The 71782-nt window shown below is 31.6% G+C and overlaps 7 protein-coding genes and 1 long non-coding RNA gene across 11 annotated transcripts in view; all 8 read right to left on the reverse strand.

The window, feature by feature from the left end:
• Nucleotides 1-3659: 3659 nt before the first annotated feature.
• LOC131948810 (uncharacterized) lies at nt 3660-14754 on the reverse strand. 3 transcript variants are annotated; one of them, XM_059310505.1, is made up of 8 exons: nt 14646-14754; nt 6634-6767; nt 6410-6533; nt 5955-6080; nt 5279-5694; nt 5006-5110; nt 4834-4858; nt 3660-4402 (listed from the first exon to the last, which is right to left on the reverse strand). In XM_059310505.1, exons 1-8 carry the CDS (start codon nt 14701-14703, stop codon nt 3939-3941), a joined length of 1452 nt encoding a protein of 483 aa, XP_059166488.1. In that variant the 5' UTR covers nt 14704-14754; the 3' UTR covers nt 3660-3938. The 3 variants fall into 3 exon arrangements, with proteins under 3 accessions (XP_059166488.1, XP_059166490.1, XP_059166489.1); XM_059310507.1 differs by lacking the exon at nt 14646-14754 and adding an exon at nt 7128-7209 and having other exon boundaries at nt 6634-6732; XM_059310506.1 differs by lacking the exon at nt 14646-14754 and adding an exon at nt 7128-7209.
• A 2863-nt stretch (nt 14755-17617) lies between these two features.
• LOC131948784 (uncharacterized) lies at nt 17618-22472 on the reverse strand. Its single transcript, XM_059310469.1, has 8 exons — nt 22374-22472; nt 21609-21707; nt 21372-21495; nt 20867-20986; nt 19592-20070; nt 19329-19433; nt 18480-18498; nt 17618-18320 (listed from the first exon to the last, which is right to left on the reverse strand). The coding sequence occupies exons 2-8, from the start codon at nt 21705-21707 to the stop codon at nt 17875-17877; spliced, it is 1392 nt and encodes a 463-aa protein (XP_059166452.1). The 5' UTR covers nt 22374-22472; the 3' UTR covers nt 17618-17874.
• An 8209-nt stretch (nt 22473-30681) lies between these two features.
• On the reverse strand, nt 30682-34642 carry LOC131948842 (uncharacterized). The gene is made up of 7 exons (XM_059310535.1): nt 34481-34642; nt 34258-34381; nt 33908-34021; nt 33086-33594; nt 32401-32505; nt 31733-31757; nt 30682-31136 (listed from the first exon to the last, which is right to left on the reverse strand). The coding sequence occupies exons 1-7, from the start codon at nt 34640-34642 to the stop codon at nt 30682-30684; spliced, it is 1494 nt and encodes a 497-aa protein (XP_059166518.1).
• A 2960-nt stretch (nt 34643-37602) lies between these two features.
• On the reverse strand, nt 37603-40346 carry LOC131948813 (uncharacterized). Its single transcript, XM_059310509.1, has 5 exons — nt 40245-40346; nt 39572-40029; nt 38938-39042; nt 38626-38650; nt 37603-38264 (listed from the first exon to the last, which is right to left on the reverse strand). Exons 2-5 carry the CDS (start codon nt 39995-39997, stop codon nt 37825-37827), a joined length of 996 nt encoding a protein of 331 aa, XP_059166492.1. The 5' UTR covers nt 39998-40029; nt 40245-40346; the 3' UTR covers nt 37603-37824.
• Nucleotides 40347-41427: 1081 nt separating this feature from the next.
• On the reverse strand, nt 41428-43047 carry LOC131948816 (uncharacterized). The gene is made up of 3 exons (XR_009388074.1): nt 42989-43047; nt 41667-41765; nt 41428-41551 (listed from the first exon to the last, which is right to left on the reverse strand). It is a non-coding gene; the product is annotated as an uncharacterized LOC131948816 (long non-coding RNA).
• A 1444-nt stretch (nt 43048-44491) lies between these two features.
• Nucleotides 44492-51497, reverse strand: LOC131948815 (uncharacterized). Of its 2 annotated transcripts, XM_059310510.1 has the most exons (8): nt 51420-51497; nt 49936-50034; nt 49719-49842; nt 49055-49153; nt 48220-48695; nt 47374-47478; nt 46947-46971; nt 44492-46156 (listed from the first exon to the last, which is right to left on the reverse strand). In XM_059310510.1, exons 2-8 carry the CDS (start codon nt 50032-50034, stop codon nt 45663-45665), a joined length of 1422 nt encoding a protein of 473 aa, XP_059166493.1. In that variant the 5' UTR covers nt 51420-51497; the 3' UTR covers nt 44492-45662. The 2 variants fall into 2 exon arrangements, with proteins under 2 accessions (XP_059166493.1, XP_059166494.1); XM_059310511.1 differs by lacking the exons at nt 49936-50034; nt 51420-51497 and having other exon boundaries at nt 49055-49128; nt 49719-49846.
• Nucleotides 51498-53138: 1641 nt separating this feature from the next.
• On the reverse strand, nt 53139-58097 carry LOC131948794 (uncharacterized). The gene is made up of 8 exons (XM_059310480.1): nt 58063-58097; nt 56260-56358; nt 56037-56160; nt 55710-55826; nt 54999-55435; nt 54473-54577; nt 54320-54344; nt 53139-53956 (listed from the first exon to the last, which is right to left on the reverse strand). The coding sequence occupies exons 2-8, from the start codon at nt 56356-56358 to the stop codon at nt 53454-53456; spliced, it is 1410 nt and encodes a 469-aa protein (XP_059166463.1). The 5' UTR covers nt 58063-58097; the 3' UTR covers nt 53139-53453.
• Nucleotides 58098-63225: 5128 nt separating this feature from the next.
• Nucleotides 63226-71782, reverse strand: part of LOC131948843 (uncharacterized) — a 23607-nt gene continuing 15050 nt past the window's right edge. Inside the window, exons 5-6 of the mRNA XM_059310536.1 lie at nt 63594-64069; nt 63226-63354 (exon numbers count right to left, since the gene is read on the reverse strand). Coding sequence (XP_059166519.1) covers nt 63226-63354; nt 63594-64069 — 605 coding nt within the window. The remainder of the gene's footprint in view (nt 63355-63593; nt 64070-71782) is intronic.

Below are 71782 nucleotides of genomic sequence, written 5' to 3' on the forward strand. Positions count from 1 at the left end.
TATCTTTGGTCGGCACATTTGAAACGCAAATCTCTGTGAATATTGTTTTTTCAATAACCAGTAAAAGGTGTGTGAGCAATACAGTGATCTAACCCATACCTTCACATTATGTTAAAAAATTATCTTTAAAAAACACAAAAAGTCACTAGCTATTTAAAAAGTGCATGATCTAAAATGTAAGACCGATATTTTAGTTATATGTAGGCTATTATTACGAAAGTTTTACTTCAATTGTGAGAAGCTGGGTTTTATACCAACTCTGATTTAAAAAACTTTCATTATGCTGAAATACTCTTGCATTTATAATGACAATATGTTGAATTCTGATTTTAGACATATAATTTTTGTAAAATCGAATAGTGTTAAGCTATTATATTAGAATATAAAGTAATTATTGATTTGTTTTGATATTTATAATAAAATGTGTAGACATATACATATTTATATTAAGACATTGATTATTTTCCCTTTTCGCTAGTCTTAATAGATGTCCCAGGAATTATTATGTAATTTATTTTACAAGAATTACGAAACAGATTATGCCGCGTTCATTGTTTTTGGTTGTAGTGTTTATATATATATATATATATATATATATATATATATATATATATATATATATATATATATATATATATATATATATATATATATATATATATATATATATATATATATATATATATATATATATATATATTTGTTTTTTTTGTTTTTTTGTTTAGAGTGATACCATATTTTTTTGTTTCGTCGGCCTACATTGTGTGTTTTTTTTTAATTTCTTCCGAGTGCTTATTTAAATTTATTTTACATCATATCGAAGCAATAACATACAGCATATATATATATATATATATATATATATATATATATATATATATATATATATATATATATATATATATATATATATATATATATATATATATATATATATATATATATATATATATATATATATACTTATATAGAAAATATTACAAATTCGGCGCCTTTTTTTGCTATTTCCGCTCCCCCTACAACGAAAACGTGGATACGCCTCTGTAATATGCGTTTTGTTTTATTACGAGAAATTTTTTTTAAGTTTGTAGGATAAAGTGTAAATCTAATAGTTTACATATTTCAGTTTCTGCCGAGCCAAAACCCATCGGTTCCTGAATAACGGTGAAAATTACTTATTTCTACTCTTTAATTGTGTCCCCGTTTTAAAAGTCGCGCCACGACACAATAAAATCTACATTTATTGACTAGAATTCGTACCTATTTTAATTTTAACGATTTGAGTGATTTTATTTATTTAAGACAAATCAAGTAAAACTATTAAAGTAACTAAATGTGAGGAATCTATGTTTAAAATATACTTTAAAGCTTACTTTAAATATTAGTAAACCTCTTTCCTTGAAACAGCTGCAGACGCCTAAAGTAGGTCAGCATCGATTCTGGACCAAAGCACTCACATCACAACAAAGCGAATATCGTGCGTGTGTAACCGTTTTTTCGGGTGTGTAGCCGTACATCCAAAACATCCTGCCGTTTGTGCATGTGCCGATAGCGGTTTCGTCACACATTGTGAGGTGCTGTGTGGTGGTTAAACTTATAGCGGGAGATTCAAGGGAAGCCACTCTATTTTACTAATAGCTGCTGTTTATATAGCAAATATTGCTCGCAAACACTGCTGTTTAACGTTAATTTCTGGCCTATTTTGCTATATTTAACCGTTGATTTTGGTTTATTATTCAATTATCTATAATATTTGGCACAAATATATCTATCACAATATGCTTCTATTAAAACCTTAACAATGAGGCAACTTTGTCGCACATTACTAGCCTCTGCTGATTTTACGTACCTAAATCAATAGATTACCAAGTAAAATTCCCTTTCAAGCCTGATGGTCTATACATAGCAAATGGAATTCCTAATATGCTTTTATTGGAAAATGAAGTTGGAAATTGAACTTATTTCTTTTGTATGAATTGTGTTGTGTTCATCTTGTAAATAATCATTATGCATAAAAATATGCATTTCTCAGTCATATTGAGCCATGTACATTCATTTTGTTTTAATTTCAGTGAAGAATAAGTGGTATTCAGTAAAATAAATTCTTTGTTTTCATTTATTTCTAAAAAAAAAAAAAAAAAAAAAAAAAAAAAAAATGGTCTATAGGGCAAGTGTAGAGTTCACTTGTTTCTGTGGCCTCGGTTTATGAAGAGATGGTGTGGTCAGCACTATCCCTATGCCCAGTCGCCTTTACTTTCCTTAACATGAGATAGGTACTGATCAGAGTTAGAAAAGAGTAGCGATAGTTAAAATTGAGCTATTGACAGGATTTATTTTTCTTTTATACCATAATTGTTTGTTTTTGTATTATTATTCAGGGCTGTCTGGTTTATCAAAGCGGCCCGGGAAATAAACAAAGGTAGCACTGACTGGACATACATTTTCAGTGCTTAATTTTTTTTTCTTAACCGCCTTTTAAATTTATCATTATTTAAGAGTAAAATTTAGTAAGAGTTTTAACAATTTCTTTTTTAACTTTATTGTTAATATTGTATAAATGTAGAGTTCATATTTTGCTCTGCTCTGATCTCAGCATACAGAACACGTTAAAAAATAATGTAAAATTACGATACTTTTATCATGCACATAATTGTACATTGCAAGCCTTGTTTGTCAAAAGAAATTTTATTTAAAAAATGATCGATGGATTAAAAGTTAGTCAATGAAAAAAAAAATTGCTGTTTTTTTTCATGACAAAAGTTACATATTTGGATAGTTGTCATGCATCTTCATTTCAAAATTGGTTAAAAGTAAGGCACTACACATTATAGCTTAAAAATTGTTAAGCTTGAGAAATATGACAGTCGTACAAATGTTTTTGCTTTTACAACTTTTAAATACAGTTCATCACCTGCATCTAATTCGATAACAGTTACATCAGTAGCAGTTGAATGAAAACAGTTAACAGTTACAACTGTACAGTATTCGTCACCATCTTCTCCCTCCTCAATTTTTCTAGCTGTTGCTGAAGTTTTACGAGGTGATTGGCAGCAGACATTGACCTGTACATTACCAACATTCTTTTTTTTAGGTGAAATGGTTAGACTGATGACATAAAGTCCAGATTGGCTGAGATCTAAGAACAGCAGTGGTTATTACCCATGAATTATATTAGCCGTTGTAGTGTGGGTTTTGTGGGAGTTAAAGTGGTCTCACGTTTGCTACAGTAGTGTGGTTGTGTTAGATCTATTGCTGCTAAATCGTGTACTTAACAGATAATCTAGAATCTACATTAACCAGGTCTAGATAACCTATATATGATCAGATTCGTCTACTTAAACAGTATTGTTAACAGTATTTTTATTTAGAAATTTCGGCCACATATTTATATTATCCACGAAACCGTCAATAACAGTAAAAGGATCTTCAATTCCTAAGAGTTCAAGTTTTTAAACGTATTTTTCCTTTTCCACGGGTGCGGTTCTTTACATACAGTGAACGCGTCCAGCACTGGTGAACAGCTGATTGTGTTTACGTCTGATGTATACCACCGTGGCGGCGGACGTAAGTATCACGTGATTTAGGTCACGTGTTTGCAAGGACTCTATACTGTACTGTACAAAACGTATAATTTCAATTTTATTTTTAGTGGTGTGGGTTTAGGGGTATATAACAAGAGCTGAAATAAATTTTGGATTAGAGGAAAATAATATAAAAATATCATAAGCTTTTATGTAGAGTAAAATGAGACACATAAAACGTTCTTCCTTTCTAAACAATCATATCCATAGCAGAGTCCTCCTACAATGAATCTTTTGTTTTTATATTAAAATTTGTTTTAAGGTATAAATTTAATCACGATACAAGTAAACACCTTTAATCCAAGAAACTTTTGAGACGTTTAAAGTGAAGAACAAAGTAATCCACATTATTTTTCTTTAGATTTTATAACATGTGAAAATGGAGTATTTTCCAAACTCGAAATCCTTATCAGCTGCTGTAACTTTTAAAAATAATTTGTTTCCTTTTTCTAATACGTAATGAGCTGTGTAATGGTTTCTGCCACCAGATGTGTCCAAACCAAATATTGTTATGATGTCTGTTTCCTCATTTTCGTCGCTATCAAGTCCCAGGTCGTCATCCATATCGCTTTCAGGGGAACCATCGAAGTTTGCTACACGAACTAATTCTATTTGTACGTCATTAGTGAATTGTCTGTAAACACTTAAACTAATACAGTAAATCCCATCTGACGGTACGGTAAACTCGCCACTGCTGGGATCAAAATGTCCGCCATGATTGAAGTAAACGTCGGCGAACTCTCTAATCACTCCGGTGCTGACTCTCATGTCGGTCAAAATCATGGCGCTAAATCCTACACGAGTGATTTCGTGCGATCGCTCTGAGTAAAAATGAATAAAAACGTCGTTAAACTTTTTTTTTAACAAAAAGTTATTACAATAATTCTTATATCATTTCTGTGTTATATCTTCTACTCAGACACGGGGAATACTCGTTTTAATGCAGAGAAGTAAGCTCTGAGTTAAGAACATAAAATCAATTATTTTATGCTTTACATGCCTCACTTCCAAATTTATACGACAAAGCTGAAAGCAATTTATACTTTTTCGTAGTAACTTTTATCAGATCATCAGTGTGAATCTCTTTCTTTTCATCTCATAATTTAACAGTTTACAATATTAAAACTTGTAAAAATTGTTACAAAAGGATAAAATTAATTATAGAATATTTATAAATTAAGCATCAACTTGGAGAACAAATACAAACTATAAGTAGGCTAATGCTAATATGAATGCGTCAAAACGTACTTACCTAATTCGTGTAATCTCTCATTTAACTAAAACAAACAAATGCACACAATTAAAAAAAAACATTAAAAAGTTCTAAATATTCATGCACACTCATCAAGCCTTACCTAACAAGGGGGATAAACACTTTAACTATTATTAAATAAAAGAACAAATTCAGTATTTTAAAAATTTACCTGAAGGAAAGTTTCACCCTTGGATAAAGAGAGTTTCGATAAAACATCATTTACATACTCTAAGCTTTTAAATCTCTTGGCAAGCATTTGGCACATAGTTCCACACTGTTAAAGATAAATGTAGTACATACAGTTAGAAGAAAAAAAAACCGAAAATTACATTTCAAATTGTCAGATGATATAGCAAAAATAACTTTTTATGTAGTAAAATTAATTCTTTTAAGATTTGATATTTATTTGAGAGAATACATTGAAAGCCAACAGGTGCGTTACCTTTAAATCAACATTAGTATGTTTTTGATCAATAGTCTCAACATGTAAACCTAGTTGAATTTGCTTTTCAGACAGTTGTTCGTTTGACACTTCAAAATTATTTGATTTGATGATGACTCTGTTAACTTTATTTTCCAGTATGTCTATTTGCTTTTTATTGTCATTTGCAGAGTCCCTTGCATTATTAACACAGCTCCTCATGTCCTGCATCTGTTCAGTAATTTGCTTTGTCAACTCATTTTGTTCATCAATCTTATCAGTCAGAGTTTTCTTCTCAGATAACTGCTTTGTTTCAATATTTTGTAGCCTGTCATGTAAAGCATGGATATTTTCTTGTATCAAACGATGATTTCTTTCAATCAGATCAGACGCCGAGTCAAGTTTTTGTTGAAATTCTTTAATCAAATCAATGGATACTAAATGATAAATGAACACACACACACACACACACACACATATATATATATATATATATATATATATATATATATATATATATATATATATATATATATAGTTATTTAAATCAATTCGCTAAACATGAATGTCTGTTAACGTTTATAATTAGCCCATACTTTAGGATATCGTAAATAAGTAGAGACATTTACTTTGGACTAAAAAACCTACAATTGGAGGACATTATACAAGGCAATATTGATAATTTAATGCTATTTACCGAGACCTGTCTTATTAAATAAATCGGCAGACTGTAATTGATCTGGTGAAGAATTAACATCTTGACTGGATGAGATACAACTTGCTGTGTTTTGTATCAGTGTTGTTTCTGAGAAACCATTCTCTTCTACGAAAAAAAAAAAAATTAAATGTTATCATCTACAAGTATTATATAATCTTCGCTGACAGTTATGTAAGTATTAAGCTATGAGTAAAATTATTGTTTTCATCTATTTACTTATTATTTTAATGAAATACGTTTAAAAATATTTTTATTTTATTTTGTTTTTCTACTGAAATTTTTATCTTTTCCAGCTAAATAAACGTCGTAACAAAAGTTTCTACAATACAAATATTTAAATATACCCTACAACAACACATTGATGTGTATTTTTTAGCCTTTATAAAATTTAGTCATAAATGTAAACAATACTTTTCTTTTTATCTATAGTTTACTTAAAATAGTAGAAAATCTATCCATATTTTGGCTGTTCGTTTCTTCCAACAGTTGCACGAGTTCCACAAAGTTTTTTTTGTTCCCACTTTCGAAAGTCAAAGAGCTTTTGCATTCTTCAATAGCCTGTTGACAAAACAAATCACTGTTACAATATACTTATGTTAAAACTAATTTAAAACTACTTAAGATTAATGAGTTCTAAACGTTTAATATCTAAACTTACATTTATAATAGAATCCAATGCAGGTGCTAAGACATCTCTTTGATTTTCTAGGCTCTTTAAATAAAAAGCTACAGCTTGTTTTTGTATAGGTGAAAACATCTGTAAGGCGTTCATTTCAATTTTTAAAAATACATCTACATGAATTATATATATATATATATATATATATATATATATATATATATATATATATATATATATATATATATATGCTACATAAATTCTATTCTGTGTGCGTTAGTTCATCAATATCATATCCTACTATGTTTGAGTCAGATCTAGATCTAGGTCATTTTCACAAGTGTTGGTCGTAAGAGTGCCGTTATGCCACACAAAATGAAAGAAATTTATCCGTTTGGATAATTCCCTTTATTGAATCACTGTATTAGTACATTTATCATTTATAGTTTATAGTTATGCTAACAATAGGAACTGGAACTGATGGAAAATATAGATGTCATCGTATAAAAAAAAGGAAAATATTTAAAACATACCTCAATCTGTTTATTTATTGTCTCTGTAAAACCTTAGGACTTTAGTTTCAATTTCAAGACAAGCTGTAGGCTTACCGGGAATTCAGCAAAACAATTGTTATTTTTAGTCTGCGAACTAGGCCTAGTTTCAATAGTATGATTTACACCAGGTACGACAGGTTTGTTCCAATACATGTTAAGTTGAACATACAATTTTGCGAAGCTGGACCTAAAACTCAGTGTTTCTTTCAGGCATATCTTTGGTGGCACCACTTGACCCGTCTACCGACCCTCAACCCGACACTCAACGAATGAAAAAGAATTTATATAGACATTTTATACTTTTAGCAGTGTCCGCTCTTCCCTCATCGGAAAATTTAGTCTGAACCCCCACCCCCTGAGGGGAAATCTTAAATAAACTCTGCTAAAACTGCTCAACGTAAGAAAACTGTAACAGCTTGAAGCGGTAGGAATTGAACCATTGCGTCCCTTACTATTGACTATTTGAAGTAATTGGCAAGATAATACTATCAGCCGACCAGAGGCGTATCCAGGTTTTCGGTTTAGGGGGAGCGAAAATAGCAAAAAAAGTGCCGAATTTATATATATATATATATATATATATATATATATATATATATATATATATATATATATATATATATATATATATATATATATATTAGCTGTATGTTATTGCTTCGCTATGACGTAAAATAAATTTAAAGTAGCACTCTGAAGAAATAAAAAAAAACACACAATGTAGGTCGACAAAACAAAAAAAAAGGTATCAATCTAAACACACACACACACACACACACACACACACATATATATATATATATATATATATATATATATATATATATATATATATATATATATATATATATATATATATATATATATATATATATATATATATATATATATATACTACAACCAAAAACAATGAACGCAGCATTACATAATAATTCTTGGGACGTTAAGACAAGCAAAAGGGGGAAATAATCAATTTCTTAATATAAATATGCATATGTCTACACATTTTATTATAAATATCAAAAACAATATCAAAACAAATCAATAATTACTTAAGAATTTAATAAAGTAGCTTAACACTATTGGTTTTTACAAAGATATTTTGTCTACAATCAGAATTAAATATATTGTCATCATAAATGCTAAAGTATTACAGCATAATGAACGTTTTTTAAATCAGAGTTGGTATAAAAGCCAGCTTTTCAATATGATAGTAAAACAATTCGGAATAATAGCCTACATGTAACTAGAATATCGGTCTCACATTTTAGATCATGCACTTTTTTTTATTAGCTACTGACTTTTTTTGTTCTTTAAATGTAATTTTTTAACATAATGAGAAGGTATAGGTTAGATCACTGTATTTCTCACACACCTTTTACTGATAATTTCAAAAACAATATTCACAGAGATTAACGTTTCAAAAGCTATGATTCTGGCGGCATGGTAGTTTGGTACATCATTACGCGTTTTTCCAAATGCACTTAACAGATCAGTTCGGGGTGGGTTGGTGTGGAGGAGGGTTCAACTTCATTCACAACTGTCCGGTCACTTTAGGTCAATTATCCAACCCAGCGTACACCTAGGTGTGACATTAATGTCGCTCTACACAATTGTGGTGGTGAGGTGGGAGTGGATAACCAACTCAGAGTGAACATAGCGTCAGTTTTTAGATGACTGTTTTAAACATAGGGGTCATCCATAAATGACGTCACGCTTTTTTGACGATTTTACTTACCCCCCTCCCCTCCGTCACACGTCGTCACAAAAAGCCAGACCCCCCCCTAAAATGACGTCACACCTCAGCCTACAACCCCCCCTCAAAATTGCAGTTAAATCTTGTCTGAACTCTGTCAAAATAGAGTATTTTAATAAATTGTTATTACAATTTATTAAAACAGTTTTCTAAAAGGCAAAATAACGTCCAAAATTCGTTTTCTAACATTGCTTTTTTATGATGCAAAAGTGTGACGTCTCACCATCTGAACCCCCCCCTCCCTCTCCCCCTCATCACACACCGTCACACAATTACGGCCCCCCCCCCTCCCCGCTACGAGTGTGACATCATTTATGGACGACCCCATACATATTCAATTATGCATGTATACTGATTCAAAAACAGATTTAAATAAGTAGCGGATAATTAACTGTGCGATCAGTGTTAGTTTAAATTGAGTTGTTGTTTTCTTTAATACAAAATATAGCATTATTCAAATATAATATAGATCTAGATCTAGTAAACTAAAATAATAATTAATAGAAAGTTGATACTGTTTCATATAATTTGTAATCGTAATCAAACTGTCATAATACTACTACTGCATCGTGATGACGTTGTTGACCTTGTGAAAATTTCTGTCCGTATTGTAATTTAAAAAAATAAATTACGATTCAAACTGTATATATAAAGTAATTATGCTTGAAGTTTTATATGTAACATTTTCTAATTCAGTTATTCGTAAGCAAATACATTATACTGTTGCCTTAAACTGAACATCCCTCTTGCCAAGTGGTACTACCCGTAGAGGTTTTTTAAACATTGCAATGCATCGTAATGGTTATTTTTAGAATGACAAACTGATACAGCTGCTAATACGTGTTGTAAACGATGACTGAACTAGTCTATTACTGTTATAATTAATTGCTGCATGAAATAAATCTTGTGATTTGCATAGATGTGCCGACCAAAGATAATTTTTTAATAAATATCAATGTTTAAAACTTTGAGTTTAAATAGTTTCCAAAAAGGCGCCACTTTGCTAAAAATGGCCAGAGGGGGAGCGGCCGCTCACCCTGCTTCCCCCCTACGTACGCTACTGCAGCCGACAGATAACGGAAAAAACCTTTTACTTGCATTAATTTTTGACAAAATTATTATTAATTTAAGCCATCCTTAAGACCCGTTGTAATACGTGCAATTACATAAAGCACCATGCTATTACAAACTTTAGATTACAACCACATGTTTTATAGTTGCTCTTTTCATGCAGAATGTGATGACACAAGTTTTCATGTTAATTTTAACTAGATCAAAAGAGTGGTACAAACAATTGGTCAGATTGATGGCGCCAACCACAAGCGGGGAGGCCAATCACGGCCGATTGGCAAGAGTCACATGACCAGAGAATTCCGAGATGATTAGTTTGTATTAGGTATGACAGCAGTGTTTCTTCCCGACTTTTTCTTCGGGAGAGGGGCGGTAGACTTTCTTTGCCTAATGGTGTTAATTTGTTGCGTACAAGCCAACTATTAATTCATGTGGGAAAAGCAACGTTTTTATCGTAAGTCATTAGATTTTGGTGTCACCCCTCTACTGTCGTAGATTGACTTACTTGTTAATCAAAATAATACATAAGCCTTTATTCCTCTCTAAATTCGTCAGTTGGTGTCACCCCCACCCCTCCGGATGATAGCTATAAAGTGGCGTGCGCAGTTAGTAGTAAAGATGGTTATCTATAGTCAGTTATTAATACAAGTGGATTCACTCTTATTAATCATTAATTGAACTGGCAAAAAGCATTTTTCTTCTATATATTTTGCAATTTTTCGTCATGGTGTCACCCGGTGCGGCCCGACCCCCCCCCCCCCCGCCCGCTCGCGACGCTTCTGCGTCTTATCCTTATCCATTATACTGGGATAATTGTGGATGAGACTACCCACTTCCAAATAATTGGATGTGTCGCTAATGTTCATAAGGTCGAATTCTAGAAATATTTGTTATTGGATGGCATGATCGAATGGTTAAGCACTCGACTGGTTATCCGTAAGTCTCAAGCTCGGATCATAGACTCGGGTTCGTAGGATGTTCTAGAGTACACTTAGCTCTAATGAGTACCTAACTTACGTTAGGGAAAGTAAAGGCGGCTGGGCATAGTTCATACCTCACTATCCCTTCATATGCTGAGGTCAAGCAGGCGAACTCTACTGCACCTGCCCCATGAAACTTTTAGGTTCGAAATGATACTTTAATTGAAAATTCAATAGAAAGTCGTTCTATTTAAATCCTGGAGTATTTAAAAGACAAAATATTCAGTTATCGCCCTTTCTTGGTGTATCAGGCACTATCACTCGAATGGTGAGTATCGATATAGGGAAATGTGATTTTTTTTTTAAAGGCGCCGCCTCATGTCAAGCCAAAAGAATACAACGGAGGGGTTGGATTACACTATTGTTTATTTTTCTTGAATCAAATAGCAATTAAGGTAAAATGGCGACCACAGATAGCCACTTTTACTTATGATTGTTAAGTATGTTTGCTGCTCCACAGCTTGGCGACAGCTACATTTTAAAACTGACTTTGCTGGCATTCAAAAATGTTGCAAAATGTAATTACATTTTCTTTAAAAAAAATTACAAAATCATTGCTCTGGCTGATTAATATTTTATTTTGAATTAAATTTAAGCTATAAATTCATGCTTGAAAAAAGATTTTATATATATATATATATATATATATATATATATGTGTGTGCTTGTGTGTGAACCTAAAATGGCACTTTGATCTGTGTTTGATTGTATATAGAGACTAAACGAGCTAAAACAATTTCACAGGTTTCATTACATGAATGTGATTATGTTCATAAAGCGTGCACATATTTATGAAAAGTACTATGAGTGTCATACTAAACCAATTAAAATTAAATGTACTTGTAGTTATATTATAATAACTACATGGGCATAAGCCACTAGCTTATATTTAAGGGATTCATATTTAAGCCATTTTTAAATTAAAAATCTATCCCAAGAAGCAGGTTACTTAAGATCTTACGTAACTGATATTATCATTCCAAAACAATAGACAGGAGCGACTTTTTAAATTAAAATTGGTCAGAGCAACTCAACACAATATCCTAAGGTGTTTCACAGAAGAGTCAATCTGATGATGCGTTGCTCACACGTTTTCTCTCACTAATTTGTAAACAGTTTTTCTAGTGTATCAAAGCATATCCTTGTATGCGTACAGATAATTGAAAAAATAAGATGAAGGTGTGAAAAATTATAGCGACGCAATAAGCAAAGTTGAAAAGCTACTGAGGAAATAAACAAAGTTTATGATACAGAGAGGCAATAAGAGAAGCAGTAAACTACAAATAAAATTATGTTATTCTGTATCATCATGCAAATAGAAAATTCCGTTTAAAATAATATATCAATAATTTTTTAAAGTGAATTGATTTCATCTGACATAAATTATCAATAAACATCATCATATTGTTAATACTTCAATGCAAATTGAACAGAACAGCTGAACATTGTTTCAGTGGAACCAATGTTCTATCTAGGGTTTTCCTGCTGCAACTGTTGGAGACAAATGCCCTGGGTGATAATATTCATATTCCTCTCCACTAACATTTGTGTTGCCAACAAGACAACCACTGTGAGGATGAGTTGTCCATACATTTTCTTTTCCCAAAATGTAAACAGGCGCCCCAGAGGTACCTTTACATGTACTGGCTGTGTACTTGTACTTGGTGTATGCTGTTCTGCTGGTACGTTGTTTCACTTCTCTGGTTATCCACTTCCCTAATGTGACATGCTTTGGATAACCATGCGGGTGTGAAACTATAGCGACAAATTTATTTTCAGGCAAAAATCTATATACTCTATTCATTTCACCATGTAGCCAGTTGAATCGGTAAATTGCACTTATGAGTTTTGGTATTATATTCAAATCATGCGTGTAGCAAATCAATTCGCATCGATCAGATTTCACATCAACAGTAACTTGTCCTCCTTTAGTTACCACTTTTGTTCCAGATATTTCAAAGCTGCAGATTGTATGTTTCGCTTCTTCGTTGTTGAAAACAACATGAGCAGCGGTGATAATTTTTATTTCTCCCCACTTTCTTTTTGGAGTTTTGGATTCTGAGCATAAATCGCAAAGACAATGTCTAGAAAAGGTGCCTGTTTTATTCTGTGCAAATATGATTTTACCTGAGCCAGTAGAACGGCTAGGAAAACGTAAATATTTAATTTGAGTATCTGGGAAAAACTCAGGTCTTGACGAACTGCAGGTGTTTACTTGGATCAAGACAACCAACTCAGACAAAGCTTTGACCAGGTGCAGTAATCCTCGATTCCTGTAACCCTCAGGTAAATGGCTGACACCAAATTGATCCATGGGAATGAAGTCCTTGTGGCCTGGATTTTTCTCACAACGTGTAAATTTGTGTAGGTCAGTTTTGTCATTCCCTGGATCTGCAAATATTAACATTGTTGTGTTTGTCGATACATTATACCGGTCAATTCATAAAATGTATTAAACTTTAAGTGACATTGTATCATATTATCTTAATCGTAATATTTTTATCATTAATATCTGTATAATGTAAACACTAAAATTTTGGTATTTGCAGCTAAAATTTGAACCACAAAGGCAGAAGATAAATTTGTCATTACTATGTTACACATTTAGACTTTGGTTTTTGTAATGAATAAAAAATGTAAAAATTCCATCCAACGTACTCAAAGATAAATCAGACGAAAGCTTAAGTTGTGGGTCAGTGTTTCCTACAGGGGAAGAGTTATCTACCTGCAAGATAAAAAAAGTATATTATTTTTAAAATGTCTATTACAGTATTTAAAGGATATAATATTTAGAAAATAATCCATGTAGTCCAGTAATCCCATGCAGCAATAATTTGATTTGTATTTATAGATGCATACAGTATATATGTATTTTTTCATTTACAAATTGAGTTTTAAAGTTGTTTGGATCTTGGAATATAGTTCACAATTATTTATTATTTCAATAAAGCATGAAATTATTTCGATGTAGAAACATCTCCGTTTGCTAACAAATAAAATGAAATTAAGTTGTTACAGATAATGTATGTAAAGTCGAGCAACTTTCTAATATTTACCTGATCATCAGATGTCTCGACACCGTTGTTTTTCTTTTTGTGAGGTGGCTCCTGGTACTCTGGACTGGACACGCCTAATTAGGAAATTAAAATTAAAACACGTTGTTGCAACTATTACAGTCAGTCTCATGTTTAACTTTTACAATGCAAAGTTCTTAAATGGCCTGTAACCAAAACGCTTTTAACAGTAAGAGCTGTAGCAATTACAACCATTGCTAATATTTTAACCAACAGATTAGTACGTTAGATTTTTATCCACTGGGTATTTTACAGCACACATCTGTTTTATGTACTATAAAAGTTACCTTATTTATATTTTACATCAAACCATTGTAATTGAAAATGAAAAGTTGCTTAACTTTAACGATCTCCAGTATTTTTAACCGACTATGACTTTTCATTAACAGTTGCTTTTTAAGTTAGCGATTCTCTTTTTAATTTCACTTTAATACTTTTCAGACTACAAATAGGCCAATACATCACATATGAAATGTACTTGTAATAAATAAAAATGCCCGTCCAAATTAGGGCTTTAAAAATAAATTTTAACTAAAAAAGATTGCAACTCCTATTTTTACAACTATAGTTGGTCTGATAAATTATCATAAAAGTTATTACAACTGTTGTCACTTACCGTTTCTTTTAGCAATAACAGTGGTTTTGTTAGTGATGTCTTTTAATACAGTTGACATTGTTTGTTTCCTTTTATTTGCTTTGATATTTAAGAACTAGAAATGCTTGGATGCCTTCTGCAACAGAAATTATGTTTTTAATCTATCTATCTATAGATCTATCTGTATCTATAAATATCTCTTTATATCGCTTCTCCTGAACTAGGCTATTCATCTCTCCAGTTTTACTTTTTCGTATATACGAAGTATAGAGAAAGTATTGTAATCGTGCAAAAAAAAAAAAAAAATCGAGATTTTAACAAATCTCGATGTTTTACACCTCACTGATCCGAAAAACATAATTTTGCAATCTTGTCCGTATGTCTGTGTGTCTGTCTGTGTGTAAACACAATAATTTGAGTACCGTTACAGCTAGGTTGATGAAATTTCATATAAAAGTATTTTATTAAAATCGTAGATCCGTATCAACTTGTGAGCGATTTCCGATAACCGGAAGATTTCCGATAACCTGAAGTGGTACTTTTTCTACTTTTGAATTTTTCAAAAGCCTATAACTTGCGTACTATTCCAGACAAATAAATGAATTTTCACATGTAAGTAAAAGATCTAATTCTATACCTTCTGTCAAATGTTGAGTAATTTCCGTTGACCGGAAGTACTAATTTACGCTATTTCCGATTTCTCAAAAAACGCATGTAAATTTATAAAGTACTAATTATATTGCGTACTATTATGCACATCTTTATTTGGCGTTCACTTGGTGCGCAATTCTTTTTTTTTACGAGATTCTATTCTATTTTTAAAAGTTAAAGTAAATAAAAATTATGGCTATATTCCGGTTATATAAGAATATTCGAGAAAGTTTAGGGGAGATCACTCCCGGTTTATTTCTTGTTAGTTTAAGAGCTTTGTGAATTGTAAAGGGAACATCATGTCAAGAAATTCGTGTTAGGCTTATCTAACTTAGTCTAACCATTATTAGACCTAATTAGGACTACACAAGAAATCCATTTCATCACTATCAAAGTGAAATACAAAAGATTTAGGACTAGAATCTTGATCTAGATCTAGATGTACTTAAAACAATTAATTTTAATAACTTTCTTACTTTCTAATATTTCTAAAATTTCTATGGTTGAGTGCTTCTAGCAAAGGCACAGAATTATAGGCCAACATGAAATTAAAATAGATCTAGAGATCTAGATTTAGATCTAATAATAAAATTCAACGATTGGTTTGTCGTAGGCTAACCAGTGTGTTGCATTATTACAAGAAGAATATTTATGTCCGATAAAGTGTAGCTTAAATCAAATAGTTTACATATTCCAGTTTCTGCTGAGCAACTAAACCATCGCTTACTAGATCTAGATTAAATAAAATTATTTGGGTACAATAGTTTGGTAGGCCTAGAGGCTAGATCTAGATACTAATAGTAACTAAATACTTACTCCTAGAATCATTTTTTTAATTCTCTCGCCGATTTAAAAATTGCGCCACAACACAATAAAATTCACATCTAATCTCATCTATCGACAGGAGTTCTAACAAATGTATGTTAATGATTTAAGTGATTTAATTTCTTTAGGACAAATCAAGTAAAATATTAAATTAACTAAATGTGAGGAATCTATGTTTAAAATATACTTTAAAGCTTACTTTAAATATTAGTAAAACTCTTTCCTTGAAACAGCTGCAGACGCCTAAAGTAGGTCAGCATCGATTCTGGACCAAAGAACTCACATCACAACAAAGCGAATATCGTGCGTGTGTAACAGTTTTTTCAGGTGTGTAGCCGTACATCCAAAACATCCTGCCGTTTGTGTATGTGCCGATAGCGGTTTCGTCACACATTGTGAGATGCTGTGTGGTGGTTTATGTTTGAGGCAGTCAGTGTAGAGAAGAGAGTAAAGTAAAGAAAGGGTAATCTATCGCTTTAGGTACGTAAAATCGGCCGAGGTTAGTAACGTGAAAAGAAGGTGCCTCATTAAATGTTAGTTATTTCACATTGTATTGATTTTAAGGAAGATTTATGACATGTTTTGAAAGTTACAAAAATGTTTCAAAGTTTCATTCATGTACCTGGTTTTTTAAACAATTTTATTAAAAGTATTCAGTAATAAATAAAGACTAGCGATGTTTTCATCAGTTGCAACAAAGCTCGTTTACTTCAGCAGCCATCCTAAGTTTTTTTTTTGGTAAACTTATAGCGGGAGATTCAGGGGAAGCCACTCTATTTTACAAATAACTGCTGTATAATACTGTATATATATATATTATATATATATATATATATATATATATATATATATATATATATATATATATATATATAATATTGCTAGCAAACATTGCTGTTTAAAGTTAATTTCTGGCCTATATTGATATATTTAGCCGTTAATTTTGGTTAATTATTCAATTATCTATAATATTTGGCACAAATATATCACAATATATTTCTATTGAAGCCTTAACAATGAGGCAAATTTGTCGCACATTATTAGCCTCGGCCGATTTTACGTACCCAAAACAATAGAACAATAGATTACTAAGTAAAGTTCCCTTTCAAACCTGACGGTCTATAGGGCAAGTGTAGAGTTCACTTGTTTCTGTGACCTCGGTTTATGAAGAGATGGTGTGGTCAGCACTATGCCCAGTCGCCTTTACTTTCCTTAACTTGAGTTAGGTTGTGATCAGAGTTAGAAAAGAGTAGTGATAGTTAAAATTGAGCTATTGACAGGATCTATTTTTCTTTGATACAATAATTGTTTGTTTTTGTATTAATATTCAGGGGCTGTCTGGTTGTATCAGAGTGGCCCGGGAAGTAAAGGCGGCCCTGACTGGACATACATTTTCGGTGCTTTATTTTTTTCTAACCGCCTTTTAAATTTATCATTATTTTAGAGTAAAATTTGGTAAGAGTTGTAACAATTGCTTTTTTAACTATATTGTTAATATTGTATAAATGTAGTTCATATTTTGCTCTGCTCTGATCTCAGCATACAGAACACGTTAAAAAATAATGTAAAATTACGATACTTTTATCATGTGCATAATTGTACATTGCAAGCCCTGTTTGTCAAAAGAAATTTTATTTCATTTCATAAATGATAGATGGATTACATACTGGTCAACGAAAAAAAATTCTATGTTTTTTCATGAATAAAGTTACATATTTGGATAATTGTCACACATTTTCATTTCAAAATTGTTTTAAAAGTAAGGCACTATACGTTATAGCTTAAAAATTGTTAAGCTTGAGAAATGTGACAGTCGTACACATGTTTTCACTTTTACAACTTTCAAATACAGTTCATCACCTGCATCTAATTCGATAACAGTTACATCAGTAGCAGTTGAATGAAAACAGTTAACAATTACAACTGTACAGTATTCGTCACCCTCCTCCATTTTACTCTCTGTTGCTGAACTTTTACGAGGTGATTGGCAGCAGACATGAACCCGAACGCTACCAACGTTCTTTTTTTTAAGTGAAATGGTTAGACAGATGACATAAAGTCCACTAGTTGGGACTTTGAATTTTCCTTCCTTTGTATTAAAGTGTTTGCCGGAATTGCTCACAGGATCTTCAAATTGTGTGATAATGTCGCCTGCACAAACAGGAAGGTTATTTTGTAAAGTGACACACAGTGCAACAGGTGTTGGACTGTTTTTGGCAGCTGTGAATAGAAAATGTAGAGTCTGAAATTATGAGTTAATCATACAATAATACATAAAGCATTCAATCTATAAAAAAAGTTTTTTTCAAATATTTTTCCTTTCCTGTATTAAGTGTGGAATTGTTGTAAAAATATATTTATTGCTAATGAAAAACTTACCTAAGGCATTTTCTTGTAACTGTAAAATATATTTCAAATATAAGCAGTGGCGTAGCGAGGTCGGGTGTCACCCGGTGCGGCACTTAATGGTGTCACCCCCCCAGAGGCATAGAGACCCTTCCCAGGGACAAACTTTCAAATTTTCGATTTGCACCCCCCCCTCAAACTTTCGATTTGCACCCCCCCCTCAAGTTTTCGATTTGCACCCCCCCCTCAAACTTTCGATTTGCACCCCCCCCTCGAGTTTTTCTCTATATATTTTGCTATTTTTTGCCTTGGTGTCACCCCCCTAAATGGTGTCACCCGGTGCGGTCCGCACCCCCCGCCCCCCCCCCACGCTACGCCCCTGAATATAAGAAATATGTAAACACATGCACATTCTAAGATATACATATACGTATGTATAAATATATATATATATGAATAAATATATTTATATATATATATACATGTATAAATATATATATATATATATATATATATATATATATATATATATATATATATATATATATATATATATATATATATATATATATATATATATATATATATTATACTCACAATTTCACGTAGTCACATACACCTATTTATACCTACTTTTATACTGAAACACATATACATACATGCACAAAGACGTAGTCATAGATGTGGAGTTTGACTTATAAGTATTTAAACATTTACTTATACCCATACTTTTACTTTAAAAATACAAATATTCGTGCATGTGTTAAGAATGAGACAAAAATACAGTTTGTATTGCTGTTACCAAAATTATAAGCATATTAATTATCTTTAATATTTAAAAAAAAAATAAACTACAAAGCATTTGAGAGTAATTGTATTTACTTGATTGAAAATTTCATCCCTGGACAATGAGAGTGTACCCATTACTTCTTTTACAGTCTCCAAGATTTTAAATTTTTTTGCCAATAGCTGACACAAGGTTCCACACTGTTGAAACAAGATTTTAAATTAACTTAATAACTTAATATCTTTATTTCATGTTCAAAGCTAGAATTGAAAAATTAGTTTAAAATAAAATGTTTCTTTTGAAACTATTAACAATTTAAAACTTAAACTTCTTATTAGATAGAAAATGTAATTAAAACCTTTAAATCAACATTCATGTACTTGTGATCCAATGTCTCCAAATTAAATTCAAGTTTTAACTGTTTTTCAGACAAATCTTTTACTGATGTATCTGTTTCATTAGATGTTATGGAAGTATTTTTAACTTGTTCCCATAATTCTTCTATTTGTTTATTGCTGTGTGTTGTTGTATCCTTCATTTCATTTATGGAATGCTTCATTTGTTTCAAAGTACCATTCACTGAATCCTTTACTTCATTGAATAAATTCATATTTTGTTCAATGTTCTCAGAAAGTGTTGTTGTCCAATCAGATTGACGCATCATCTTTTCATTCAACATTTGGATGTTTTCCTCCATCTCTTTCAGATCTCGTCTACACTGTTTTGACTTCTTATTCTGTGAGCTTAGCTTTACTTCTAAATTTGTTAGTCTGTCATTTAATGAGCTAACGCTCTCTTCTAACTCAAGACATTTTCTTTGGAGAGACCCAGGTAGTTCTATAGTGAATGGCAAATTAGAAATATAAAAATAGATTTAAACACACAAACATATTTATGAATTAATATCCAGGTGCATATATATGTATGTGTGCGTATATATATATATATATATATATATATATATATATATATATATATATATATATATATATATATATATATATATATACACACATGCATATATATGTATACAAGTATATATATATATATACTCACATGCATATATATATGTATGCAAATGTGTATATATATATATATATATATATATATATATATATATATATATATATATACATATATACATATATATATATTATATATATACATATATACATATATATATATATATATACATATATACATATATATATATTATATATATACATATATACATATATATATATATATATATATATATATATATATATATATACATATATATATATATATATATATATATATATATATATATATATATATATATATATATATATATATATATATATATATATATATAATATGTGTGTATCTGTACATGTTTATTTTTTATTTTACTTATATACATACATACATTGAATATATGTATATAGTTATATATGTGTGTGTGTGTTTATGAGAGAATATGAGTGTGTTAGTGTGCATGTATATAATATTGGAAATGAAATTTTTGTGCAATCACTATACAAGTTTTATTCTTATTATAAAAACTACGTATGGGCATTTCTGGATAAACTACCTTTGTTCAATGCACCTATCATCCAAGCACCTGAAACATTTTTTTTATATTGTTTACCAGATGCATCATCGTTAACTGATACTGAACACAGTATTTTATTTGTTGAAGTGTCTTCAATGCCTGTTGTTGAGGAACCACTAGTTTCCTTTTGTTCTTCTTGAGTAAAATCATTTTCTGCTGCAATATACATGTGATTGTCATTAGTTGTTATCCTTCTTAATCTACATCACAGTATAACTACTTTATTACACTTCATGAAAGATATCTAGCAGTTGTGAAAATTGTGTCCATCTTTTTACTGATCTTAGAGGGGTTTGTTAAGCCTTATTTTTCTATGTGTATACAATTAAAATATATAATATGAATTGATCTCTTTAATGCAGACATATTTTTTAAAGCTTAACTAAATTAAAATGAAAATCTAAAAGTAGTTTTAAACTTTTTTTTACTAAGATTTGCACCTGCAACAATCTAATGGTGATAATTGAATTTATTTTTCTTCATTCTTCAAAAGAAGTAATTAAAAATGATCATACATAAAATGAAACTGAATATGTAGTACTTAAAATTGTTGAGTATTTGCATAAATTATCTTTGTTTATTAGTTCCAGTTGTTGCATCATTTCAATAAAACTCCTGTGGTTTCCATCTCTGAGAGTTAAGCAAGAGTTGCATTCTTCAATAGCCTGCGGAGAAACAGAAAGAAATTAACAGTGGCAATACTCTGTTACAAGTCTTGATATAAATCAAATATTAAGTTTTTAATTTAGGCATATGACTTTGTTTAACACACACTTACTTCATTAATTGTGCACAGTACAGGAGTTAAAATATCTCTTTGGTTTTTCAGACTCTTTAGATAGAGAGCCACAGCTTGTTTTTGTATGGTTGAAAACATCTGGAAAAAAAATTTAATTAGCTAATTAAAATATTGGTACCGCTAATACTTTTCAAACTAAAAACTTTTCCTTTACTGAATGTTCAGATTTAAACTTGGCAATGTTTGCTCTAAATAGAAAGGATTTTACTGCAAAAGGGAAACAACCGTGCAAATTATCGTTCTTGATAGTCATTCTAAATATTTAAAAAAATGTAATTTAAAAAAAATATATATAAGGAAATAATATTAATACAAACTCCGACAGCATATACCAGGTTTGTTTAATAGTTAGTAATTAGGCATACTTCTAACCCTTATATAATTTAAGCTAACATCTTTTAGAAAAAAACTCAAATACGCTGTTGGCCCTATGCAATTTTTTTTAAGCAATACATAATATCTTTTGACTAAATCTATACAATGAGTTGTTCTTTTTTAAACAAACAAAAAATAAAATAAACAAATAACAGCAACATTGTTAATTAAGTATTTTAATGATTGGTAAATGCTACAGCTGGCATCTTAACGTGACAGCTCATACAAAAGTGAAAAAGGATCAATAGAGTTCGGTCTCCGATAATTGTTTTACGCTTATTGTATAGGTCTAAAGAAATTTTTAAATATTTATTTTATCTAACCCTGCAATAACATAGACTATAGAATATATCACTTTAGTAAATCTACCTTGTGGCCTGCTGTTTGGTTAAGCTTCGTTTCTGTTTCGCTAATTAGTAATTAACAATTGTATTGGAACAATTCATTTCGGAAATTCCCAAAAGTGCTTAGGTCACTGAAAATAACATACTTGCCAAATAGATTTAAAGTAGGCCAAAATAATAAAATCCACATCATGCATACTTTAAAATAAACTAATTTGTAAATTTAATGAGTGGTTTTGTTGATACTTAATGTTGAATCGAAATGCTTCTTTTGAGTTAAACTCTTGAAATATGTTTTCTCAAAAATGAAATATCAGTCATTAAACAAATGTATTCAGAGCCGGCGTTAGGGGTACGCGGGGCCTATGGCCAACCATCCGCGCGGGGCCTTATATTTTTTTCATTGGTGTATAATTAAATAAAACATGTACAGTGAGGCGTTTTTTTTTTCTTCTCAACGCGAATTAATATTTATAACGATATATATGGTATTTTTAAGCTGTTTATCAATGTCGTATTAACATTAAGACACTGATTAACAAATAATTTGTTTACTTAAAAGTGCTTTTATAATTTTGAGACACGCATTAAAGAGACGATGAACGTCAGCTTCAAACCTGATTTTTTTACATTAATGTTTATTTATGAAAATCTTACCAGTACGTTCACAAACGAAGATCTACTTTTCTTGCCTTTCGTGAGGAAAATTCCATGATTATATCATCATAGTCCAAACTGGAGGATATGTCTTTTTCTATTGACAGAATCGACAGGCCGCAGAGCCTGTCTTGGGACATCGTTGATCTCAAATAGTTCTTGATCAACTTCAGTTTGGAGAAACTTCTTTCGGCGCTTGCCACTGTGACTCGAACTGTTTGAAAGATTCTGTAGGCGATCGCCGTATTGGGATAGGAATCCCGAATGCTCCAAATGTACTGAAGGCTCTGTTTGGCTGACTTAATACCTTCGGGCACTTTGAAGCAACGTTAAATCGGTCCACAGTGGCAGGTGATAGTATCGATATTTTCTCAGTTTATCGAGGGTTAACAGGGGCATTCAAAGTGTGTGGATGCCGGGGAAAATAGCAAAACATTGATAGATTTCGGAATAAGCTCGAATCGTGAAAAAAACTGTTTACAGCTATAGATATCCAAATGAAATGACTCTCAAATGTAATCACGGACGCTCAGTAAGGTGGAACACTGGGGGGGGGGGGGGGGTGACAGTTGGTGGGGTGAGGTGAAGCCCGTGAAGGATAACTGTACATTTAAATCTATGGGACGCCAAACCCTAAAAAAAAATCAGTTCGGGTACTACGTTACTGGATCTCTGACCGCAGCCATTCAAGATAAGGTGCGTGTGTATAGAGCGTCCACGTATTACATTACAGGTTAAGACCGCGTTCTCACAAGAGAAGGTCCGTGTCTATAATTAGAAAGTGAACCATGTTATTTATGAGTTTCGCGATGGCATGCTCGGACTGCCGGTAATTTAGACGTTTTAGAAATCAGGAGAACTTTACTATAAAACAGTCTCGGCCCGATGTATCAAACAGTATAGACTTTATAATTTGTTTAGTGTGCCCACACTATTTTAAAACAAGAATCACTATGGCATTAACTATTATACTGAATATCCCTACACAGAGGCGTAGCGAGGGGGTTGCGGATCGCACCGGGTGACACCATTAAGGGGGGTGACACCAAGGCAAAAAATAGCAAAATATATAGAGAAAAACTTGAGGGGGTGCACATCGAAAGTTTGAGGTGGGGGGTGCAAATCGAAAACTTGAGGGGGGGGGGGGTGCAAATCGAAAGTTTGAGGGGGGAGGGGTGCAAATTGAAAATTTGAAAGTTTTTTCCCGGGAAGGGTCGCTACGCCTCTGGGGGAGGGGGGTGTCACCATTAAGTGCCGCACCGGGTGACACCCGACCTCGCTACGCCACTGTCCCTACAATTAATTAAAATAAACATGTGCTTAATCACTTTACGAATACCGTTAAAGTTTACCAAAATGAAAATGGACATAATTACTGTATAAATGCCCTTCAAAAATATAAAAATAAATACAAGTATAATGTATTTAAAGATGACCTGACAATATATAAAATAAATATGAACATAATTACTGTATGGATGCCTATCAAGCGTATCGTGGTAAATATGCATAATTATAAAAAATATGCCCATACAGTGTATAAATTATGATTTTAGGGATAAATACTCTGGAATTCCGGGGCATGTCCCCATCCGCTCACCCCCCCCCCTACTCCTCTGCAAGACATCATCAGGTCACTGACTGTTTACTACAGGCACCCCCGCCTGCTCACTAAAAAAACGTCTTCAACGGTCCGCAAACAATAGGGTATCTTTTTACATTTTTTCCCGATTTTACCTCCCATGTCAGGTCGGGGGCTAATTCGCGACCGCCATCTCCAGTCACCTCAGGACAATAGCAAGTGGACCGTGCCAGCGATGTGTGACACTAATGTCTTTCTTTAGAATAACGGTCTGTCCCAGCCCATGTAAAGGAAAACTCAATAACATCAGCCTTGGCCTCAGTTTTAACATCCAACAACTTCGGCCATTTAGTTGGGTTTTTTTTTAAATTTAATTCAGCAAAGGTTATTTAAGTTTACAAACTAATTCAGACAACAATGGCCTTGCTGAAGCGCGGGGCCCCTTCAAGCGCGGGGCCTGGGGCGGCCGCCCCGTTTGCCACCCCCTAACGCCGGCTCTGAATGTATTGCAGCCTACGACTAGGTCTAAAACATTTTAAAAATAGGTTGACAATATTTGGCTTGTCAACAGCGCGGCTTTGACAAGCTTGAGGTTTGTCCACACGTAGCTTTAGAAAAAAAAAACAGCACTAAATCTCCAATAAAAAAAACTAAAAGTTTCAGGAAAAGGGCTTTTATTATATTCATAAATCACAAAAAAAAATCACGAATTAAAAATGCATTAAAAAATGACAAATAAATCTAGTTTTGTGTAGCCTTACTAATATTATATTCTTGTATGGCTAACGATAAAAGCCTGAGCCCTCGATGATAATTGAACATAGGTCGTATATATAGTATGCAGTAGCGTACGCAGGGGGGGGGGGGGGGGAGCAGGGGGAGCGGCCGCTCCCCCTCTGGCCATTTTCAGCAGAGTGGCGCCTTTTTGGAAATTTTTTAAGCAATGATATTTGTTGAAAAATATTTTTGGTCGGCACATCTATGTAAATCACAAGATTTCTTTTCATGCAGCAATTAAGCATTCTTGTACTAGTCTAGTAGTGTCTACATTTACAATACGTATTAACAGCTGCATCAGTTTGCCATTCTAAAAATAACCATTACGATGCAATGCAATGTTTAAAAAACCTCTACGGTAGTACCTCTTGGCAAGAGGGGTATTAAGTTTAAGGAAACTGTATAATATATTTGCTTACGAATAACTGAATTAGAAAATGTTATATACTAAACTTCACACATAATTACTTTATACATACAGTTCGAATCGTGTGATTAATTTAAAAAAAAAATTACAATGCAGAAACAAATACAACTGATGTGGCACCTCTATTTAAATTTACTTATGAGCAAACTGCGCAGTGGTGGGGAGATTTTGACAAGGTCAACAACGTCATCACGATGAAGTAGTAGTATTCTTACAGTTTGGGCGATAGTGATTACGATTACAAATTATATGAAACAGTTACAACCCTCCTCCAAAGTACCATGCCGCCAGAAAATTAGCTTTTTAAACGTAAAACTCTGTGAATATTGTTTTTGCAATTACCAGTAAAAAGGTTTGTGATCAATGCAGTGATCTAACCCATACCTATCACTATGTTAAATAAAAATGACCATTAAAGAACTCAAAGAAGCAGTCAGTGTTTCTTCCAGACTTTTTTCCGGGGGGGGGGGGGGGACACTGTTAAAAGTATATATTTTCTATATAAATTATGTAAATTTCATTTCGTTCTGGGTGGGGGGGGGGGGGGGGGGGTGGCGGTAAAAAAAAATTTCGGGGGGGCTTCCGAAGAGATGCCTGGAAGAAACTCTGGAAGCAGTAGGTAATTAAAATATATGATCTGGCTGTTATTCCGAATGTTTTTCTGTTGTATAAAAAAGCGTGGTTTTATACAAACTCTGATTTTAAAAACTTTCATTATGCTGTAATACTTTAGCATTTATGATGACGATATATTAAATTCTGATTATAGACAAAAACATTTTGCAAACACGAATAGCGTTAAACAATTTCATTATATTCTAAAGTAATTATTTATTTGTTTTGACATTTACAATTAAATGTGTAGATATATACATATTTATATTAAGAGAGTGATTATTTCCCCTATTTCACTTGCTTCAATAATTTCCCAAGAATTATTATGTAAGACATTTTTTTACAAGAATTACAAAACAGATTGTGTTACGTTCATTGTTTTTGGTTGTAGTATATATATATATATATATATATATATATATATATATATATATATATATATATATATATATATATATATATATATATATATATATATATATATATATATATATATATATATATTTGTTTAGATTGATACAATTTTTGTTTTGTCGGCCTACATTGTGTGTTTTTTCTTATTTCCCACGTTTTCTTTAACTTGCTTTCGTCTCTGTTTGTCTTTCCAATCAAATCTTGCGATCGAAATTGCTGGCACTTCCCAGTTAGCTAGCGCGCTGAAATTTTCAGGGAAGCTTTGTTTTGGATGACATTAGAATATTCAATTGTTATTATTACTAAATTGATCCATGGAAACATTTTATTGAGCATTTTAGACCGCTATATAATCTATATATATAATTCTCCTCTGCGAGCCATTAGAAAACAAGCTGCAAGCGCCTCCTTACAGTCCCCTCTCTTTCTCTCTATCACTATCACTACCACCCTACCCCACCTCCACATGGTCTGCTGAGCTGTGGTCACGTTAATGTTTACAAACCGTACAGCCAGGTTTAGTGACGGCTATTAGGGGCAGATAATTTAGTTTGAACCGACTTTAAACTTACAGGAGGTAACTAAGAGGAGGCTGCTTTCACGGGGGGGGGGGGGGTGTAGGGTCGGGGTTAGGGGAAAGGAGCGGGGTTAGTGTTTTAAAGCAAATATTTTCAGTGGCAGCATTGGTACTGTCGAATTCACAAATTATGAATTACTGTAAAGTAGAAAATAAGTCAACTAAATAGCGGCGTATGATACGCCGCGGGTCGGCTCGTTGTAGTAAAAACGTGGGGAAAAAGGGACATAACCCAGTAACTGTAATTTGTGTACAAACAACCGTAACAACTGGTGGCCAGTATGGGGGAGACGATATGGTCGAGTGGTTGGGCACACAATTGCTATCCCACTCGACACGGGTTCAAATCTATGTGTTCTAGTCAGTAACGTATTCACACAACGTGTTTTTTACGAGTTGTCTTTTTACGAGTTGTCTTTTTACGAGTTATTTTCGTTTACCCAAAAAAAAGTGAAAAGATAAAATCGATAGCAAGGTTTTAATGCAAACAAACAGACAAAGACTAAAAAGTAGAAAATAATAATCATTAAAAAAGTTTTAAAAAACCCACGTTTTCTGATTGAACTAAAAAGTAGAAAATAAATGCTATACATCACAATAATGCAAGCGATCACTCTACTATAAGCGATCAAAAACGTGGGGCGCCGTGATTTTCTTACAGTTTCTAATACTGTTGACTCTCTAGAAGCTCCCTAATAAAAGTCAATAGTATTATCTAATCAATAGTAATATAACTTTTACTTCGGCGCCCCACGTTTTTCATCGCTTATAGTAGAGTGATCGCTTGCATTATTGTGATGTATAGCATTTATTTTCTACTTTTTAGTTCAATCAGAAAACGTGGGTTTTTAAAACTTTTTTAATGATTATTATTTGTTCAGAGTGCTACTTTCAATTTCTTTTACTTCATAGCGAAAGTAATGACATACATCTAGCAATATATATATATATATATATATATATATATATATATATATATATATATATATATATATATATATATATATAATACACGTATATAGAACGTGTTAAAAATTCGGCGCCTTTTTTTGCTCTTTTCGCTCCTCCTACAACGAAAACCTGGATACGCCTCTGATAGTATGTTATACAACGTAAACCTACCTGTGAAAGGGGATATATTTTCCATAAGTTAGCAATGAGGCTGTTATTTTTAGCCATACCAGCATAAATAACTTTAGTAAGGCTACACCAAACTAAATAACTTTTTTAAAAACTTTTTAGTGTATTTTGTATCTTTTTTTTGTGATCTATGAATATAATACAAGCATTTTTCTTTATAAATGTTATTTTATGTGAGATTTAATTTCTACATTTTAGTAATCTTTCAAACTAAGACTAAAAATGTTTGCGTTAACATTCGTACAGTAACTTGTGATCTCTAAAACTAAATTACCTCCTCCTAATTACCTCAGCTAACCGTGAGCTTACCAGAGTTTAGTCTTGACGGTCTTCTGATCCAGCAATTGCTAGTTTTTTTTTGTTTTTTTTTTTAAAAACCAACCTTGTTATCTCCCCTTTTTAAAAAAAAAATAAATTGAAATGAGTAATTTCAAAATTAAATTTAATAACTAATTGTCTTTTAAATTTAAAAAAAAAATAATATTCATGTATGGTCATCCAAGATCTATCGCTGTGCCAAATTTCAGCTCAATCGGACAATGGGAAGTGGGTTCAATTTAGATTCCGAGATTTGCGGAGCCTCACACTCACACACACAACTACTGAGCATGCTAAATAAAAGCCTTTAATAATTGTAAAATAAAACAAAAATGATAATTATATTTACTGTTTAAGATAACATTGTAACAGAATATATGAGTGTGATCACGTGTTCTCGAACCTTAAACTTTGAGGCATTTCATACAAAAACGTCACGATTTTTTTAGGCGATTTTACCTCCCCCCTCCTCCCTATCACATATGGTAACAAAAAGCCATACTGCCCCCTCCACTGTAAAATGATGTCACAACTCAGCACCTGTCCCCCCTCCCGAATTTATAAAAATCGCAACGCTTTTTACCTGTCACTTTCCTTTTTTATTTCGGTGTCACACAATCGGTGTAGTGAAATAAGTTCGTAGAGCCAATTCGATATCTCTTTTCTTATTTTTGACAGTGTATGCCTATAATTCAATAATGCATTTCAGACTGAGCCCTTTCTACTATTCCGTTTAACACCCCCTTAGGGCGGCACTTGGGGGCAGTCACCCAACCCTCCTACCCCTTCGCTGTATTTATATCTACTTCTAAACACCAGACTAGTATAGCCATGACTTTGTTATGGCCGTGTCGTCTTTGCAATGCATTACGATAACCTTTACATAACTTTATCCTCAACAGAACACAAAAAATCAATTTTAGGGTTGACCCTATAAAATTCTATTATTAATCTAAAATTAATAACAAACATAAATTAACTTAAACTATTAACCATTACAGATCCTTTTGGCATGCTATCCTCCCAAATACAATACAAAATACCTTGTTTAATAAGCTCCAACACTATCGACAAACAATCATTCATTTTAATACATCCGTTTTTGGTGTCAAACAGTAGTAGGATTTTAATAACGAAAATGTGTATTCAAATAACAAAAATGTCTTGATTTCTGATAATAATTTATTGAATTTTAAATATATGTTAACAAAGTAATATCAGTTGGAGTATAATAATAATAACTTAACAAGATGATACAGTGCAATTGCGACCTATATTTTTCATGAGTTTTTTGTTATGTCAACAAAATGGTGAAATTAATTTAACGTCACACTCGTAGAGGGGGAGGGGGTGTTCAGATTGTGTAACGTTACATATAGCATTAAAAATTATGTTAGAAACTGAATTTAGCCGTTATTTTGAGTTTTAAAAAAAGTGTTTTAATTGTAATATAGATTATTCAAAAAACCTTACATTGACCGAGCCTAATCAATATTTTAAACAAAAATAGATGTTAAAAAATAATCCTTAGCAATTTTGAGGGGGGGGGGGGGGGGGGCTGGGGCGTTGTTGGCTGAGGTGTGATGTCATCTTAAGAGTGGGAGAGGGGTCGGGTCGGACTGGCTTTTTATGACGAAGCGTGATGGAGGGGAGGTAAAAGACGTCAAAAAAGCGTGACATCATTTATGGAACCCCCCCCCCCCCCCCCCCTTCTTAATTTAACACAATTTTATTGTATTATTAAAATTGAACTATACAATTTCAAGGATCATAATATATAAATCTATATACAATTATTTAATTTATTTGAATTTTTAAAAATCAGTTTAAATTTTATAACAGGTGAAACTTGAGAAATCTGACAACCGGACAGATTTATGCGCCTTTAAAACTTGCAAAAAAAGTTTTTCGCCTGCTTCCAAGTAAATCACAGACACGTCAGTAGCGGCTGATTCTGATTGAAAACAATCAACACACGCTATTGCGTTATCTTCAACGATTTCTGAACCATCAGTCGTTACGTCCGCTGATTTATTATGGGCAGATACACAGCTCACAGCTATACGAACACTATCAAAAACTCGCTTCTCTAATGAAAGAGTTAAAGAAATGAAGTAAATCCCACTCGTCGGCACAGTGAACTCCCCTTTGTTGACATCAAAATGGTCGTCAACATTGCATATCACATTTTCAAATGCTTTTATAATGTCGCCTGGGCTAATAGCTAGGTTATTTTTTATAGTGACACAAACTGCTACAGGATAATCTGGCATCGTTGAGGCTGAAATACGAAAATGTAAAGTACAGGTTTTAGGGATAGATCATTATAATATTAAATAGATCTATATTCGGTAATCTATCGTTTTAGGTACGTAAAATCGCCGGCGAATTGAAATGTGAAAAACAGGTGACTCCTTAAATTTTAATAATTATTTCACATTTTGAGGAGGATTTATGTTTTTTAAAATACAAACATGTTTCCTTGTTTCATTTATGATTTATGTACCTGTTTTTAAACAATTGAATTAAAACTTTTCCATAATAAATGAAGACTAGCGATGTTTCCAACAGATGCAACCTATCTCATTTACTATAGCAGCCATCTTGTTTAAGTTTTATTTTTATAAGCTTATAGCGCAGATTCAGGGGGAAGCCACTCTATTTTACAAATGGCTTTTGTTAATATAGCAAATCTTGCTCACATACACTGCTGTTTAAAGTTAATTTCTGGCCTATATTGATATATTTAGCCATTGATTTAGGTTTATTATTCATTTATCTATAATATTTTACACAAACATATGACAATACACTTCTATTATATAATATATATATTATATATATATAAAAGCAGATAAATGTAGGCCAAATGCTTACCTAATGCATTAGCATTTGGGTTCAACTGAAAAAATGAAAGAAAATAAGATTTTTCAGTGAAACTAGTCATACAGCAGGTTGAGTAACAGCTTGATTAACTAGATTTTATGAGTAAACATTATTTGAATGTATTTAATTAAAAAAAACAACAAAAATTAAAGTCATCTTATAAAAATGATTAAGGAGTAGAATGACACAAAAAAATAGAACCATTGAAAATAGTTATGAAAGGCAAAGAATATAAAGCTAAGAAATAAAGTACCATCTGCATTAAATTCAGATGCATTGGTTACAGGCTGGGAAGGCTATGCCAGAAAGATGATGACAGCTAACTGACAGTATTTGATAGAGGGCTTGCATAAGTTATAACATGAAAGATTTTCACTAAGTGATAGAAGCATGTGTGCAACTTGTATAATATGCAATGCTTTGAAATACATTTGTATTTTACAAAATAATTACATGACAGATTTAGTACTGTGCTGCTCTACCAATAGCATAAGAAAAAATATGATGATAGATACAAATCATTTATGCACTTGTTTTTGGAGATAAAGTCTGAAAAATTATTTGTATGTATTTTTTAAACAAACTGCAAGCAAGATATTTTATAATAATAAAAATGTTCTGATAAATAGTTTTAATGTTAATTATAATTATATGCTTACCTTAATGAACGTATCACCTTTGGTCAATGAGGGTTTGGTCAAAACTTCTTTTAAAGACTCAAAGATTTTGAACTTTTTTGCTAAGAGCTGACAAATAGTTCCACACTATTGAAAAAGATTGTTTAGTTTACTGTCATTAAAAAATAACCTGTGCAAAAATAGTGAAAAGTAAGTTGGCCTACTTAACTGAATTCAAAAACTTATGTCAGAAAAAGTTTGAGAAAATAGGTTGCAAATTCAGATATTTTACTAAAGTTTATATTCTTATGTGATATTGTTGTTTATATGGGGACTGAAATACATGTTTCAGCATTAGTATTAGCTCAATCAAAATGGAGTAACTAGCATTATTTGGCTTGCTATTGCCAATAATTTTTGAGTTCGAATCCTAGTTCAAATCAGTAGATCATCGCTGAGTCCGCACTGCTCTGATGGATAACTAACACACATTGGGGAAGCAAAGGTGGCTAGGCATAGTGCTGACAACATTATCCTCTTGTATGCTGAGGTCATTGAAACAGATTAACTCTCCTTCACCTGCCCCTTGTTTCATGGGCATGAGCGGGAAAAGATGATGATGTTCAGGGTGCACATATTTAACTGTCTTCTTTTGCATGTTAGCTCTGTGTAAATATAGGCATTTATTTCAAAATAAATTTTACTTGAATAGACATTTTATATTTACCTTCACTTCTAGATTCTTATATTTGTCTTCAAATGTCTTGAAATATAAAGAAATGCGTAATTGCTCTTCAGATAAATTTCTGAGTGATGACTCAGTATCATTTAATTGTACATGAGAGTTTTTAAGTTTATTCCATAATATTTCTATTTGTTTTTTGCTGTCGTTACTAGAATCATTCAAATCATGTATTGCGTTATTCATTTGTTTCATTTTATCATTAAAAGAATCTATTAAATCATTAAATGAATTTACTTTCCGCTCCATGTTTTCGGAAAGCATTGTTGTTAATATATTTTGCTTGTTTATTTGTTCAGTTAAAGCTTGCAAATTATTCTCAGTCTGTTCAACCTTGCTGTTGTATTGCATCACTGTATTGTTGTGAGATTCAAGGTTTTCTACCTTGCCTTTTATAGTGTTGACATCAGTCCTAAGCTCCTGACATTTCAAATCAATTAAATCTGTTGCCATGTCCAGTTTTTTTTGGAGTAAATTGAATTGTTCTATTGATACTGAAATAAGAAATTAAGTCAATATCTAATTCCAAAATATTTGAAGGAACAGTTAAAGTACATAATAAATTACATCTATTAGTTTCATCCATGTCAAATACCTGTTAAAAATAAATGGTACAACAATAAAACTACTTACTTTTCATTTTTATAGTGTTTGAATAAATTATTGTTCAAATATTTAATGTAAAACTACTTTGTCTTTTCAGTATCTATTAATCTGTATCTATGCTCTTTAAATTGTTAAAGTGGTAATGTACATCTAATATTGCTATTTATTACAATACAAGATTATTATGAGTGACAATATTACCAAATCTATCACTGTCTGCAGTAACATCACGTTGTGGTTGGTTAGGTAGATTCCTCTCATTAATGCTTGAATTATTGATTTCATATTGGTTTTCAACAATGTAATTGTTGTCTACTAAAATTGAAAGAAATTAGCACCATTAGCTTATATTCAATAGGAAGGATTATTTATGGTTTTAAATGTTATTACAACAACCTAGAGTTTCAACATTTCAATCCATAATAGATTAGTGGTCTCTCAGAATTATCAAGAAGTTCGGTTGTCAAATATTGTCTAGCTTTTTGCCTGCATACATATAATAATAAAACTATAACAAATTCATAGAAGAAATTTTACACAATATAAATTACTTAAAATCGCTGAGTATTTCTGTAAATTTTCTTTGTTTATTTCTTCTAAGTATTGCATCATTTCAAGAAAATTTCTTGTTTGTACATCTTTGATGGTTAAGCAAATTTTGCATTCTTCAATAGCCTGTAGGGAAACAGAAGGAGATTAGTTTTTGTTTAATAACAAGTCTTAATAGTAATCAAATATCATTTTTATTTATAACTTTGATTAACACACACTTACTTCATTAATGGTACCCAATGCATGAGTTAAAACATCTCTTTGGGTTTCCAGACTCTTTAGATAGAGAGCCACAGCTTGTTTTTGTATAGGTGAAAACATCTGAAAATGAAAGTTTTTGTCACAAGAAAATTTTATTTCATATAATTCATGTATCAGTACCATGTTGTTTATTTTTTTCTCTAACTTTATTTTTAGGTTTACTGTTTTGAAAAAGAATGTGTATATGTGTTTTGAGTAAAAGAGGTAATATCTGGCATGATTAATGTTTTTTAATGCCAAAATATGGACACTAACATCAACTACTGTATTAATTTATTGATTAGACTATATTTTCCTAGGTGATACTACAAAGAACTAATTTAATAGATTTATATTTAAAAAACGTTTTAGAACGATTTAGTGAAACACTTATATTTTATATAATCTGCGGCTATTTAATTATTTACATTCAAAGCAATTAACTTATAACTTAAGTCATAACTATTGAATTCGTTGCATTAGGTAAAATGTTAGTTTATAAATATTACTCTCTGTGTACAATTTGACAGGACAGGAAGAAATTGATTTAATTGACAACACTGTATGAAATATTAATATAATTAGATCTAGATCTAGTAGTCTAGAGAGTAGAGAGAGACTAACACAGAAAATCATGGCGTAAGTTAAGTTTTTGTAGCTAAAGAATGACAGAAGGGTGGGTTCTTAAAAATTATATTTTACTATTATTTGTGTTCATATCAAGTTAGCTAATAGACAAATACAATTCAAATGTACAGCGCCTATGAATTTAGACTTATCAATTATTATTTATTAATGCTAAACTTACTTCGAAATTAAAGTCTCAATTCGATTCTTTTTTTTTCTTCCAATGTAAGCAAAGGTTAAAGTTCAGTTTGTTTCCCTTTGTAAGGGATACATAATTTCGGGAATTCCCATAACTATTTTTGTCTTACAACATATCAAGCCTATTTGACACTACTAGTATTTTAGTAGGCCAAAATATTTCTCTACATCGATCATTATTATTTTAAAAAATGTGTTTTAATAAAGGTATCTTTAAGACAATGAGGATTTGAAATGCTACATTACATTCAACCCAAACCCTGAATATACTCTGTTTCATCAGAACTCGTTTAACCAATACACGGCATAAATTCTGGTCGAATTTCCATTGTGAATAAAACTATCTAAGAAAAGTGATTGTCATATATACTGTTTTTTAAATTTCTGAAATAATCGAAAAAGAAAGCAGGGAAGGCCAAGTTAGACGTGGATGCTCAATGCTGGGAAGCAGCTGGCAGAGGCAAGTCTGTCATGGGGATTGCCAATAAAATAACCCCATTTGTCTTGGTCATAAAAAATAAAAGATGATGAATATTTTTTGTATACAATCTCATTGACACGTATGAAAAGTTGGACTATGTAAGCAAATCAAGTTAAATACAACCGACCGTTTTAAATGTTCGTTTTCTATTTCTATCATTCCATTGTATTTACTGCTTAAGAATAGTTTATACATAATATTATAATTTTTTATCCTCCACTAACACACTTTATGGGACTTTGTGGTCGAATAGTAGAGCATTCGACTGCTAACCGGAACGTCTTGAGTTCGGTTCTTGGGCTGGAGTTTGTATTAAGTCCCTGAGTCCCTCCAGCTCTGATGGATACCTGACGCACGTTAATAAAAGGTGGCTGAGCAAAGCGCTGACCACACTATACCTTTATATTTTCATATGCCGAGGTCACTGAAAAAGGTGAACTCTACTTCACCTGCCCAATGGACCGTAAGATTCCGAAAGGGTACTTTACTACCACACATATTCCTAATTTACCAAACAAACCCACATAAAAGTCGATTCCAAAATCATCCGTCGCATTTTATAACATTTTGAGGAACCTTCTCCCCCCCCCCCCCCCCCTCCCCGCATTGTGGTGTTCTTACAAAAAGGCAAAGATGCGATACATAAATGCAAAGATGCAATCCCATGAGATTAACTGTAAAAGACAATGTGGAAGTGAGTGGCGAGGATGAATTAACAATAAACCAAAGAATGAGTTTTAGCTTACTGATCATAATGCATTAACCTTTCTGTGTTTGTCTTTGACGATTTATAGAGTAGCATTGTTGACGAGATAAGAGAGAATGAATGGTTGACATTATCTCACACATTCCTCAGTATATCAAATAAATACTATTAGTGTCTGTAAAAAATTAATGTCAAGCATTTGTTTTTCACCACGAAGTGACCAATAGAAGTTTGGGTATAGCCTTATTCTTTGTTAGGATTATTACATATTACTTGGTTTTACAACTTGGGGATACATAGAGTTATGATTAATATTGTTGTTTATTTTACAGTTACATTTAGCTGATTAAGGAATTTAGAATTATCAACTGATACTGCATTTATAATAAACAATGTAAAGTGTGACATCAAATTACACATCAAATACACAGTTGAACGAAATCGAATAATGAGATGTTTCATTAATTATGTCACAAACATAACCCAATCTAACTAATGCGTAAAAGTGGACGAAACATCATGTTGATGCAGGATTTAACTAGTAATATAACTTAGTTCTGTTTCCAGTACTCCCATAATATTGTTTAGTTTACAAGTTATCATTTAAATCTGTTGTATTGAATTATTTCACCATAATGATTAATTGTAATCATTGTAATTTGTTGTATTGAATTATTTCACAATTATGATTACATGTAATCATTAAAATCTGCTGTATTTAATTATTTGACCATAAGGAGTAAATGTAATCATTAAAATATGTTGTATTGAATTATTTCACCGTTTTCGTTTTCTCGTTTAAATACGTCGACAGAAAGCCACACAAATAAAAATTATTTATATTGGTCTTTTTTTATTTAAATTGAGTGAAACGGTAACATTTTAAAGATTCGTAATTTTTACTTTAACAATACTTAGTCAAAAAGATTACCGATGTATTAGTTATAAGACGAATGTGTAGTTAAATTTTACAGCAGCATATTTCTGAAAAGATCATGTTTTGATATGTTTATTTAATCTCAACATTTTCACGGCGAGCATAATATGCGCTATGAAATAAATAACAAATAAAAACATAGCAAACACTGTGTAGTTTATCGTTCTTGCTTAAATTGTACACAACAATTAGACATTTTACTTGAATTTATATGAAGTATAAGCCAAATCATTACTTCAACAACATTCTGTTTTGTTGTGTGAAACCAAATGTAAATAAACAAAAGTAAAAAATACTATCTAAATAATTCCAAGCCTAAACTTAATTTTTCTTAATTTAATTTTGCTTCTATTACTTTTAAAAGCTGTCTCACGGCACTATTCAGTGCTTTCATATATTTTGTAGCAAGTAAATGTTACATGATAGGGCGGAACGAAACCAGAAAGATTTCTGTTTGCCTTATATTGTAAAAACATCTTTTCCCCTTCCTCGAAATATTTGTATGTTACAAAAGTACTCCTATCTCCTTTCATTCTTAACAGTTGAATGGTTGTGTCCGTGTTGTATTCGTCAACATCGAGCTTTTCTCGAGGAACTTGCAATATTATTTCAATCTCAGCACCAGTTTCGTAATCACTTAACAGCACCAGGCTCATGCAATAAACTCCGGTAGTTGGTATTGTGAAGACCCCAGTTTTTGGATTAAAGTTGTCGCCAATGTTGAAATGTACCGGAGAAAACTCACTTAACACGACGGTCATTTCTTCGAAAAAACCGTATGCAGAGAAACCTTCAAAATGTGCATTGTTCTTTTTCTCTGTTTCAGAAAAGAAATGAAATATTAATCTATAACTTTTACACAAGTATTATACAAATAGTTATTTAAAACAACACACGTTAAATACATATTTAAAAACGTATGAACGAACCAGAAGTGTAAACCAAGAAGCATAAAAAATGCAACCAAATCATTTTATAAAACTCTATTTTTCTCAGGCTTACCATAACAGTTCAGATAATTAGTGTGTAAGCTCAATATCAATTTATATCAGATAAAGATACTAGAATAAATTATTAGCTTCTAAAATATTTACGTATGTTAACTAAAACTAAAATTCATATTATGTAAGCAAGTCAGACTAATGCGTTCGAAATTAGACTAATTCAAAACAACCTACCTAATGCAGCAATTTTATCATGAAACTGAAATAAAGACATTTTCATTGTAATATAGAAATTTATTATTTATGCACTATTGAATTATTTCTTTGCTAAATCCTGCACATTCCAATTAATATATCATTATATTGTTAAAAAAAGCATAGCACGAATTGTATTCTTATATTTATTTAATTGTCATTTCTTACGTAGAAATGCAAGAAAAAAAATAATCACTTATATTTATCCAAATAAATATCAAATAAAAATGTTACTATATGACTTCGAAGAGACATAACAATAATTTTATTCGTTTCGTTTTCTTAAATTACCTTCAGGTATGCTTCATCTCTTGATAAAGAGATTTTGCTCAAAACTCCTTTAACAGAATCCAGAATTCTATATCTTCTTGCTAGCACTTGACATATAGCAGCTTGCTGTTTGAACAATCCGTTTTTAGTTGCCAAAAAAATTAACAAGCAAATGATTAAATCTATCATTAGCTTAACTGATATATATATATATATATATATATATATATATATATATATATATATATATATATATATATATATATATATATATATATATATATATATATATATATATATATATATATAATAACTAATTTTTATGGTTTATTTTTAATTAAAATGAATTTTAAGTTCATTATTTTTAAGATTTAAACCTGAGATAGCTAACCGATCACAATCAGAGAATATCAAGAAACCAAAATATTTGCATACGTCTAAAGTGTACAGATGTTCCCAATCCCTGTTTAACTTTGGTAAGTAATTAATATTAGTGTAAGAAAATAAAATGAATTAGATAAGCAATAAGCATGCGAACCTTCGAATACAGTAGTGGATCAAACAAATGTATCCCATTTCATAAGTCCCAATGGAAAGGCATGCATTATTTTTTGTGTTTTGGAAAGAAAAATTAGAAGTGTATCTTGTAGTTTACCTTCCACTCCAATTTCATGTTTTTGTGACCCAATGTTTCTAAATTTGAAGTAAGTTTTAATTGTTTTTCTACTAACTCTCTAATCGATGCATCATTATCGTTTACATTTTGAAACAGTGTTCGAATGTTCTCTTTTGTTTCTAGTATGTCCTTCTGATTGATTTCTTTAATTGTTGCCGTAATTTGATTTGTTTTGTTAAATTGTGTAGTTATCATCTCTGTTTGGTCTTCCACTCTTTCAGTCAATATTTTCATATTTTCCTCAACTTCATCCATCCGCCTTTCGTGAGATTTTATTTTCTTTGTTTGAGATTTCTGTTTTATTTCCAAACGTATTTCTTTTTCAGTCAACATTTTGAGATTCTCCTCCAACTGTGAGTATTTTTGTTCAAGAGAATCAGTTTTTTCGCTAGTTGTTCCATACATTTGCCTTAGACTTTGTAGTTGATCTAAAGTTACTGAAGTTTATAATTGAATACCAGAAAATCAAATCGTTTGTTAAATTAAAACATATAAATAAAAACATTTTTCAAAATTTTCATTAATTTTCTCACAACTTTATCGGCGTATTTAATAATTTCATTACTGAAAATCTATCAACAAAAATCGTTATTTTTATTACAATCATTATTTGTATGAGGAGGAATATTTTATAATGATCATTATTTTATACCATATTTATCAGTCGGGCTGGTAGTGTGAAAGTCGTCAGGGCTGACAGTTTGGGAACCGCTGGAAGAATTTTCTGTGCTATCATCGTCATCACCTTTACTTATTGCTGTAATGTAAAATGTAAACTTTCATTAAAATTTGTTGTTTAAAACAGATGTGAATATTTTAATTACAAATTAAATATTTCAGTATTTAAAACCAAAGATATAGGCCTATTGCAAATTAGAAAACATGATGGAATTCATAGGTCTCAACGAAGGAGGAGTAAAATATATTATAGCTTAGTTTTGTCTTTTTAAAACTATGATTGATATAGCAGTATCATTTTGAGAAGGCAATTGGGTGCAGTTAAAGTAATATACACAGGATGCTACTATTACAGAATAAATTTGCTTGACAGAATTTTTGGTACACGAATTTAGTAACTTTAATTAAGTAAAGTACTCTTTTCGAAACCGACGTTCGTTGTGGGTAAGTGTAGAGTTCATCTGTTTCTTTGACCTCGCTTCATGATGGGATAGTGTGGTCAGCATTAAGTACAACCGCTTTTACTTTCTCTAACGTGAGTTAGGTACCCATAAGATCTGGGTGGACTCAAGGACGTTCTACTCATTTTAACCCTGAATCGATCTCGAGACTTTTCAGGTAAGCTGTCTAGTGCTCTACCACAGTTCCACGCCGTCCCATTAACTAACTGTGGAGTAGACATCATCTGACAGTCAGAGTGGATTAAGATAGTCCTAGGGATCGCTGGCATTTAGTGATGACAGAGAATGGGTAATCAATATGTGGTATTTTGTTTGTTGTGATAGGTATGTGTAGTAAATGAAGTCGAGTAACACAGGAGACGATGAGTTGAGCAGCTTGTAAATAAGGGAACGAGGGACGGTCCAATGTTTTGGAGAAATAGCAAATGTTTGGACAAAATAGAGTTCTGTCGTTAAATTATGCTCCACACTTAATTGAAAAAGGTACCTCTTACTCAATCACACGGTTTGTAGTGGTATTCGTTTGCAGCATAGACTATCCAACCAAAACTTATACGATTACATGTAGTTCTATTAAAAATTTGCATGAATATTTATATATAAATTTTAAGTTTTCCTGTTTTGAAATATACTGTTAATTGCAAAAAAATATTTAAAAAAATATTTTGATCGTGTTTAAAAAATAAATGTTCATACTCAGAATTGTAGAACAAATATGTAAAGCTGAGTTATCGATTTCCTCTAATTGCTGCATCATTTCTCCAAAGCTCTTTTTGCTTCCATCTTTTTCCATCATCCATGAGTTGCACTCATCAATAGCCTATAAAATTATAAAAATTTTTTTTTTTTTAATAAAACTGGATAAGTTTCTTCACTGTTTTAAACCTTTACGAGTGTACGTTTATAATGAGTGAATGACTGCTTTTACTTCTTACATTGTTAATACTATTTAACATAGGGGTTAATGCATTTCTTTTATCATCCAGGTTTTTCAAATAAAGATGTAAGGCCTTCTTTTGGATAGGTGAACACATCTGTAGAATACAATTATAAATTTCAGAACTTATTAAATAATACATATCTATTTATGTATACAAACTAAATACCAGTAACACACACATTTTTAATTATAAATCATAATGGGGTGGCTCAGCTGAATTTTTTTCGAGCATCTTTTTGGGGAATGGGTAAACGCCCCCCCCCCCTTTTTTTATTTGATGCGTGTTCACCGCTCCCTCCCCACTAAACAAAATAGAACAAAAATATTAAAAATATACGATTCAGAAGAATATATGGTGGACTCAGCGAGGTACTCGGGCTTCAAACTTTTATTTGTTCTAAGGGTCCTGTTTCATGAAACCCTCTAGATCTACTCATAGACGGCGCAGACGCACAAAAAAAACCTGCTCTCTCGATTAACAATACACAATCACGTGACGTGTCTTAAAATAACATGTATGGGTAGAGCAGAAGTTAAAGTGTTGTCAATAAAGCTAAGTGCTCTTTCGTAGAGGTCGTCCATGAATGACGTCACACTCATAGGGGGAGGGGGGTCCGTAATTTCGTGAAGGTTTGTGATGAGGGGGAAGAGTGGGGGGTGGGGGGGGGGGGGTTCAGATGGTGTGACGTCACTTTTTCGCATTATAAAAAAGCAATGTTAGAAAACGAATTTTAGCCGTTATTTCGCGTTTTAGAAAACGTTTTAATAAATTGTAATAGGAATTGATTAAAATACTCTATGGTGACAGAGTTCTGACAAGATTTTGGAAAAATATCGATGTTTTAAGAAAAATTCAACATCAATTTGAGGGGCGTTGTAGGCTGAGGTGTGACGTCATTTTAGGGGGGGGTCTGGCTTTTTGTGACGACGTGTGACGGGGGAGGGGGGATAATAATAGTCAAAAAGCGTGACGTCGTTTATGGATGACCCTTAAACCTAGACGTAATATTTAGTAAAATTTAGTATAACAAGATATGAACAGCAGTAAGTGTGTTTATATAAAATTAGAACGACTTCGTTTGTTTTTTAAAGAGTCGTGTGTACGGTTTAGACTAGGTTTGTGCCCACATAGTGGGTATCGATTCTAACAAAAATATTGCTTCATTATGACACGTAGAGGTTTGTAGAAGTATCTTAGTGTCGATTAAGCCTAACTTAACCTTTACCAAAATATTTAAGTTTAATGGGTTTTTTAGGCCCTGTTAGCCATGATAATTTGAACACTTAATTCTCAATTGTTGCAATATAAAGACATACCATATGTGGGACTGTGCTTTGTGTAGGTTGGCGAATTGTGGTTTCGTGTGAAAACAAATCACTTCGGAAATTCCCGAAATTATTTTTAAAAGTATGATATTAGTTAAGGTCAAAATAATAAATCTAGGCCAGATAGGCCTTCTTTTGTCCAATTAAACAATAAATTGTTAATTGTACTATACATCCAGTGGCGTTGCGATGTCGGGTGTCACCCGGTGCGGCACTTAATGGTGTTACCTCCCCCCCCCCCAGAAGTGTAGCGACCCGGGGACAAACTTTCAATTTTCGATTTGCACCCCCCCCCCCCCCTTCTAAATTTCGATTTGCACCTCTTAAAAGACTATTTAACACTCGAATTAATCACTTAATTAGGTGGAATTATCATATTTTGCTTTTTTTGCCTTGGTGTCCCCCCCCCCCCCCCTAAATGTCTCAAACTCGAGACATCTGACCATCAGCTTAATCGACTCGACCACGCCGACCCTTTGTCGAAACGTCTAATTTCGTAACTATAATTTGAGTTTCGTCGATGCTTGTGGATATTCTAATAGAGTTACAACGTCTCTCTTGGCTAAAAAAAAAGCTTTAAATGTTGCACTTGTTTTACCCCACACCTCAATGTTACATGACAACATGGGGGAGGGTGGGGGCTGACGGAAAAATGCTGGTTTGCCGCAAGAAACAAAACCTTGTGGGCCGCCAGGATTGATGCTGCATTATCATATTTGTTCTTTGATCTATTTTCAAACATTTGTTTATTTAATTTACCTTTCTGGTTTGTCGTTTTTTTGTTATTATTGTAAATTACAGTTTGTAAAGTGTCCCTTGACTTTGTAGTCATCGGTCCTCAGATTTCGATAAAAGTAAATCTGAACAATGAAAATTAAATTTAAGACTGGAAGAGGCGCTGTTATTTTCCTTGCTGCTAGGACGTCACCAGTGTTTTCCCCTGACACCACCAACGGTATATGACGTCAGCCACCACCAACGGTCTATGACGTCAGTCGTCACCAACGGTCTATGACGTCAGCCACCACCAACGGTCTATGACGTCAGTCGTCACCAACGGTCTATGACGTCAGCCACCACCAACGGTCTATGACGTCAGTCGTCACCAACGGTCTATGACGTCAGCCACCACCAACGGTCTATGACGTCAGTCGTCACCAACGGTCTATGACGTCAGTCGTCACCAACGGTCTATGACGTCAGTCGTCACCAACGGTCTATGACGGCAGCCATTACCAACTGTCTATGCCATTGTCCTATCGGAGGCTTGAAATTAATGTAAAAACTTTAATTGGCCTATGTGGCATATAAGCCATGGCGCTAGTGTTTGCTAAATAATTATTGTGCAATAACGAAACGTAACTTCTACAATCATGATATAGATCTAAAGATTGGAGCATTAAAAAAAACTAGTTTGAGTTCTGTACCTATTTATATATACCATTTCATACACTTTCTAAGGTCTATATCAAGATAAGACAGTTATAAATTAAAGTTTTATTTCATAATTTTCATAGATCCCACTAAAATTATTTATGGAGCATAATAATAGAACACCTTAAACAAAACAATGACAAGGTTGTGTGTTATTAATTATTATGTGTAACATGTATACTCTAAAATACCACAATAACTAACAATTGTTTTTCAATTAAATATGAAACACATTGTTAATTATATAGTGTACATATGATTGTATTAAAAATCCCTATTATGACAAATTTATTGTACTCAGCACGTCATCTACCTTCTTAGACCTGCTTATAATATTTATAACATTATTTTTGTTTACTCATTTTTACTTTCTCGTATGTACGACGTATAGAGAAAGTCTTGTAATCGTGCAAAAAAAAATATCGAGATTTTTATAAATCTCGACGTTTCACACCTCACTGATACGGAAAAACATAATTTTGCAATCTTGTCCGTATGTCTGTGTGGCTGTGTGTGTGTGTCTGTCTGTCTGTGTGTAAACATGATAACTTGAGTACCGTTACAACTAGGTTGATGAAATTTCATACATAAGTATTTTATCAAAATCGTAGATCCGTATCAACTTTTGAGCGATTTCCGATAACCGGAAGTGGTACTTTTTCTACTTTGAGTTTTTCAAAAGCCTATAACTTGAGTACTATTTCAGATAGATAAATGAAATGTCACACGTAAGTAAAAGATCTAATCCTCTACCTTCTATCAAATTTTGAGTAATTTCCGTTTACTGGAAGTAGTAATATACGCTATTTCCGATTTCTCAAAAAACGCTTGTAAATTTATAAAGTTCTAATAATATTCCTCACTATTATGCACATTTTGTTTTGGCGTTCGCTTGGTGCGCAATTCTTTTTTCTATGATATTCTATTCTATTTTAAAAAGTTTAAGTATTTAAAATGGATTAAAAATCATAACTATATCCCGAGTTCCCATCCCCTGTTGTTTTATATAAGAATATTCGAGAAAGTTTAGGGGAGATCACTCCCGGTTTGTTTTTCTTCTGAAATTTATTTCAGGTCTAGCTATAAGCCCATACATCCTCAACCCACCCAACCGAACTAATTCTAGGAAAAATACTAAGGATAAATAATCATTTTAAAAAAAATTATTACAATTAGCTCTACATTTTGACTTGATCATAAATGTTTACAGTTTTATGTTTTTAAGACAATTCTAGTTATCTTTCAGATTGAAAACTTCTTTGATTTTATAGCAGCAAAAAAGTAAGTAAAAATCCGTCTTCCTCTTCTTTGCGTTTAAAATCAATCTCAAAAGAACTTTACTGCCACACAATAAATGTACGTTAGCTACAAAACTAGAAAAACCCTTCACGATATTTAGACGTTGAGAATCGGTTTCATTTGGAGCTTCTTTATCCATTAGACTTCCAATAGAGCCTGAAGAAATTTGATCAATAATTTCGTCATTATGTTCATTTGTTGGCTCGTCCTGTACTCGTAAAATTATTTGAACTGCATCATCGGTGTCACAATCACTAAAAATCATAAGACTCACACAATAAACTCCCTCAGTAGGGGCAGTGAACTCTCCGGTATTGGGATCAAAGTGGTCGCCATTGTTAAAAAGTACACGAGATAAATATTGATTCCTATCTTCAACGCCAACTTCTGCAGCAAAACCTAATGATGACGTAGTAATCATTTCTTCTGTTTAAGAAAGGATTTGAAAGAAAAACAGTTGTTAAATAAATAATCGAATTGAAGTACGCATCATGATAAGTATAATATCTTTTGTCTTCTGATATAAACATATCGACTAAAAAACACGAAGTAAACAGAGCTAAAGTAGCGCTTCAAAAGTGGGAATGTAAGTGATAGTACTTAATCAAGATGTATGTGCGTGAGGTGGGGGTTGGGGCGGGTTGGGTTTGAGCTGATTCCTTTAGAAATAACACAACACACAGCTTTAGTGAAAGTAGTATCAGTAACGTGTCCTATGCACCACGAACCAGACAAGTCACCGGTAGCAGGTTTAAACACTGCACTAGTGGAAGTTTTGTGTAACTGCGACACACACGGACAGCCGTTAAGCCAATATCACCTAACAAAAAAATGTTAGACTGTTGTGCCCCCTTCTCCGATGAAACACGAAAAACTAGTGTTTGTAGAATGTTACGCAATATATTCTTCATTGCCGTAAAAATTATAGTTATTGTTATTTCTAATCGTATCCGAACTCTGTTTATTCCTACGCACAACTGAACAAGACAGCATGGCCCGTAATTCTTCTTTTACTCACACACACACTCTCTCTCTCCTTGTCTCAAGGATATATATATATATATATATATATATATATATATATATATATATATATATATATATATATATATATATATATATTTATATAAAGGAAGAATGTCAAAAGGTTTTGACATTGCCAACACAAAGCTACATTTACACATTCATATTTTATGACAAAAATAGCTTAGCTTACCCAGGGTAGTTATTTTATCATTTAACTGGAAGGAAAAATAAAGTGAATTAGAACTTAAGTAGCACACAATGACTTACTATATATATTTATAAATATATGAATTAAATCATAACCAAAAGCAATTGTCATGGACGGCGTGTTCAAATGCTAGATCGTTTGGATGCTGGCCCGAAGGTCTCGAGTTCAAAATCTCGGATGGGATTTGTGACATTAGGACATCGACCCATCTCTGATTGGTACGTGATTTATGTTGGGGAAAGTAAAGGTCAAGAAACATATGAACTCTACTTTATCTACCCAATAAAAGCTAGCTCTTTAGAGGAACTCTTCTCACTTACTTAAAAACATTTATGAAATAATGTATTGACTGCTAAAAAATCACGATTTCATACAATTAGGCATCAGGCAATTCTCTAAAACGTGTTACCTTAAGGTAAGCTTCATCCCTTGTTAACGAGAGTTTGTTCACAAATTGTTTCACTGAATCCAAAATGTGATATCTTTTTGCAAGCACTTGACACATAGCTCCAAACTAAAATATACATTTGTTTATTCCAATAATAAATTGAACAAAGTTTAATTATCTATATCAATATGAATTTAGAACTAAAACAAATACATTTAGATTGATTATGCTGCTTAATTTAGCATTCTCTCACAGTCGTTCTTAACTTGGGTTCCATCGAACCTAAGGGGTTGGGTGAGTTAGTCTCAGGAGTTCGGCTAAGGTAAAGATACGCATGACTCATATGATCGGATAGAAGTGTTTGGTGAATACATATATGAAGTTGATGGGGCTAGGTACCTTGAAAAAGCCCTGGTCTAGCGTATGTGTTAAGATTTTATGTCTAGAAAATAAATTGTTCAAATGACAGCAACAATTTGTGTTGTGCTTAAATTCATAGAGATTTCCTCACGATCATAAACTCTTATTGTATTTAGAAGAACAAGATTGTGTTCAATTTATTAACCACACAATCCTTCTATATCTTCCAAACCAATACTCTTTTTCCTTCATCATAACACTTTTTCATGGTTCACAAATATTTTTAACCAATAATTGACTCTCTTATGATAGCTGTCACGCAGAATTCGAACAAGGAAAACATGGAGAGGAAACGTGCTAAAGAAGGCGGAAAAGATGAGAATGTGGGAACAGTTTTTAAAAAAAGCAGGAGACTGGAAATATATCAGAGGCCCCGTACTCCACAAAGAATGAAATGGAAAATAACCATTATTATAAAGATTTTAAAATATTTGATAATAATTTTACCTTCATCTTCATTTCCACATTTTTATGATCGAAATTCTCTAGCTGTGAAGAAAACTTTGACTGTTTTTCTGACATTTCTTTAACTAATGATTCACTGTCATTTAATTTTTTTGAAAGTTTTTGAAGATTTTCTTTAGTTTCATGTATTAGCTTCTGATTGCAATTAATTATTTCGTTAACTTCTTTTATTGATGCTTTAATTTGCTTTGCTTTATCGGATTGTGTAGTTATTAATTCAGTTTGTACCTCAATTTTTTCAGTCAAAATTTTTATATTTTCCTCTAACTCATCAATCCGCCTTTCGTGATTTTTTGAAATCTTCATTTGAGATTTCCGTTTAACCTCAACATTCTTTTGTTGCTCACTTAGCGTTTTGAAATCCTCTTCTAACTTCTGATATTTCTTTTCAAGGGAGTCAGTTTTTATATCGGCTGTTTCTATTTTTTGCAAAACATTCTGTAGTTGATCTAATGTTACTGCAGTTTAAAAAAAAAACAAAAACGTTAACAATGTAAATATATTACAATTAATACGTTTCTGTAAAATAATAATAACATTACCATACTCTTACTATAATATTTTACGTTTTATCTTCAGTTTATGTTTTTTTATAGATCTTCAGCATCTGTCAATTATCATATTACTAAGTATAGCCCAATGTTATATCGATCGATGAATGTATGCCCCACGTATCTTACTTCTATAATATTTTAATCATATTTATAATAAAATATAAATAACTTAAAAAAATATATATTTATCTACATATTTATCGATTAATAATTTAGTACAAAAAAATTGACATTATTTTAATCACGATCATTATTTCTAATACCATAATTAACTGTAGTGTGCAAGACGTAAGGACTGGCAGTTTGAGAACCACTCGAAGAATTTTCTGCTTTTTCACTATCGTCATCAAGGTGATAATTTTCTGAAATATAAAATACATATTCAGTAAATCTTTTAATATTCAAAATAATAATATATGCGTCTTGCAAATTAGAAAGCTTTTTTGAAGGGAAAGTTATAGAACGTTGTATGGAGGGAGGGGAAATAGTGTTTGTGTGTTGGGAGAGTTATAGAACTTTGAGTGAAGGGAGTGTTATACAACGTTGCGTGTGGAAAAGTTATACAACTTAAAGATCCCAATGAAAAAATTAATTAAATATATGATTCCTTAGGCTTTCTCAGCGTTTTTTAAATAGGTAAATCTAGTGGTGTCATAATGGGAAAGCAGAAGGGTTTAATTAGTGCAGCTTTAGCAATGTAGGGAGAAGACCAAGTAAAAACTGCAATATGTTAAAGACTCGGATCTGATATGGTTGTAAGTTATATATATATATATATATATATATAGTATATATATATATATATATATATATATATACACACATATATATATATATATATATATATATATATATATATATATATATATATATATATATATATATATATATATATATATTGGTTTATAAATAAATATATAGTTATACTTAGAATTGTAGAACAAATATGTAAAGTTGAGTTTTCGATTTCCTCTAATTGCTGCATCATTTCTAAAAAGCTCTTTTTGCTTCCGTCTTTTTCTATCATCCATGAGTTGCATTCATCAATGGACTGTAAAACCAATTTTTTTTTCCTTGATCACATATTTCAATATTCAATATTATAAAACTGGAATGATCAAATAACTGCTATCTTGTTACTTACATTGTTAATACTATTTAACATAGGAGTTAATGCATTTCTTTTATCATCCAGGTTTTTCAAGTAAAGTTGTAAGGCCTTTTTTTGGATAGGTGAACACATCTGTAGAATACAAATATAAATTTCAGAATTTATTATATAATAAATATCAGTATATAAGTAATATACATAAGTATATAAACAAAATATATCTGTATGTAAATAATATATATAAGTATATAAACATTGTATAAATGTGAAGGTTTTCATTATTAATGTATTATTTGGTAGTTCAACACACTCAAGCACACAATTCAACATTGTTTACTTAGTTTATAATTAAAACAATTTTAGCATTAATGGGCTAATTTTAAGTTCGACATTTTTATAAATTGTTATCATTTTAAACAAAAAACACACAATTCATCTTTCTTTATTCACTGCTAACTAATTAACATATTTTATTTTTCTCAATTTAAATACAATTTCGTGTTGTTGAGAAAAAAAATGGATCGCGTAATTTTTATTACATTTTTGCTTGTGACCTCGAAATTACTACAGAATCGTTCATAAAATTGTCTACATTAATGTTATTTTGGTTATAATTTAAGCAATGCTATTAGATCTGCTGAGCTGTGTATCAATACAAAGATAAATTATTGAAAAACTGTCTTCTTTGTCAACAATTCATAAACTCTTAACGTACGTTAAAAGTTAAAGGGAATCTGGTAGAACTAATGATAGGTTTTGAATATCGTTGTCTGTAAAGCTAACACCTTGATTTTACACCTATAAGTCATATTTAGTTAAACGTAGTATGAAAATACTTAAACAACAATAGCTGAGTGTACATTACCTAGAAATACTATATTAATTGTTTTTTAATCGTCAAGTATACGGTTTAGGTTTACGACTACCTGTTAGGTATCGATACTAGAAAAACTGTGCTTTGACATGATACTTTGACCTGTTTAGTAGTATCTTAATGTCCAATGCGTAGGGTTGCGCTTGAGATTTATTTTTAAACCTCATTATTGTTTGATATCAATTTTAATTTTAAAAATTTTTTGGAAGCCAAAACATTTTTTTTGAGAAGAAAAAAAACGCGTTTATTATAGCAAGACCTTTAATTTTCTATTAGTTTATCTAAGTTTTGGGAATATCATTAAATGAATTTTATGCAACCAGACATTAGTTCTTACATTATCTTTCGCTACTTTGCACTCAGCAAAATGAACGAATGTACCGCAAATTGAAAGTGCAAACACTAAACATTTATTATTATAACTGTTACATTAATGAAAAAATAATCTAGGTAGATTGGTCTATTCTGGCAGCCATCATTGCCCAGTCGAAGCTTCAAAAAGTAGGTCAAACTACAATCTTACATTATGTAAAGTCTAACTTAAGCTTAGCTAAATTATATAATTGATAATGCGTTTTATTAGGCCTTCTTAGCAATACTAATTCGGATAAGTATTTCAAACTGCAGTAAAACATAGACTTACCTTATAATTTTTTGTTTTGACTATTCTAAAGTAGGCTAGCAATTTTTTGATGTTCCTTTTGACAACAAATTACTTCGGGAATTCAATAAAGCTATTTTAAGTAACTGGTGTAGTCCTATTTGTACGAATTCTTGCTGACTAATTAACAGTTATTTTGACTGGTTTCGCATTTTTATATCTATTTACTCTATCGTGTACTAAATAAAAAGGATCTATTGGAATCTTGCAAAAAATCTAAATCAATATTTAACAAATTTTGACGATCTACACCCTTCAAGATAAAGAAAAAACATAGTTTTATCTCCCATCAGTTAGGTTATAAACACAATAACTATCAATTAGGTTGAAAACAATTCATAAATTTGTATTATATCAAATCCGATGAAAGGAAGTGGTACTTAATCAACTTACGGTTTCTCTAAAACTAAGAACGTGAGTACTGTTTAAGTTGGAAGAAATATGACATCGTGACAAAAAGCTAGACCCCCTCTCTAAAGTGACGTCACACTTCAGCTTACAAACCCCCTTCCCAATCTTATCAAAATTGCAGTAGAATTTTTATTTAAACTTTTAAACATTGATATTTTTCTAAAATCTTGTCTGAACTGTCAATATAGAGTATTTTAATCAATTTCCTATTACAATTTTTAAAACTGTTTTGTAAAACGCGAAATGGCAGATACAATTCATTTTCTAACATTGCTTTTTTATAATGCAAAAGTGTTACGTCACACTATCTGAACCCCTCCCCCTCATCACACACCATCACAAAATTACGGACCCCCCTACTAGTGTGATGTTATTTATGGACGACTGGTTTTCTATCAATTTTTGATCGATTTTCACGTAACAGGCAGTGATATTTCACACTAGATCTATTTCCTTGTGCTGTTTTACAACCAAAAGCGGTACTTTATTGTCATTTTGGTTTTTAAAATACTGATACAATGCGAAACTTTTCATGTTGGTGACGAAGTTTCATACTTAGGTATCTTACCTTAATCTTTTGTTTATGTTAAAGCGAATGATTTCCGTTGATCAAAAGTATTTCATTAAGCATTTTCCGTGTTCTCACAAAGCCCATAAGAATTTGATAATTGTTTTATTACTTTTGGTCAGCGATTTTTTTATGTGCGATTCTATTCTAAGTGCTGAAAATAGAGCAGACAATTTGTGCTTCATGATGGGGTATTAAGCTCTATTTTCGATTTCTCAAAGATATTCAGAATTTTTGGATTATATTCTCATAAAGCAAATTCGAAGAAGTTTTCACTTCTAATTGTTTTTAACATATAATCGTTTTTTCCACAAAGTTCTATATTTCTATAGCCTGCTTGCATTGAAAGTGACTTTTCCTAATTATTGCCTAATTGCACGGGACGTGCCAACCCCTTCAATAAAGTATGCGAGAAAGTTAATATAATAGATAAATGTTACATATTCCTTTTTGTCAGATTCCGTTCATGTTAAATTTACTTCCTAATTCAAATTTTTAAATTTTTTTGTTTAATGACTATTAGTCATTTATTTATATAATCGTTTCATCCTGATTTTTTAAGTTTTAAATTTGAAAGGTTGTGTTTGACGCGTGTGTTGCAATTAACTGTGCAATAATGAGACGTCAGATCTACTATGACCGTACAAAGAGACGCATAAAAAATTAACAAAGTATGAGTTATGAACTTCTTTTAATATTTGTTTTGCTAAAATCCTAAACACAATTAGAAAATATAAACGATAAATAAAGATCCATTTTGAAATTCTCAGATATTCAACTATAACTGTTTATATGGAACACGATAATAAAACAGGTAAAATAAAATCTATGATTTTCTAACGGGTAAGAATAATAAATTATTATATCGCCCTTAAATGTAAAACAACAATCCTTATTTTATAAATATCATTTAACCTAACAATTGCAAAAATATACTGTATATTACACACAAAAAACATGTGTGGCTGTTTACAAATAGATCTTCGTGGTGCTTTAACTAAAAGTGTTTACATTTATTTGTTTGCTTTAGGTTAATTCTAGTCGTCTCCGTTATTGATTTTATAGCAACAAAAAAATATTAAAAAATCTTTTTTATCGTTCGCATCTCTTGAAATAAATCTCAGAAGAACTTTATAGCCAGCGTATAAAGAAACATTTGCTACACAACTTAAATAGCCCTGTTGAATAGTTAAACGTTGAAATTCTGTTTCATTGTCATCATCAGTATTAGTTTGACTGCCATTAGACCCTGGAGAAACTTGATCATTACTTTCATCATTTGATTCTTTTGTTTGCTCTCCTGTAGGTACCCGTACAATTATTTGAACATTGTCGTCAGTGTCAAAATAACCAGTTATCATAAGACTCACACAATAAACCCCATCAGCAGGGGCAGTGAACTCTCCCGTGTTTGGGTCAAAATGGTCGCCGTTGTTGAAAAGTACATTAGAAAAATCTTTGATCACTTCTCCTGAAGGGTGCATAACTTCATAGCCTAATTGGGCAGCAAATCCTATCGGTGACCTTTTCATCGTTTCTTCTGTTTTTTAAAAATGTAGATAAGAATTAATTTGTTAATAAATACATAAAAGATATAATTAATGCAGGTTTAATAATAAATATATTGTCCCTTGTCTTTTTTAAAATAAACAAATCGACAAAACAACATGAAATATACAACGTTATTTTATAACCCTAGTAAATATCTTTTGTTTACAGTTACATCCGACTGAATAGGTCGAGAAAATATGGTCCTTAAATGCTCTCTCTCTCTCTCTCTGTCTCTCCGTACACACACACACATATATAAATATATATAATGTCAATGAGGTGTAGTGTTAAAAAGTTTTGAAATTAATGTCATAATTCTACATCCACGCTTTATTATAATAACTTAACTTACCCAGTGTAGATATTTTATCATTTAGCTGGGGACATATGGATGTGACATTTAATAAATTCATTGCAACACTTGCCACAATGTACAGTAATGACACTGATAAAATTACGATTTCATACAATTAGGCATCAAACATGTCTCTAAAAGTTATGTTACCTTAAGGTAAGCTTTATCCCTTGATAAAGTGAGCTTGTTTATAACTTGTTTTACTGAATCCATAGCGTTGTACCTTTTTGCAATCACCTGACACAGGGCTTCAAACTGTGAAAAAAACCGCTACGTTTGATAATTTGAATAATCGTTTAAAAAGGACTAATTATCTATAGCTCTATTCATAAAATAAAGCTGATATAAATGAATTTAGAATATTTTTGCATTTTAATTTTCGACCTAAGTCCTTTATTCAACGTACTTAAAAGATGTCTTAAAATAATTACTCAATTTCTTTAATTAAAGTTAGAGTTTTGGTTTTAGAAGTATGAAGATTCTTCTAAACTCCTCAACACGTCTAGAATAATATTTTTTTTTTCGCTGTATTAACCGCAAAACACTACTGTAACTTCGAAACATAAATATTGTACTTAGTTTTTCTTAACAAATGTTCATGTGTGCTTACTACATGGTTTTATGACAATAATAATCTATGATATTATGAGTTTAATGTATTTTAAAATTCTCTCACTTTCTTCTCCAGGTTCATATTTTTATTTTCATAATTCTCAAGTTGTGAGGAAAACTTTAAATCCTTTTCTGATATTGCTTTGATTGATGCTTCACTACGATTTAATTTATTTAAAAGTATTTGATGATTTTTCTCTGTTTCATGCATTCGCTTTTCATTGATTGTACAACATTTTTTAACTTCTTTCATTGATTCTGTTATTTGATTTGTTGTATCCGATTGTGTAGTTGTTAATTTAGTTTGTGCGTCCATTCTTTCATTCAAAGTTTTCACGTTTGCCTCTAGTTCATCAATTTGCTTTCCGTGAGATTTTGATTTCTTGATTTGTGAGTTCTGTTTAATCTCAAAACATTTTTGTTTTTCATTTAATAACTTGAAATCCTCTTCTAACTTCTGATATTTTCTTTCAAGCGATTCCGTTTTTGCGTCGTTCAATTCTACTTTATGCAAGATAATTTGTAATTAATATATTGTATCTAGATTATTATATAAATAACAAATTGTTAAATTATTTTTGAAGTATATTTAATATCGCACAACTAATTAATAGTAATAATAAGTTAGAATAAAACAAAACACGGTATCACATTTTTAAACCTAGTATGTGTTATATATATATATATATATATATATATATATATATATATATAGGCCTATATTTAAATAAATGTTTATATAATTTTAAGCATCTATTAATTAAAAATGTTATACCATATTTATTGGTAGGTTTGATACTTTGGAACACGTCAGGGTAATTCGCCCCACCAGGGCTTGTTGGTGTAGAAATATCTGTCTGCGTTAATTCATCAGCATCATTGTGACTTTTTTCTAGAATTACACATTATACATGCATGCTAAATTTGGCCTAAAACAGAAGAGACTCAACAGTTTTACAAAAACTAGTGAAGGTTTCAAAAGTAAACTTTACAAATATTAGAAAAATACTTATAAATTGAGAAAGTATCTTATTAAACCTTTTCAAATAATTACATGATGTTGTTTGTCTATTAAAATAATAGAAAATAAAAGTTTTTTTACTCAGAAAAGAAGTGTAGATCTGAAAATTTATATTGTTTATTTCTTCCAATTTTTGCATCATTTCCAGAAATGTTTTTTGGCTTCCATCTTTTTCTTTTATCCATAAGTTGCATTCATCAATAGCCTGTTATATAAATTGCGGAATTTTATAACTATTTAAAAAAAAAAAGAAAACCTGAAAAAAATAAAACTTCAACCGTTTTAAACTCCGTGTGTTACTTACTTTACTCGTGGTATCTAGCATAGGAAGCAAAACATTTCTTTGATCTTCTAAGCTCTTTATGTATGGAGCTAAAGCTTTCTTTTGAAGAGGTGAACACATCTAATAATTATATAGATGTGTTAATTTGTTAAATGCATATATATATATAAACATATATATATATATAAACACACACACACACACACACATATATATATATATATATATATATATATATATATATATATATATATATATATATATATATATATATATATATATATTATAATGTGTGAGAGAAAAAAGAGTAAGGAATACTATTTTAATATCATTAAGTACACTGCTGAACATGGGGTAATTTTTTTCTAGACATTCGTTTAATCACAACAGATCAATCAAATCGTAGAGGGGAAACGATAACTTTAAAAATAATATAAGGAGATTATATTAAGGAGATTTGTTTTTAAAATGTTAATTTGATTTGTTTCTTTAGATTTCATTTGTTGTCGCATATTGCTTTTTGCTAATTTATCGTGTAATTAAATTCTATAATTTTTTTATCAAATTATAATTCTTTTAAAATACTTTTTTTATTTAAGTATAATCATGTAACTGAAGTCTGTCGCGATAAAAATGCGTTATTGATTAATCAATTGCTTGGAGTAAATAAATAAGCTACCTTAAAAGTAATAGACTACAGTTCTGTTTATGTATTTGTCCAATAGTTATCGTGAACTAGCACTGGACGCGTTATTTCGGGAACTTCCATAAATATTTATGTCTAATTTTTGTCTCATTTTTAAAAAGAGATCTTCCACACTTACTGAGGGCTAATTTTTTAGAAGTAGGTCTTCTACACGTACTGAGGTCTAATTTTTTTTAGAAGGAGCTAGTATTTCTTTAAATAGTTTTTAATATTTATCTACCCATATAAATTGACTATATCATAATGCAAATAATAATTATGTTTAGGTTAGATTATGTTTAGTATTTACAGTAACTGTGAGAGATCAGTATCAAATGGAGGAGGAAATGGAACTTAATTATATTGAATTTTCATAAGAGTTTCGCCTAAATTTTTTAAAACCTTTAAAATTACATTTTCCTAGATTCATCCATACATAACAGTGTTAAAAAATGAAGTGTTGTATTTTATCTACGGCTTTTTAATTTAAAAAAATCATTTTTACATCAATTAAATATTTATACTAAGTGGCGTCCATGAATGAATTCATGCTTTTAGCGAAGAGGAGAGGGGTCCATAATTTTTGTGTGGCTATGTGTGATTAGGTGGATGTTTTGGAGAAGGGGGGTTTCCATATAGGGTGACATCACACTTTTGCATTTAAAAAAAAATAGATATTGAATTTTAGCTGTTATTTCGCGTCGTTGATAACTGTTTTTGTAAATTTTAATAGAAATGGATTTAGCTCAGACAATATTTTAGAAAGAAATCGACGTTTGAAAAAAAAAATAACTGCAAATTTGATGGGGGTGGGGGTGAGGTGGAGGTAGTTAAGTTGTGAGGTCATTTTATAGAGTGGTCTGTTTTTTTCTGACAATATGTGACGGAGGGAAGGGTGGGGGATGAAAATACAGGGGAAAAAACGTGACTTCCTTCGTGAATGACACCCAACCAGGAAGTAAAAATACAACATCAGCAAAACATATTACACTTAGTAGATTTACAGTTTCAAGTTCAAAGTTGAATATGAAATCGAAAGGACAAGAACTACACAGTATCAAAATTTACGTCTAACAATTTTTTATATCTTTCATCATTTTAACATTAACTAAGACAAGACACAACTGGATTAAACCTACCTTTGTATCAGTATCACTAGGGGTTACAGGTTGTGATTCACCTTTACATTAAAATCATTTTGGGAATTTCCTAAAGATTACGTTGAAAGTGAAACCAATGTACAGAATTGATTTCTCCTCTCACTGGATGAATCACAAAAAATTGCAGTGGAATGGATTATAGTACTTAGCTAACAATGTGTTTTTAAAAATATTTAATTAAATCCTTATCATAATTCATTAGAAAATGGAACGCTTAACATCCTCGGTTTTAAAAGTGGATTTAAAGATATTTAGGAAAATAATATACAGAGTGTACTTTTTCTGTAATTAAAATCCGGGACTAAATATAATGTTTTTTATGGACAATTTTTTTTAAAATAACCGAGATAATTAAAGTATTTGTTGAAATAACAGTTTGATTCAGGTTTAATAGAGCGTACTATTCAGATCTTTAGGTAGTTAGGTGAGATTAGCTTCAAACACAGGGTATAGTGAGTTTGTGAGTTTATTTTGACCCCGTGTGTTTATGTATGTTATCCCCATGGTAGAATGTTGTAACAAAATCAGAGGGAACGTGGGTATTAGGGGAGATTATTGACGGTTATTATGACGAGGGTATTAGGATAGATTATTAGGACGAAGGAATAGAAGGAGGATTTCCAGAATATAAAGGAGTTGTATAAATACAATAAACCTGTTGGGGTGTTGTGTTTTGGTTGTGCTTTAGGCAGTATGTAGAGAACGAAAGACAATTTCAAAACTTACAACACATTACAATTGAACATGTCTATTGTTGACTATTTTGTGGTTGTTTTTTTTTTTAATTTTTCTATAATCATTCTTTCAATAAATAAATAAAATTGTATCTACTGAATCAATGGCAAGTATTACGATGAAACAAATTCGGGCTAAGCTGCTTTAAAGTAACGAAATGTAGTTTAAGTGAAAACTTAAATTGGTTTTCTAGCATTGTGTCCGTTATTCCTTAAAATATATTGGCTTTTCGTAAATGGCTCAAGATATACTTAAAATATAAAGTCTAAAATGTTTTAGCTGACTACTTTTATGAATAAAATAAAGTTTATTAAGATTTAGCAAACTTGATCGCCGTATATCAGAAGCAATACAGAGCTTACAATGGCATGGTGTGAGGACCTCACCAAGAATTAGCACTTAGCGCTAAACGCCCTATTGTTTCTCCTAACCATCGTGTCAAACTAAAATGGTGAAACAAGTTAATGTATAAATTATCTCTAATTAAAACTTATAATAAAGTTAATGGTTTCTTCTTTGTAAAATGTAAAGCGCCTATTTTTGACAGGTAGTCAGCGGGGTTAGCGTGTTCGAGTCGATAAAGCTCATGGTTGCTAAACCAAAAAAGTCTCGAGTTCGAACCCTCAGGCAGATGAGGCTCGTTCGCTGGGGACAGCCACTCTTCTAGGAGAGACAGCTCCAAAATAAAGCAATTGCTGCCTTGTAGTTTGTTCTTGGTTGGGCAAAGGCTATGGAAGCAAATCCAAAAAGAAAAGCAGGCTGAAATCGGAGTCAATGGCCTCAATGGCACATAACCAGTTTACACGTATCCTTAATTGCGATGGAGGCGTGGTCGAGTCGGCAAAAGCTGATGGTTGATAAATTCGAAAAAGTCTCAAGTTCAAACCCTCTGGCAGAAACGGCTTGATCCCTTCCAAATATAAAAATTAAAAGCGAAGAAGAAGAAAGAAGAGACAGGTAGATCAACAGCTGGGGAAATAATTTTTTTTAAAAATTAACAAAAAAACAGACACGAAAAAGATTCCATACAACACTTATATGATAGAACTGATAAAACAAATAAAAGTAAAAAGAGTCATCAATATTTTAATAGTTTGTGATTTACAAATCTACTTTATTACTTTATCACTTTTATAAATATAAAATTAAACATACCATGAATTTATTTCTTAAAATTCATACAAGATTATCCAATAATATCACAGAATGCTTGTTTTGAATATTTAGTTCAAAACAATTTCAAATTTTATGTTTTTACAAATCATTAAACGTTTCTATGTTTAGTAAGTTTGCAGGTTTTAAAGCAATAAACACATTTGCTATAATATCGCTAAATAAGTCTTGCTCCTTTTTTAGGCTTAAGTGTTTTATTTCTATTTTACGACAATTTTCACCAAACACAATGCGTATCAATATAAAAATAATAATGCAAGGCATTTTGTAAAACTGGTAGGGGTTCATTATTTCATAACGTTTAGTAAACATTCAATTAAGTCAACTTTTATGTTACATTGCATTGTCATCGGGTTTTGATCTACGTGCCTAGTTTGAAAGAAATTGAGTTTGCACATCATTTTTATCCCTGACTAAGTACGACAAAAGACAAAATAACAAGGAATCAAATAAAATAAAAGCTTGTAAAAATAGCAAAACAAATGTCTTCCTTTATGAAAAAATTATTAAAGCATGTTAGTGTCCGTTGATAAATAAGTAAGTTCCCCATCAAACCTGATGGTTCACGGGGCTAGTGAAGTAGAGTTCACTTTTTTTCTGGGCGCTTAGCATATGAAGAGATAGTGTGGTCAGTACTATGCCAAGTAAAGATTCTAATATTAAAATATCTCAACATTAATTGATCAACAATTAGTCACAAAATATGTAAAAGTATTTGTTACAAAATTAATTTAGAGACAGATTTTACAGCAGCATATTCCCGAATGAGCATGCTCTAATGCCTTTATTTTGTCTTAAAATGTACAAAGTAACCAGAACATACTAATTTCTATGATCAATATTTTTATCAATTTTAAATTTAAGTTTAAAGAATAATAGAAAACATTGCGTTATTTTTCGCTAAAAAAATACGTGGTTTGATTAATATATAATATTTAGTCATTTAATTTTAAAATAGATTAATTATAAGCAAAAAATATTGTTTGCTGCCAAATGTAAAATTACAATTAAGAAATTACTGATCGATAATTTTCTTTATTATGATTGGATTTCATTCTCTAGTTATTTCAAATATTATTCAATGCGGTCATGTATTTTATAGCAAGTAAATGTTGCATGAAATTCAATGGTATTAAAACACTCATTATATGCCATGTATTTTAAAACCAATTTATCATCGTGTTCTAAATATATGTTTGTTACAAAACTGTTCCTACCATTTACAATTTGTACCCCTGGTATAACTGTGTCTGTGTCGTCCTCGTCATCATACAGATTTTCTGGAGAGTATTGTACTATTATTTGAACTTCAGCTTGAGAATCATAGTCACTCTTCAGTAACAGACTGATGCAATAAATTCCACTTGTTGGTACTGTAAACTCTCCAATATTCGGGCTGAAGTGGTCGCCAATGTTGAAATGTATGTCAGAAAATTTAGTTAGTACAATTCCAGAACAGGATATCATTTCAAAATATTCGCAAGCGGAAAAGCCTTCAAAACACGAATGGTTATTTTCTTCTGTTTTAGAAAAGAAAAAAAAAGAAACATTTAAATATAGGACAATTAAACAAAATATTTGTTTACCTAAAACCCAATGACAATAATACTTTGAAATTAAAATAAAGTATAATAATCTTAGATAATTCTTATTGTATCCCACTTTTTAAATCACCTGGAAACCTTCTTGAACTAATTTTATACGAAAGCCAAATTTACCCACTTCGTAAGGGTAGATTTTGTATGGTCTTAACTATATCAAAATACCATATTAATGTTCTTTGTAACTGTGAAAATTAAATATCACAAGCTATTAGCGGCGTACGTTCCATGTACACGTGGACAACACTGGTCCCGTAAGAGTTTCAAATTATATGTTTCTTTTCTTGACGATAGTTTAACATATAGCGCTTTTAAGCACTTTTGAAATATGCGTCCTGCTTTTCTACGCTAGGAAAGCTAACAATGAGCAGTCACTTCCACATTACGCTTTCCGTTGAATAGTCTCCTGCATGCGGTCGATTAGTCTCGGGACCCTGAGACTATCGACTAGGCCATAGTTTAAAAAACTAATTACAATCTTTATATGGTTAGCAATTTCTACATCTTTCATTCAATGTAGATCAAATATTTTTTCTTATTAAGAATGTGCATTTAGGTGTCGAGTGCTTAAACTCAAGATACACTGAAAAAATCTTTTAGTAAACGTTGGGTTAGAGTCTATCGTTAAAGCTGTTCCTTGCAGATGTCAATATTGTTATTTCAACACCAACGCCTGCTTCCAACCCCTCTGAACTTCACACAACAGTCCTCGACTTCGAGTTATGAAGCCGCCTCGCGATATATTTGACATATTAACCAGAGTTTCTTCAAGGCATCTCGTCTCCCGAACTAGATGGATGTTATATAGTAAACATAAACTTTTACTAGTGTTCGCCCCCCCCCCCCCCCCCCCCCACCGAAAAATGTTGACCACCCCCCGAAAATTTCAGGTGCCCCCGGAGAAAAAAGTCTGGATGAAACACTGAGACTAACATGTGGCCGAATGCATAGCATGACATTCATCCAGCCTATTGTTGTTTGGAGTCCATGTATTCATTAATAACATAATTCATGTGTTGATTGCTTGTATTACTTTTTACGTAGTACAAGATAAAACTTAGGCATCAAGCTCCTAGTTTTTAGCTCCTAGCATGTTTTTATTACAAGCATGTTAAAATGTATAGATGAAATTATACTTTAAGATTACATTAGCAGATAACTAACGTTATTTTTATAGTTAGTATTTGAACGCTGTTAACAATATTGACGGTGAACAGTAGTTATATTTTACAGTAAATAACTGAAGGTGTTTTTCTGAAGTAAATTCATAATATTGTAGTCAAACAAAACAATAGGCTTATGACATGTAATAATACTAAAATAAATGATTAATTCCTAAAATAGTTTTTTTTACTTAAAAACTTATTTTTTTTATTTAAAATTAGAGCAATATGTTTATTATTAATATTATAAAAGGGTCTTACCTAATGCAGCCATTTTACTATGCAACTGAAATAAATTAGAGCTTGATGAATTCATTAATACTAAATCGAATCACGCTTTGCAAACATCAATTACTGTCTGATTTTATTCAATATAAACACAAACAAAAACAATAGTGTTGGTAAATTCGACATCAAGTTTTTTTTTCAAAAACAGAATGCCAAAATATGGTTTATTCACAATATTTGATTCAAATATTATTGTCTTTAATTACCTGGGAATAGGCTTCATCTCTGGATAGTGAGATTTTGCTCAAAACATCTTTTACAGAATCCAACATGTGATATCTTTTTGCTAGCATTTGACACATGGCCCCAAGCTGGTAAATAATTATTAGTTACAATTTTTTTTAAAGAAATGGAAGAGAACTACTATTATGAAACTACATTATATACATTATTATTTTAAAATGTTATTTAATTTATTTTTTAAAGCCAATTTATTAGATAAGGCTAGAATAACATGCAAAGCATAACGTTTGCCCAAAACCTTTTAAAATGACTAACTGCACCAGTATATTTTTTTTATAAATGTTTATCAAAGTATTTTAAATTTTACCTTCCACTCCAACTTCGTGTTTTTCTGATCAAATGTTTCCAAATTTGAAGTAAGTTTTAAGTGTTTTTCTGACATTTCATTGATTGATGCGTCACTGTTGTAAACTTTTTTAAAGAGTGTTTTAATATTTTTTTCTATTTCTTGGATTTTCTTGTTGTTCATATTGACTAATAAGTTGGTTTCTTTAACTGATGCAGTGATTTCGGTTGTTTTGCCAAATGGTGTAGTCGTCGACCAAGTATGCCCTTTCATTGTATCATTTAAAGCTTTTACATTTTCCTTCACTTCACCGATCCGTCTTTCGTGAGAATTTGATTTCTTCGTTTGAGACTTTTGTTGTATCTGTAAACTTTTTTGTTCTTCATTCAACATTTTGAAATTCTCCTCCAGCTGTATGTACTTCTCTTCAAGGGAATAAGTTTTTGTGCAGGTTGTTTCAAACATTTGCATTAGACTTTGTAGTTGATTTAATGTTACTGAAGTTTAAAAAAATTAAAACTCTGATAAGGGATGGAAATTAATACCTTTCTTAAAAAAAAATTAAGATCATATTATCATCTTCTATTCCTGTTCATGCCCAGTGCACACGGGGCAAACAAAATAGAGTTCATCAGTTAATCTGTTTCTCTGTTGACTAACGTATGATGTGGTCAGGACCATGCCCAACAGCATAGTTTCCTTTAGGTGTGTTAAGAATCACAGCTGTTCGAACTCAGAAACGTCAGAAGTCGTATGTCATCCAACCGCAATATGAAAATCTGTATTACTATTGTTATGTATTTTTTCCGTTTGCATATTTTTCAAATACAAAGCTATATTTATCTTCAATTGTATGGCGCAATTATTTTTATTTTTTAACATTTTACAATATACGTCATTTTCATTGGGGGGGGGGGGGGTCGTCCATAAACGACTTCACATACCTAGAGGGGAGGTGGAGTTCGTAATTTTGAACTATGTGTAACAATGGGGGGGGGGGGGGGTTCAGAAAGTGTAACAATTTTTGCTTTTTGCATTTTAAAAGATTCTTAAAAGGAATATTTCAATGATTTCAAATATCAAAAACTGCAATTTTAAAGAGGGCTGTAATTTGAGGCGTGACGTCATTTTAGAGGATATGGTCTGGTTGTTGTGGCGATATATGTCTATGGGAAGGTTGGATTTAAAAATCGATAATAGCAAGCTTGAAGTCATTTATGGTTGACCTCTTGGGTTATCCACATATTTATCACTTATTTCTTTATTTAATGCAGAATAATATATCATTATTTCAATAAAAATCATTTTATATATACCATATTTTTCATTCGGGCTGGTAGTTGAGGAAACGCTGGGAGAATTTTCTATTTTATCATCGTCATCATCAGATTTGCTTATTGCTGGAATTTATAGTAATTAAAAAGGAAAATATCATGTACTATTATGTTAAATGAACCGTCGTGAAATAATGCATATAAATGTGTATAATATTTGTGTATTATTATTTAGAATCATAGGTACACCATACAGCCACAGATACGATTACACGTAAATAAATTTAATATTTTCTTGAACAGAATAGAAAAACAATTATGTTTTTAAAAACATAGCTACTGCTAATTCTAAAGATACTTTATATATTTTTATTTAATTTTATCATATGATTTAAACAATTTAAAATTTATACTTAAAATTGTAGAACAAATTTGTAAAGCTGAGTTTTCAATTTCCTCTAATTGCTGCATCATTTCTCCAAAACTCTTTTTGCTTCCGTCTTTTTCCACCATCCATGAGTTGCACTCGTCAATAGCCTGTAAATTAACCCAATTAATTTTTAACTGGATACATTGTTTGAATGATTTCAACTGTTACTAGTGCAAGACTAAAATAATAAAATAGCTGCTTAAAAAATTTCTCACTTGATTAATAGAATTTAACATAGGAGTTAGTGCATTTCTTTTATCGCCTAGGTTCTTCAGATAAAGTTGTAAGGCTTTCTTTTGGATAGGTGAACACATCTGGGGAATTCAATTGTGATACATACATAATATATGTATATATATATATATAAATAAATATATATATATATATATATATATATATACATTTATATAATACATATATACATACATATATAGGCATATATACATATAAAGTAAAAAGTAAAGTTTCCCTTTCAAACCTGACGGTCTGTGGGGCAAGTGAGGTAGAGTTCACTTGTTTCTGTGACCTCGGCATATGAAGAGATAGTGTGGTCAGCACTATGCCCAGCCGCCTTTACTTTCCCTAACTTGAGTTAGGTACCCATCAGAGCTGGGTGGACTCAGGGACGATCTACTGACTAGAACCCGGATTCGAACTCGAGACTTACGGATTAGCAGTCCAGCTTTCCTATATACATATATACATATACATATATACATATACATATACATATATATATATATACATACATATATATATATATATATATATATATATATATATATATATATATATATATATATATATATATATATATATATATATATATATATATATATATATATCGATGGTCTCGGTCGCAAACCGTCTAACTCAAAAAAATTCGATTTTCTTTTTTTTACATAAATCAAAAGCCAGTATGATTCCCCATAATGCCTGAAAATATTAGAAAAATCTGTAGAGTGATTACCGAGATATAATCATTTGAACAAACCGCCTATTATTTCAAGCGCTAAAAATCTCGGCGCAAAACGAATATCGCTATATTTGTCTGTACACTTTTGATCGGGAACGCAGTCGCACGCCGCAATCACACAATTTTACAGCACAGCAGTCACAGTACCTATAGGTAAGGATATTTAAATTAATTATGTTCAGAATTCTATTATATTTTATCATTTTAAAGAATAATAAATAAATAGTATTTGTTTAATACAGCCTATTTCAAGATTTTCAATAACCAAACTGATTTGTTTACAAGTTTTTAGGCTAAAACAATGCTTTGAAACTAGATCTTCATTCTAGAATCTAAATATCAATCAAAACAATATTATTCGCATTATATTTCCACAAGATTGTGCAATAAATGTATTTATTGTTAATTCACTACTAGCTTTAGATTTAGGTTTATCTACGTGTTATGAAATGTTTATATGGTAGGTTACAAAATGTTTGGCGTACATGTTCAACGACATGGTTAGTTGTCTTTAGTAAATGCTTTTGTGATTAATTTTTCAACAGACAAGCCTATCTCAACACACCAGCCTTTCTCAACAGACCAGCCTCTCTCAAGAGACCAGCCTCTCTCAACAGACCAGCCTCTCTCAACAGACCAGTCTCTCTCAACATCCCAGCCTCTCAACATATCAGCCTCTCTCAACAGATTAGCCTCTCTCAAAAGACTAGCCTCTCTCAACATACCAGCCTTTCTCGACATACCAGCCTCTCTCAACAGATTAGCCTCTCTCAACAGACCAGCCTCTCTCAACAGACCAGCCTCTCTCAACAGACCAGCCTCTCTCAACAGATTAGCCTCTCTCATCAGACCAACCTCTCTCAACAGACCAGCCTCTCTCAACAGACCAGCCTCTCAACATATCAGCCTCTCTCAACATACCAACTTCTCTCAATAGACCAGCCTCTCTCAACAGACCAGCCTCTCTCAACAGACCAGCCTCTCTCAACAGACCAGCCTCTCTCAACAGACCAGCCTCTCTCAACAGACCAGCCTCTCTCAACAGACCAGCCTCTCTCAACAGACCAGCCTCTCTCAACAGACCAGCCTCTCTCAACGACCAGCCTTTCACAACAGACCAGTATTAACACAGAAAAGACCAAACTCTCTTCAATGACCAATCTTACCATACAGGAAACTAGAATATCTCAACAAACTAGTCTAACCGTCTAAGACACCAGCAATTCTCAACAGACCAGCCTCTCTCAACAGACCATTCTTACCATACAAGAGACCAGTCTCTCTCTCAGCAAAACAGTCGTAATATACAAAAGACCAAACTCTCTCAACACACCGGTCTCACCAAAAAAGACACCAGCCTTTCTCAACAGACCAGTCGTAACGTACAATAGACCAGCCTCACATAACAGACAATAGACACCAGCCTCTCCCAAAAAGACCAGTCTTACCATACAAGAGACCAGCCGATCTCAAAAGACCAGTCAGACCTATCAAGAATGCGACAAATATTCGTGCACTGTAGTACAACCATGATGCTACTATCTACTTCAAAGTGAATTAGCAGATAGCTGGCAATTGCTAAGCTACGGTTGTAAGATTATGATCTCATCTGTAGCCCCTGACAAGTTGTACAAGAGCAGGAAAAAAAAGATAAAAGCTGTCATATATGAGCACCTAAAAGCAAGTTATAAATTCACATTTTTGTGATGATTTGCCTGATTTTAAAAATATGTTGCCATTTTAATGTCTATTCGTGTGACGTTTATTTAAAGAATAAATTAAAAAATAAATACATTGTTTTTGTTACATTTTGTCAAATAAGTAAACATTAAGTCATTATTAATGTGATTAATGTGTTATGTCTCATTCATAATATATCTGAAAATAAGGTTTATATTTTTACTGCTATCATTCTACAAACCCAGCACCCACAAGATTTAGTAAAATAAACTGTCAGAATAGAAACATGTAATAAATAAAGCATAACCTTCAAACGTTAATAAGTCTAGTGGTAAATACAGCCATAATGAATAAACAGTCGAAAGCGATAAAGCAATATTAAAACATCTCTACTAAGATTTAACTGACCACATAAAGTAGAATAAACTCAAATAATTAAAATATGAGCCCAAAACTATAATCTAAATATTATGAAGTGTTAATTATAACTTAAAAGCCTAAACATAACTAAAACACGTTCATTGGACAAAACGAACGAACGCGGCTGAGACCGAAATTCTCGGTTCAAAACAGCTAAGTCTGCGCGCGCACAGATAGACGGTTTGCACCGAGAATTTTAGACCGAGCAAACCGTCTATCTTTTTAAACCTGCTATAATTTTGTAAATGTCAACAAAACCCATTTTAAAACGCTACAGTATAGTCGGTAGAGAGTTTCTTCACACATATGATTAAAAATAGTTTGTATTAAAGCGATCAACAAAGAAATAATCGGTTTTTTGTCTCTCCTGTAAAAATTTTTGGAGTAAAACGGTTTGCGACCGAGACCATCGATATATATATATATATATATATATATATATATATATATATATATATATATATATATATATATTTATATTTATATTTATATCTATATATATATATACATATACATATAGAAACTGCGATTACAACGTCGGGTCTGTTAATAAATATTTTGACTCGGTTTATATAGTAATACATTTATTGCGTCTATTGATTAATGCTCATTTTATTTTAAACAATTCAACATTTTAAAAAACCACCCACATGCACTAAATACCAAATTAAAATGCTAAGTTTCTCATTTTATTATTTTCTTTTCTCGTGTTTTTCGTGTTATCTTAGCGTTATTTTAAAGGGAAAAAACCTTTTAATCGCATAGTAATTATTTTTGCAAATAAAGTATCCTCGTGAATATAACAGAATCCTAACAAAATTTCTTATGGACTAGTGCACATTAATTTTTAGACCCGCTATTAGTTTAACTCATATGGAGCGTTGAATGGTACGTTTTTTACTTTAAAACTAAAATCTGGATGTAAAGTGAGAAACTTAAGTTTAGGTTAAAGATTAAAAGCCCTTTGTAGATGTAATTTTCACAATTTCTAAAACAGAAAAGTGGAGTTACTTTAGTTAGTGGCAGTTAAATACTTTTAGATGGGTCCGCTGAAATGTTAACACAAGGTTTTGGACTTAGTTCATGTATAGGTAGGGGCCTACTAGCAAAACCTTGCTTACACATTACACGTCAAATTTTGTAGAAGTACCGTACTGTCTGCTAAGCCTAAATTTAACTTTACTAAAGTGCTTAATTTCTCAAAGTGTCTGGGATTTTAATAAAGTTCTAAGACTGCTCTGTAAAAAAAAAATTTTAAGCCAAGGAAATTTAAAAATATAACCTACCTTCTGCCGAGTTTCATCTATGCATCTCTTCGGGGGGCGGAGCCCCCAAGAAGAAAGTCTACCGCCCCCAAACGGAAGCGATTTTATATAGAAAACATATATACTTTACCAGTGTCCGCCCCCCGGAAAATGTTGTCCACCCCCCCCCCGGGAGAAAAAATTCTGGAAGAAATACTGACCCTCTATTGTTTGGTTCCTGTCCAGACTTGTGTTCCCTTTCAGTTTGACATTCTTCAGGTCACAAATCATTTCGGAAATTCCCAAAACTATTTAATTAAAAATGGTGATTACATAAAATTATGTCTATAGGATTTAGGTTGATTTAACTGATCAACAAACGTGTGTTAGATTATATTAGAATTTTATTCTGTTCTTTACTCAGCGTCTACAGTTTTATAGGATTTAATTTATGTTTATTTTTTGTTTATATTTGAATTTATTTTGCTATAGCTTTTTCTTGTTTCAACAATATTGATTTACTACACTTTCACAATTATTTATTTCTATACGAGTCGTAGTGTTTCTTCCAGACTTTTTATCCAGGGGTGTACCTGAAATTTTCGGGGTGGGGGGGGGGGTGGGCGGATAGTGTTAAAAGTATATATTTTTATGTAAATTTCATTTCGTTCGGGGGGGGGGGGGGGTAGACTTTGATCGGGGGACGGGGGGCGGGGATCTGAGCCCACCCCCTTCGAAGAGATGCCTGAAAGAAACTCTGACAAGCCGTTTACTAAACGTTACTTATCTTTTCTAATCGAATCTGCTAAGTCAATCTGATTGACGTTGTTAGATCTTCAATTAGTACAGAGGTCAAGTTCATAAGTTGTAAAATAAAAATCTTTAGGAACGGATTCACTGGCTGTCAGCGTGAACAAGGTGTGAACAAGGTAATATGTGAAAAGCTACAGCAAGTTGAAAAACCAGTTTATACAGTAGAATAGTAATCGCTACAGTGGGTCAATACGAGAATCTGAAAAGGAATCCTGAAATGGAATCTATAACTTTTTATTGGTTATCTACCGAAAATTCGCTTATGTCACTTCGATTACTTACTAATTAATGAATAATTTAAAAAAAAACACACCCTAAGAAGGAAGAACACAATATCATGGCAATAAACCAAGACAGAAATTACAACAACAATGTTAGACATTATTCAGAAAATGTATTTAATAATTTTCCGAAGTCTACACAAGAAAAATATGAATACTGTAATAAAATAAACCGGGAGTGATCTCCCCTAAACTTTCTCGAAAACTCTAATATAACACTACGTGGGATGGCAACTCGGAATATAGATATGATTTTTGTTTACTTAAACTTTTAAATATAGAATAGAATCTAGTAGAAAAAAGAATTGCGCACCAAGCGAATGCAAAATAAAGATGTGCGTAATAGTGCACGATATTATTAGTACTTTATAGATTTACGTGCGTTTTTTAAGAAATCGGAAATAGCGTATATTAGTACTTCCGTTCAACGGAATTACTCAAAATTTGATAGAAGATAAAAAATCGAAGTAGAAAACGTACCACTTCCGGTTATCGGAAATCGCTCAAAAATTGATACGTATCTACGATTTTGATAAAATACTTATATATGGAATTTCATCAACCTAGCTGTAACGGTACTCAAGTTATCGTGTTTACACACACACACACAGACACACAGACAGACACACGGACAAGATTGCAAAATTATGTTTTTCCGTATCAGTGAGGTGTAAAACGTCGAGATTTGTAAAATTCTGGATTTTTTTTTTTGCACGATTACAAGACGTTCTCTATACTTCGTTATACGAGAAAGTAAAAATGTACGATCAATTTTACCTTAATTATAAGCTACTTTTATATGCGTATAAGTGCATTACGAACAACATATTTAAAAAAAAACAATATCATAATTCATTTTTAAATACCCAAAATATAGTAAGGCATTGGAAACTTTTATATACCTTATCGAGGACACAAAAATGCTACATTGTTCAAATGAAGGGTTAAAAAATAGTTTATAAGGGGCTTTAAAAAACCATTAAAATTGAGGTATTACTAATAAGTCAACCACAGTACCGCCACTCCTTAACAATCCAGATTGCTTTGTGTGTTAATTATATTATCATGAGATTAGTTGCTTTATTTAAAATA

This window comes from Physella acuta, unplaced genomic scaffold (assembly GCF_028476545.2).
Source record: "Physella acuta isolate Inbredline_101_S28 unplaced genomic scaffold, ASM2847654v3 ptg000661l, whole genome shotgun sequence".
Classification (NCBI taxonomy): domain Eukaryota; kingdom Metazoa; phylum Mollusca; class Gastropoda; family Physidae; genus Physella; species Physella acuta.

What these genes read in the sequence shown, in the direction of transcription:
- LOC131948810 (XM_059310505.1), bottom strand. Translation starts at nt 14,703, where the DNA reads ATGTCAACTGTATTAAAAGACATCACTAACAAAACCACTGTTATTGCT. An exon ending in CATTGGATTCTATTATAAAT is followed by an intron (nt 6,534 to 6,633) that starts GTAAGTTTAGAT and finishes TTTTGTCAACAG; the next exon opens with GCTATTGAAGAATGCAAAAG. An exon ending in ATACTAATGTTGATTTAAAG is followed by an intron (nt 5,111 to 5,278) that starts GTAACGCACCTG and finishes TATCTTTAACAG; the next exon opens with TGTGGAACTATGTGCCAAAT.
- LOC131948784 (XM_059310469.1), bottom strand. Translation starts at nt 21,707, where the DNA reads ATGTTTTCAACCATACAAAAACAAGCTGTGGCTCTCTATCTAAAGAGT. An exon ending in CAAATACTCAACAATTTTAA is followed by an intron (nt 20,987 to 21,371) that starts GTACTACATATT and finishes TGTATATTGCAG; the next exon opens with CAGAAAATGATTTTACTCAA. An exon ending in ACATGAATGTTGATTTAAAG is followed by an intron (nt 19,434 to 19,591) that starts GTTTTAATTACA and finishes TTGTTTCAACAG; the next exon opens with TGTGGAACCTTGTGTCAGCT.
- LOC131948842 (XM_059310535.1), bottom strand. Translation starts at nt 34,642, where the DNA reads ATGGTACTGATACATGAATTATATGAAATAAAATTTTCTTGTGACAAA. An exon ending in GAAATACTCAGCGATTTTAA is followed by an intron (nt 34,022 to 34,257) that starts GTAATTTATATT and finishes TTTCAATTTTAG; the next exon opens with TAGACAACAATTACATTGTT. An exon ending in ATAAGAATCTAGAAGTGAAG is followed by an intron (nt 32,506 to 33,085) that starts GTAAATATAAAA and finishes CTTTTTCAATAG; the next exon opens with TGTGGAACTATTTGTCAGCT.
- LOC131948813 (XM_059310509.1), bottom strand. Translation starts at nt 39,997, where the DNA reads ATGTATGGAACAACTAGCGAAAAAACTGATTCTCTTGAACAAAAATAC. An exon ending in GAGATGAAGCATACCTGAAG is followed by an intron (nt 38,651 to 38,937) that starts GTAATTTAAGAA and finishes TCTTTATTTCAG; the next exon opens with TTTCATGATAAAATTGCTGC. An exon ending in TGATAAAATTGCTGCATTAG is followed by an intron (nt 38,265 to 38,625) that starts GTAGGTTGTTTT and finishes TTTCTGAAACAG; the next exon opens with AGAAAAAGAACAATGCACAT.
- LOC131948815 (XM_059310510.1), bottom strand. Translation starts at nt 50,034, where the DNA reads ATGTGTTCACCTATCCAAAAAAAGGCCTTACAACTTTACTTGAAAAAC. An exon ending in GCACACTACAGTTAATTATG is followed by an intron (nt 48,696 to 49,054) that starts GTATTAGAAATA and finishes TTTAAACTGCAG; the next exon opens with TAACATTAGATCAACTACAG. An exon ending in TGATAAAATAACTACCCTGG is followed by an intron (nt 46,157 to 46,946) that starts GTAAGCTAAGCT and finishes TTTCTTAAACAG; the next exon opens with AAGAAATGATTACTACGTCA.
- LOC131948794 (XM_059310480.1), bottom strand. Translation starts at nt 56,358, where the DNA reads ATGTGTTCACCTCTTCAAAAGAAAGCTTTAGCTCCATACATAAAGAGC. An exon ending in TGCTAGATACCACGAGTAAA is followed by an intron (nt 56,161 to 56,259) that starts GTAAGTAACACA and finishes TTTATATAACAG; the next exon opens with GCTATTGATGAATGCAACTT. An exon ending in GATCTACACTTCTTTTCTGA is followed by an intron (nt 55,827 to 56,036) that starts GTAAAAAAACTT and finishes GTGTAATTCTAG; the next exon opens with AAAAAAGTCACAATGATGCT.